General features: G+C 39.6%; 3 protein-coding genes across 3 annotated transcripts; all 3 read right to left on the bottom strand.

Annotated features, from left to right (window-relative positions):
• Positions 1 to 10450: 10450 nt before the first annotated feature.
• LOC134747176 (rho GTPase-activating protein Graf) lies at positions 10451 to 46123 on the bottom strand (the record flags this gene model as incomplete). The annotated part of the gene is made up of 12 exons (XM_063681755.1): positions 45694 to 46123; positions 35970 to 36127; positions 31234 to 31305; positions 22921 to 23022; positions 21222 to 21437; positions 20062 to 20136; positions 19491 to 19569; positions 18972 to 19069; positions 15105 to 15278; positions 14297 to 14451; positions 11588 to 11887; positions 10451 to 10702 (listed from the first exon to the last, which is right to left on the bottom strand). Coding segments are annotated over exons 1-12 (1841 nt in total), but the record flags the coding sequence as incomplete, so codon positions are not given.
• Positions 46124 to 55846: 9723 nt separating this feature from the next.
• On the bottom strand, positions 55847 to 63176 carry LOC134747327 (zinc finger protein 330 homolog). The gene is made up of 7 exons (XM_063681963.1): positions 62938 to 63176; positions 62653 to 62803; positions 60513 to 60624; positions 59359 to 59478; positions 58348 to 58509; positions 57118 to 57216; positions 55847 to 56022 (listed from the first exon to the last, which is right to left on the bottom strand). The coding sequence occupies exons 1-7, from the start codon at positions 63075 to 63077 to the stop codon at positions 55883 to 55885; spliced, it is 924 nt and encodes a 307-aa protein (XP_063538033.1). The 5' UTR covers positions 63078 to 63176; the 3' UTR covers positions 55847 to 55882.
• A 1140-nt stretch (positions 63177 to 64316) lies between these two features.
• LOC134747175 (uncharacterized) lies at positions 64317 to 69776 on the bottom strand. Its single transcript, XM_063681754.1, has one exon. It carries the CDS (start codon positions 69774 to 69776, stop codon positions 64317 to 64319), a length of 5460 nt encoding a protein of 1819 aa, XP_063537824.1.
• Positions 69777 to 70925: the final 1149 nt, after the last annotated feature.

Genomic DNA, 70925 nt, shown 5'->3' with positions numbered 1-70925 from the left:
ATTTTAGATTCCCATTTTGTAGACAGTTACAAAACATTTGCCAACCGTGGCTAGGAATCGGTAATTCAAATTGAAATCCGCACTCCACTTCAAACGAACGCGCTTGTCGCCGTTTTCATTACATTATGGTTTCGAAAACTAAAAAATAACTCCCCATTACTTTTATATAGCACCCATTTTAATATTTAAGCTGCCAGCAAATCAAAGACCAAAATGCTTTTTTAGATGGAGACCTGTAGTTTCCACTAATAGATAGATAGATATATAGATAAAATAAAGTGTAAAGTATAAGTAGGTACATTGCAGTCAGAACAAAACTTAAGTACTAAATTAAATTAACAAAAAAATTTATATTAATATAAAATTATATTATTTTATTTTAATATAAAGTTTGTTATCCTTCTGGTAATATTAGTCGCCAAGTCATTATTTATAGTACCTCGCCTATGATTTCAGTAATCTTGTTTATTATTTCTGCTACCTTAAAGTAGCTGCCATTATTTGAATTTTAAAATATACTTAGTTTAAAGCTCATTTAATATAAATGATTGCCAAAATATTTAATCGCTGACAAGTTATTATTTTAGTTGCAAATAGTTTGCTGCTCTTTAATTTTTCTGTCGCCGCGAAAATAATAAGCCATAAGTTATTACCTATCTTCAAACATGAATCGAGTTCGAGGGTCCGACAACCATCAACATACATCAGAACTATCAGAAGACATATGTCCGCCGCGGCCCGCGGCCGTACAGTTCAAAACGATTCTGGAAAGTTGCAGATAAAAATAACAGTCTACAGCGTGCATCCCCTCTCAAAGCATAAGTACTCCTATGTTTTGATAAATAGGGACTATATTGGTGTGGTGAGTATATGTCCAGGTGTCAGCGCAAAAACTCGTCTTTCTTGCGCACCCTCCGCGCTTCGATATAATATAATTGACAAAAGATGTTTTTTTCTCCATCAGCATCTCCTTTCAAAGACAACTGTTCCGCTGTCTGTTAACGGCTCTGGATGCTTGGAGAGGCATTGAGCAATTTGAGTAGGTATTGAGCGAGGTTCAGTGTTCAAATGTAAACAAGACTCGGTGATATGAATACGAGGCGTTTATTGCGCATGCGCAACGACAGTTATTGAATACTGATTAATATTATAATCTTATCAGAATGATACGAAGAAGTGCATTTACAGGACATTATACGTATTTATATACGAGAATCTGCGGTCCCGTTTTTGTCAAAACGCAGTTCTGATGATGGGATCCATGAGGAATCGAGGGAACTCCTCAAATATTTTAATTTATTTATTTAACAGTGCGAACGCTGATCTTTTGGATTTTTTCCTTATGCTCTTGCGCCAAAATTGTCAGCGCAACACTGATACTACCCAAAATACCGGTTAATTAGCGGGTCTATATTCATTCACCTAATCCTAACCGTAATCAAATTGTTTTTCTTTGTGCTTGATTTGTATCAGAACGGAATGAATTTGTATAATAAAATAAGAGTGTTCAGAGAGAGCGGTGCTCGGCAGAGCCACGGCAGATGCGCGCGCGTCGACAGGTGTGCATACCGGCGTGCAGCTGCCGCACATTCTTATCTCGTAAGGCTTCGCCCGTTTCATTATGCACTCGACTTGAAGCAAATTTGCGATATACCTATTTTCGATCTGAGGCCGAAGAGGCTGTGTTCCTTTGTCGAAATGCCTTTCTTTGTTACACGTTCTCGACAACTGCTTTACGGATATCAACGCAATTTAACGTGAAAATCCTAGAGAGGGCTAAGCTAGGCTAGGAGTCCAAACTAAAATTGGTCTGACTATCGAACTGCCACACTCGGTCCGGGTCCCCTCTCAGATATTCTTATTACAACTTGGCAATATTTCTTATGTTTAATATGTTGGTGGATATCTTATACGGAAAAGCGCAAAAAAGATAAAATATGTGACCCGCGACCTTATAGCTATAAGAGGAGGTATTTTTAAGTGTTATTCACTAGATTTAGTGAAGGATAGGATCATCGTCATCTCCAACTCCAACCTATAAACCGCACTGCTTGCCACAGCTAGACCTCCTCTTAACTAGTTAAAGGTAGGGTTAGAGTTAGAGCTATTGATGCCATGCTAGCCCAAGGCGGATTGGGGACTTTGAAGAATAGAATAATCTGACATAAACTTCGGAGAATAATTGTAGGTAAAAAAAAACCCGGACAAGTGCGAGTCGGACTCGCCCATCGAGGGTTCCGTACAAATTTATTTTTTTGTATATGTTGTTATAGCGGCAACAGAAATACATCATCTGCGAAAATTTCAACTGTCTATTAGCTATCACGGTTCATGAGATACAGCCTGGTGACGACAAACAGACGGACAGTGGAGTCTTAGTATTAAGGTCCCGTTTTTACCCTTCGGGTACGGAACCCTAAAAAAGTTGAAAAAGACAACTGTATTTTTAACTGCACGTAATAATAAAAGCTCGAAACATGTAATCATAAAAGCTCTTAAAGGCATTAAATAGAATTATAATTAAACATGTTTCGCAGCGAGGCCGAGGCCAGAGAACAAAGCCGGCCCGCCATTACCTATACGCGGTTCAAGGACTGCTGCCGATTGAACAGTATTCTGCATATTACTCCTGGGCTATTGACAAAGCTTACAGACCAATTTTCTTAGGGAAACCAGTATGAACTTGTTAAAGAGAGACTATTTACAGTAAAACGAGCTCTCAAACGAATATCATAAGTTTTGCGAATAAAGAACAGCGTAATTTCCCTTATTGTAGCTCGAAGGGAATGGCGAAGCGCTGTCTGCAAGCCTTCAGGCTTTTGTTTTCGAGGGACATTCCGAAGACCCAGAAAAAACTACCAAGAAAAATTTACGCTTATCAGCGTTATCTCTTAATACCGCCTCACAATGACTCTGGGATGGGATGCATTGACCGAATGTTTATTTGTTTTGATGTTCTCTATTGTCTTGTACGCTTTTTGTAGTAAAGTGAGTCCGTTTCAAATTGCAGGCGGTTCAAATGCCCACCGATTAGACGTGCTGGCAAAAAGAGCTTACGTATTTATTCAGAAGTACACAAAAAATTGGAATGCAATTTACAACGCATTTTGCAAATGTCCGAGAGCGCAGGAAATCTTTTATGGTACACATTGACACGTTTCCGTTATTGAAATTGAATGCAGTTGCGTACGAATGCCATCCGCAGGTTTCAACAATTCGGTTATTGTCGTGTTAATTTGAGCTTTATTGTGTAGTAAAATATGGTGCGATTAGTTTGACGCTGGAATAAATGACCGAGTTACTGAGAGTCGAGGGATGGGGAGTCGGAGTGATTGTGCCGAAGCGAAGGCCTACCTGCCGGCAATTAGGCAGCCGCGGGCGCACGCCGCACGCCGGCCGGGCCGGCGGCCTGAACGTATTCCCATGCACAGCCTCATGGAAACATCGAGCGGGGCAACCAGTCTAATTTGCGATCTTGAGATCTATATTAACCCCTCGTCGTTGAGGGCTCATTTAACTCGTCTTCGACTCGCCAGTGCTCGGTTGGTGGTTTGAATAACACGTGCACCCTGCACGCGACAGAAAAACAAGCGACAGCTGCAAAGCGGAGACTCACAAGGCTTTAAACTTTACTTAGTAGTCAACATTAAATAATATTCAGATAGTTGTTGATTCATTTCAAAAGCAACCACCATGGCAAGAGCATGACATATGGCGGGGCATTGTAAACTACACAATGATAGCCACTATAAGTCGGTATCCATCCAGCTTTTGCAACATTGTAAGCACAAGCACTATTCACTTGTATATTTTAACATATGTATTATAACTAGATTTAAAAGAAGTAAGTAAGGTAGGTAATCGTACGTGTAATAGGTGGTTGCAGTGACTGCTAACAAAAGTAGATAGGTATGGTTTATTGTTTCAGGTGGAAGTTTTTGTGAAGTGTGCACAATTGGACATGAGTAATGTAATGACAGCGTTTATAGAATAGACTCCGTTGGTGGTCCGACAGTCCGACATCACTTCAAACTTACATCATTCAACCCGCTAATGACGGGCTTCCCCGAAAGGAACAAAAGAACGCCTAATGACCGCGGTGTTACATATTTGGGTCTGGGACTTACGGATAATGCCTCTGGGTCCAGGGTTATTGGCCTGCAGCTTACGCACCTATCCTATCGTCGTTATTGGTTGCATTGCCTTACGACGGGCTTCCCCAAACGAAACAAAGGTTTTTAATTTTATTTTTAAAATTAACTAGCGAACCTGAACCTTCCTCGAGAATCACTCTAATGATAGGTGAAAACCGCATGAAACGTCGGGATGTATTATAAATTCAATATACGCGATATAAGCCGTTTTCATAGTTTTATTTCATGACATGAGTAAGTATCGCGGTAACCGAAGACAATATTACGCATGAAATCCGTTCAGTTATTTTGAGTTTATCGCGAACATACAGACAGACATCAGACGCGGCGGGCGACTTTGTTTTATAAGGTGTAGACGGTGTAGTGATATAAGCCAAGTTTTACTTGACTTGCATAGCAAAGCTATAGATACCACGGCGCGAACAACGCCGAAACTACCTATCTAAAGGAATTTTCCCCAAGGAAACATCCCGAAAGACAGATTTATTTATCGTATGGCATTATACACTGTGTTTTTAGTATTAACATGCAAATCATAACTTAAATTTATTAGGTAAAGATAATAGGTAAAGAATCTCTTGCTGATCCCGCAGTCTACGGCTGCGGCTGGTCGGAGTGGTCGGCCTCATCTACGCAGCAATTGACACAAGTCGAAATTCTAGCGATAAATATTCGACTTATCACGTTTGTCCCACTTTAACTGGATTTACTGAGAATTGCCATTAACATTTCATTGTTTTGAATACCATTCTCGCGATTATTTACTTGCAGATATTTTCTCCTCAACATTTTTACTTCATGTAAAGATTTTATGGATTTTATTGTCGTGAACAATGCCGAACCACAAGCAATAAAATGGTGGAGCCAATGCGCCATGCATTGGCTCCACGTTTAGGTTAGATGGTTGAAAAAAAAATTACATGTTTAATTAAGCATATAATTTCGATTTGGTTAGTGAAGCAGCTGGAAGGAAGGGTATGCAATCAGCTTAATGATCTTAAATTTTTTTAGTATCGCCATATGCTAGGCGCCGCTAGCGGCGCCGGCGTAGATTTCTTGGGTATTATCATCGACACATTTACTTGATCATTTCTAAACCTTATTACAAGGGCACAAGACATATTAATAGCCAAGTGTATTGGTGTTATATAACTGGGGCGGGGGCGGGCGCGGGCGCGGCGCACCGCACACGCCGCCGCCGGCCCGCGCATCGGATAAAAAGCGGAAACAGGCACGTGTTGGAGGCTGATGCGCCGCGATCCCGTGCGTCCCGAGTGTCCCGACTCCCGACACGTGGGCTCGCGTACGAGTATATATGTTGTGCCAATGTCAGTGGCGACAAAGCAATAAGTGGGGGAATCAACTTTTTAGTGCCTCTCATTACCACGATAAGGTCAGTTGCCCAAGGGAAAACCTACTCTTAAAATTCTGACATGCTCTATTTACGAGTATAAGCCATTTCTATTATGACGACCGGTCTGGCCTAGTGGGTATAGTGACCCTGCCTGTGAAGCCGATGGTCCTGGGTTCGAATCCCGGTAAGGGCATTTATTTATGTGATGAGCACAGATATTTGTTCCTGAGTCATTGGTGTTTTCTATGTATTTAAGTATTTATAAATTATATATATCGTTGTCTGTGTACCCATAACACAAGCCTCCTTGTGTTAGTTGTTACTTAGTCAATCTGTGTAAGAATGTTCTTATAATATTTATTTATTTATTATGGTTCATCTACTAAGCAAAAGCATTGTTAGGGCCCTAACGTACTAACGATTTGCGAGCAAGTTGAAAGCGAGGGCTCGAGCGCGCAACGATTTCGCTGCGTAGTAAGATACTGGGACTCTTTGAAAATACGTTGCGCGCTTGCGGCGAAATTGTTACGCGCTCGCGTCGATATTGTTGCGCACTCGCGCGCCTCGCTTTCAACTCGCTCGCAAATCGCTAGTGTGATAAGGCCCTAAGGAACTGTGAGCTTTGCACAAATTACCTATTCTCATCTTCCAAAAATTGTTACATAGAAACTTAGCCGTTCAATAAATACTTTTCATTTAGCTTACAATCATAAGGAAAAGCTATCTATGACGATTTCCCGTAAAAACGGTATAACAAAGAAGCCAAAACAATATCTCTCATTAAGTCATTATTCATTACAGGCAATTAATTATATATATGTATATCATATCATTTCATTTATGGAATGCCAACCATGGTATTATATATATAATGTATATCAGCTACTCCGGCCAGGTGATCTCTACACTACACGTTTTGCGAATGCGCCGTGTTTGGGAGGATGTTCTCTTTGTTCCTATCTAATAAGTGCAGCTGTCCAAAAAAGTTGCCGTTCCTCTTACGACTAGGTAGCTTACAAAACTTTATCATATTCAAAGTAAATCACCCTAACATACCAATTGCTAATAATTGTGTTTGGGTTTCTTAGAGTTGTCTCGAAGTGCAACTAATTGCCTGTTGAAAGAAAAGTACAGTCAGCGATAAAAGCTTGTACCAAAACGGTTTTTTTTGACAAAAACTTTTATATGTAATATACTGCCACCCGGGTCGGCCGCGTCGGGACGGGAGACCGGAGGTCCAAAATTAATCGCTCTTCTGGCTCCTCGCTTATGTTCATCATTTCAGGTTTTTAATATAATATAAATATTTAATTCTGTACTTGCATACTGGAACCTCTTGACATGTAATTGAATATAATCAATAAATTATTATGATTTTGATGAATTTTATGCTGGATAGCGACCGTGCATGTGCAGTGCTGACCTAATACTTTTTAAGAACAGTATAAATAAAGTTCGGCGGTAAACGTTTAATATAGGTAGTATCAGCGTCATCTTACACATAAGTCAAATATTTCATGAAAATAATTCTTAACGGACGTAACTTACTGTAATAAGTTTACAGTTCATAATTCATAATTCTTTATTGCAACCATGGTACAGTATAGATGTAAATTATAATATACAATGTCTCACATGGACCCTGTAAGGGCACAGCATATCAATAGCTTACTCATAACATTTTTACTCAAGTAAGTATTTTTAATATTCACTACGCTCGACATATTACGGAAAGGTGTCGGAGTACCTCTATATAGTTCTCGATTTTCAAGCAGAGAGTGCTGAGATCCGTTCGCGTTGACTCTCCGCAGAATATATTGGTCGTGAACTTTGAAACACCTTGACTTGAAAATTATTGATGAGATGTTAATGACGTAACATCTCATGAGTGATGTGCAACAACACGTAGTGACGTGTACGGAAATACATATGCTGCACTCAGTCAAGTTCAAGAGGACAAAGGCAACCAAATGTTGTTAAAAGTCACCCACCATTAAGTTCTGATTAAATTCACACCCCAACAATGCAATGTTAAATGCATACAGTATACAGCGCACACACCCATTTTCAAGCCCAGCCTTGTAAATTATCAATAAGACGAAACGTTTGCGTAATAGTGACGCGCATCAAAGTATTGCGCTGCGTCCAGGTTAAAGGGGGCAAAGGTAGAAAAGACAATTCATACGCCAACCGTGCAAGGTTAAATGCATACAGCGCAGCGTGCACATCCAATAGTTGCGTTGCGTGCGCACTGCGCAGTGGCCGGCGTCGCGCACCTGGCGCACACGCGCAGGTGTGCCTCCGCCGCCCCCACCCCCTACCTCCTGTATCTATAATGAAAGTCCTTAGGAGGCTTATTCTGATTGTAATACCTAACTGCATGGTTATGAATTTGATATATTGACTGGTTAATTATGCTTTGATTTAATCTAAAGTTATTATAACTGTAAGGATTAATATTGGTGTAGATAGAATACGAGGTAGAGATAGGTAGAATACGAGGCCTCGAAAGCCCTTTAACTTTGGCGATTATTTTTGAATTTAGTGTAAGGGAGAGTTAAGATTAATACATATTTGTATCTAGCTATAGTTGTATTAGCGTATTATATAATAGCCTGTTACGCAGTGTCCATTTGTTTCCATATCTATAAATAAGTACCTACTGTCATGATTTATTTATGTTAACATTTAAGATAGCAGTTAAATAATAATTCTACTGTGGCAACATTAGTACGTTACCCCGATTAATACAGGGGTAGCTGGGAAAGTAACATTATACTGTTGGCAACACGGGAGTTTTAGCAAATGGTGGGGCACGGAGTAACGGGGACAGACTCGTTCACTTGGGTTGAGGCGGTCAAAGAGGACGCACCGCAAAGGACTGGTTAAGTCAGAGTACCTGTAAGTACCTCCATTGTTGTGTTGGGAATAATTTAGAGTAACCATGCAAAAAGCTTCACACTACCTACATACGTATGCATGTATATCGCGGAGCAATAAACGTTAGTTAGTTAGGAACACCGACGTGTCCGTGTGCGTGTATCATTTCTCTGTCCTAACCTCAAACCTAACAATAACGTAATGTTTACACAGGTTTAGCTGTTGTTTTCAATTATTCGTATTTTGTTTGTATTTGTTGTATTTATAAATGTTGCCATTTGTTTTTCATGTCATTAAAATGATGTCACTGTAAATGTTTTATTGACATGGATACGATCTGACAGCTGCCTAATGTGATTTCTTTAACCAGAAATGTCATAGTTGACAGCGGACAGACCATGTCAAAAACAAATTCGAATCAAATCCGTAACCCATAATTACAATCAGAATAATCCTCCAGGAAGTGGAGCGTGACGTAAGGGGGTAGTATTTGTTATAACCTCGTTTGTATTCCGTTTCCGGTGTTTTGTGGGTTATGAATGGGTAATGATTTAAATAGGTGAACTCCGGTGCGTACATCACCCTTCAACCCGTTTCCGAGTTAGACAATGCGCGGTGTAAAATGATTACCGGCTGCTTCCTCCATCTTGAAAGCAAAGGGTAGTACCTCAGAGCATAGAATACTAGAGACGGCAAAGAGGTCCCGCAAACCTCTTCTTCAAACTTCGTTCATTCGTTTGTCTAGTGTCTACTTGCATCTTTAACACTTGCATATTTGAGCGTGATACGCGAATGACTCGTGCTTTGTGTGGGGGTCGGGGGGTAAAGAACTGCGACTGGCGAACTCAATACAAATCGGCCGGCATGTCCGATCTCCTTGTATTCATAAATCTGTGGGTAGAACTATTCAACGTTATCAGCCGGGCTAGCACATACCATTCCATTCATATGGAGTGAAGAGGTACTGTATATAACATATTTTAAGTAGTCTGTAAGTTGCTAACGTAGAAAATAAGTTTTGTTTGTTACTAACATTTCTATGGACTAATTATGTCTGAAACAAATAAATTGAATTGAAGTGAATAGCACATGATTGGCGCGAGAGTATCTCGCCGCAACATACACTACCCGTCCCTCTTTAATTCATACAGTTAGTAAAAGACGGGTAGTCTATCTCGCGGCGAGATACTGCCGCGCCAATCATGTGCTAGCCCGGCTGGAGTAACGTGTAGACACTGGTAAGCAAAGAAAACAGACCATATTTTTTATTCACTTGCGTTACGTTGCTCTCAAGTGTACATATTTCCGAAAATTTGTTAAAAATCTCAATGAGTGACAAAAATGCTCTTGAAAAACAAAAGAAATCATCTACTCTTACGCGGATACATAACAAGGTTACGTTATTCAATTATTCAGTCAAATAAAAGAAAATGGCTTTTATACATATTTTTTTATAGGCAAAAGATGCTGTCTTTTTCATTTCATTGTCTGGAATGTAAGAGTGCACCCGCTACGGCGCAGGCGAAGGGGAAGAAGGAGGTACATATATTAACCGCCTTCTTCCCCGGTAAAGCCGTGGATTGGGAACCCGCAGATGAGCCTCTACACGTCTGGGGAGGGGAGGGGTTGTAGCTTCACACAATCCCTCCTCCTTCGGCGCGAGGGTGCCCCCGGTAAATTAGCTGGGGCAGCCGGGGGAACATCGTAGTAGAATATTCGTGACCCCATGATGCTCCCCAATAACGACAGAGAGGGTAACGAACGCCGCAGGGGAAGTCGGTGGGTATTCTCCTCCCCTCCCTCTGAGTAACAGAGTGAGTACGGGAGGAGCGAGTTCCACATACCACCCCATCCCCAACCCGACGGGCCTTCGTAGCCCGGGGGTGAGATACGTAAATGTATTTACCCCTGCGACAAAAAAAAAAGAAAAAGGCTGAGCGGAGCCAGCCCGCGGATCGTAGATTGGAGACATCTGGCCCGGAGTAAAAACCGGTTCAGACATATTAATGTGCAATGTATTCACACGTTAAAAAAAACCGTATAAAGAAATAAGTAGACTAACCTGAGGCCATTCTGCGATGGCGTAGCCTGCTGCAGGTTAGGTCCCTGCGGGTGCGGGTGCGGGTGCGGGTGCGGAGAGTGCGCAAAGATCTGGTCGGCGTGGTCGAGCAGGGTCTCCACCAGCACGTTGTAGAACTTGAGGTCCAAGATGGCGGCCACGGACTCGCGCGGCGCGCGCAGCAGCGTGGGCCCGAAGCACACGGCCAGGTTGGACGGCGTCATCAGGTTGCGGTCCGCACGCGCCGCTACCCGTCTACACCCCAATTAAACTTATTTACTACTTATTTGTTTAACACCTAATTTAGTTATTATAAAATTTCTACACAAACATAAATTAAGACAATGAAATTTTATGGTTTACAGAACAATAATATTTGATTTGATTACACATTAGAATAAATAAGTCATTGACGACAAAGGTTTTCCTCCGGCTTGCAAGAATTTTCTAGTATCAAATTTTCAGATGTCAAAGTTGACCCGGGTGTAGGTGAAGAAAATTGAAAAATAATTAATTGTCATAAAACTAACCGGCCTATTATATTTCTGGTAATACAACAAGTATTGTAAATGATATGCTTAATTTTTATACAAATATTCGTTACGAGACCGTGAACAGTTTAGTAGGTATATTGTTTTTTTATGATTTTTAATTATTTTTTACTCCGTAATTCCGCCGTATAGATCGCGATTCCGACACAAAAGGATCGATTAAACATGTCTCTATTTACAGAATTAATATCACGATATAATTCCGTGAAATCCAGACGATATCATAATTTAAAATATTCCTTCAGAGTCGTCACTCACACTAACGTATATCCGAATGCCCGAAATATTTTAATCGGATTAAAAAGTAAAATTAGTGTAAAAACATACACGCGGGTCGATTTTAAAACGTGACAACGCTAGGGCCGGAAAACCGGGTTAAATTTATTTAAAATACTTATTTCTGCTAGATTCAATGGAATCAGATCGTATTATCCTTTTGTGTAAAATACTGTCTTTTCTTTAAGAAATAAATATATCTAATCTATACGTAATCGGAGTATACGCTGCGTCAATTTCTGGTTCACTCGGTCCTTTAGTCGGTCGAGGTGAGGAGTATTAGGGCAGGTCGGTCGGTGTCGGCTCCGCTCACCTCAAGTGGTCGACGACCAGCCGCAGCATGTCCCTGTTCCTGGTGGGGAGCTGCGCCACCAGCGCGGCGACGGCGTGCACGCGCTCGTGGCGCGACTCCAGCTTGGCGGCGGCGAGGAAGCGCTCGTGCAGCGCGTGCGTGGCGAGCGGCTCGGGCAGCGCGCGCAGGTAGCTCTTGAGCGCCGACGTGAGCGTCTTGCTCTCCCACTCTAGCGGGTCCGCCAGCGCGGCGGGCAGGCGACCCCCCGCGACCCCCGCGCACGACACCAGGCGGGACACCTTGGACGCCACGCCCGCCACCCTGTGAGAGAGGATCAAATAAACACGCGTCTTATACGATTAGAGACGCAAGTCCCGGAAGTAAAAACACAATTACTGCTGCAAACGAGTACATTGGAAATAATGAGTTTACACTCGTATTACTCACGCTTTGTAACAATTATAAATAAAAATAAATAAATAAAATAAAATATCGTTTATTTCAGGCTTTCAGCCCATACTACAAGCACATGACGACACAAAATAATAATAAAAGCAAAATAAAAAGAAGAATGTCAACAATGATTACTAAAATATAACTTAACTAAGTACCCTACGTCATTTAGCCCAGTTATGGGACACTGGTGCATGCAATGACAACCAGTGTCCCATAAATGGACCGTCAAGCCTGTCGGCGACGACTGCCAGCCAGCAGGGCGCCGCCGCTGGCGCGCACACGCCGCGCTGCTGAGGTTGCTCTCTTGCGCATGGTGGCGTAAAAACAATCCACACGCGCCTCCGCGAACATTCCCGAGGCGCTGCAAAACCTCGGCAAACGCAGCAGCGCCCTTAACGCATTATTGTATTGAACACGGAGAGCGTTGTATGCCTTCTGTGTGTATTTAACCCACAGGCTGCTCGTGTAAAAAGTGGTACAATATGCACGGAAAAGTGTAATTTTAACGTTTAAAGAACAACGAGCAAACCTGCGGGCTATCATATTGGCTCGGACTGACAACGCTCTCCGCTCCCGTTCAATATCTTCGTCGTCCCTAAGGTCGTCAGTTAGCACATGGCCCAGGTATTTGAACCGATGAACACGCTTTAAGGGGACCCCGCAAAGATGTACAGGAGGTATCTCAAATGGGCATTTCGTCCCCGCTCTGAAAATCATTAGCTCGCTTTTCTTAGCGTTATATTTAAGGCCGTGACTACTGGCAAACTGCTCGCAAAGACTAATGAGTTCGCGGAGACCTCCAACAGATGCACTCAGCAACGCCATGTCGTCTGCGTAGCTAATATTGTTGAAGCAAACCCCGTCAATGTGACAACCGACATGACGGCTGCTGAGCACCTCAATCAGATCGTTAACGTACAGGTTGAACAGTGTGGGCGAGCTCAGCCCCCCCTGTCTCACGCCACACTCCAACCTGTACCCATCCGAAACACCCTCCCCCCACCTGACATGATTGATCTGGTTTCCATACCAAAATTGAAATATCCGGATGAGCTCTAGAGGTAGCTTAATCTTGTCGAGCTTTTCCCATAACATATGATAGGAAACCAGATCAAATGCCTTCGACAAGTCGAGAAAGCAGGCGTAAACAGGCGTACTTCTGTCGGTATAGTATTTGACGGCATGCTTTAGACAAACAATGGCGCTTTCTGTTGAGAGTTTGGGTCTAAACCCGAACTGGTTATCATGTAGCTTAGCATGAATATCTAGATGTCTGTTAAGCAGGCCGTCAAACACCTTGGCGATAACAGTAGCCAATGAGATAGGTCGGTAGTTGGATTTATCTCCAATATCACCCGTCTTGTCCTTAATAATCGGCACTACTACCGTTCTCATTAGCTCCTTTGGTAGGTATGTGTTTAATACACAGATTAAACAGCATGGCCAAAAGTCTAGGCAGGTGTGAGCCCGCATACTGCAAATGCTCAATGCTGAGCCCGTCATGACCTGGAGACTTGCCTCTAGACATTGTTTTTATAATTTTAGTTTAGAATTGTACTATCCGGTCTTCATTGAACTTCATTGAACCGATTATGAAAACAAAACATATTATGACCACTAAATATATGACTTAATTTTTGATGTCTATATTAATACTATGCACAATACTTCGAACGAAAAACAATTGTAGATATCAAGCATATGACTTAAAATTTTATGCGAATTAAATTAATGACTATAAAAATTATGGCATAACTCATTTATGACAAAAACCCAGTTATACTCAGGAATAATTCTGACTAAACTATAACAATATTAAAGGCTAACAGAGATGTCATCTAAAACCGATATTCAGACGAAAGTTGAACAACTATAAACACACTTCGTTGGTATTCTTTATATTTTTTCATGTATTTTAGCTACGTTACAATATTCGGCTAGCCTTTTAATGACTGCCTCTTCTGAAATGCCAGCCCGCACACCCGTTCCATCTGACAGCGAAATCAGATTCTAAATTTAAATGTTAGATCAAAGGGCAGTAAAGGTTGCAAACCTCTACAGAGTCAATTTGTGGTGCATGGCACACGACTGCATTCGATTCGCACGTCGCTCTAATGTTTAAGCGAGACAACACTATGCGTGGATTATAATCCCGCTCGGACGTCGGAGCGACGTGCGGATCGGATGCAGGGTGATGGCTCAGCACGGCACACGGCACACGGCAGTATAGTACGAGGGTTAGGTTAGGTTAGGTTAGGTTAGTTGTAAACTGACCTGTACAAGCCCTGCTCCTCGAGCCCCCGCTCCTCGAGCACGTGCACCAGCCGGCGCACGAAGGCGAAGCCCGCGTCGTCGAGCTGCGCCTGCGCGCCCGCCTCCCCCGCGCCCCCCGCCCGCGCGCACCCCAGCCCCAGCTCCGTGTCGCCCGTCTGTAACGTAGTACCACTCCCTACTTAAGAGCCCGTTAACAATTTTGGAGCAAAAAATGTAAAATTGATAGATTTAAAAAAATCATCAAACAATTATGGTGGTTAATTATACAAAATGATGTATAAGAACAGTTTCAGCACATGTGGTAGATTGTTTAAGTATCAAAATTACGTTGAAATTAAGTCGATTCTCAGAGAATTTGACACTTGTTTTGAAGTAATTTCTGGAGAAAATTGATTTTGTCTAACTTTCATTTACACTACTTCAAAGTCATAATAATAAAAATGTAGTCTGTAAAAGGTCGAGTACACATTACTATTTTTAGTCGTCCAAACTTTACGAAATTTACAAATAAGAGCGACCAAATCAGTGCTTTACGCGCGTTTACCTAAACGTCCATCAAAAAAAAAATCATTACTAATTTAGTCTTTTTTTTTTTGTTAATATTTAGGTATTTAGAGAGAGACCTCTATCATATCCATAGATTGACACCGGGATGTCCCGAAGGGAAGGGACGTCTCGGGGGATTTAGTGAGTCTGTTTTCAAAAAATTGATCTGTAAAACGGCAAGATGAGAAGACGTGCTAATAGAAACCAGTGTTAAATGAAATCTATTTATGGTCCAAGTTCGTCGGTGTGTCACGTCACATACCTGTGGACTGAGCGCCCGGAGCCACGCATTGCGGTCTCGTTCGGACAGAGCTTGCAGCGTGAGCGGCGGCCGCTCGCGCTCGGCCGGCAGCGCGTCCCAGCAGAAGCGCCTCTCCGTGTCGGCCGCGCGCCGCGCGCCGCACACGCACACGCTCTCCGTCCGCTCTGGCGCCGTCTGTGCAATGTACATCAAAGTGCCGATTAGTACGACAAGAATTAAATACTGCCTTAAATATACGGACGATAGACAAATCTATCTAAATATATAAAAGAAGAAAACTGACATATCAACAACACACAGCCCGAACCGCTGATTTTTCAAGATTCACCCCCCAAGTAGTAAACTGTAGTGTAGCATGCATTTTTGGTATTTTAGCTTATAGTAGTGTATTCTTTAGCGCTTAAGCAATAGAGAACTGTCCAACTAGGAAAAGTGCCATCCTGCGAGACAGGCATAGCCTAGTGCAGGTGTCACGGGCAATTTCTATATCTTGCGACAACATCGAGCAGTGTTTAACTAGAATAAGTTCACTTAACCTTGTTTTAATCATAAGATTCACTGTATCAATAAACTATTTAGATTTATTTTTTGGAATATTTCTTACCTTATTAAAAAAATTCATGTTTTCTTAAATATAATAATAATAATAGCCTTTTATTTCATGCAATTTAACATAACAATACTTTTTTTTTTTTTTTTACATTTAACTGCATAGCAGGTACAGGTAACATAACATGCAAATAGTATATTTTTATAAGTAGTAAATTTACATTTACAGCTATCTATAATAATAACTTTTAAATTTTAATTATTAATAACTTTTAAAATTTAATTATTTATAATATTTTTTCCATTTTAATTATGATTAAAATAATGAATTAGATATAAATTATATACATTAATTAATTGCATGGCGCTTTGCGCGCAAAGGCCTCCCCCAAACGTTCCCATTTTTTTCTGTCTTGAGCTGATCTCCACCAGTGTCTGTCATAACTCTTCAGATCGTCTCTCCATCTAAGTTTAGGTCTATGATTTTTCCTTTTTCTATATCTGGGCACCCACTCTGTTGTTATTTTTGCCCATCTATTACTTGGCATTCTACATACATGACCTGCCCATGACCATTTAGTTTCTTAAATATACTCCTCGTAAACTCCCGATTTACGGGGGTCGCAAACGTCCGAAAAACGGGTTTCCGATGGTGGATATAAAAGTTAAAGATCTCGAAGAGATAATTAGGCTATACTGTCCGCGCGCGAATTCCGTGCACGGCTGACAAATGTTAGGAATGTTGGGCGTCATGACAGAGTGATGGTGACTGGTGTCATTTTATACGTACGGGCGCGGCGCACACCCCCCCTCTTCCTCAGCCTCCGAATGCACGGAATTGGCGCGCGGACAGTATATTAAATCATAGAGTAACTTATACTAGAGCGGTACTGTCATAGTAAATTTTGTAACCCCAGCAAATTCACTGCCATCTGTCGACACACTTTAAAACTAAAAATAAATATTTATAAAAATACGATAAAATGTATTTAAATATGGATAAATGATTTTTTTTATTTGCATTAATTATTTTTATGATTTTGACCCATGTTCTTTCACTGATATGCGTTAAAATTATAAATAACAAACGAAACGGTCAACGCCCTCTATACGAGTGTAGGCCAAAACTAGTGGCGCCCTCTGATCGAGAATCAAATTTTCGTGATTTTTCCAGGCACGTTTTTTCCTTAGACTGTATCCATCTATTACGGAGTTATATCTATCTTTGATTAAATTTATTTATGACGTCCACGGGAAAGACGGGTTACCAGTCTGTTCGGAAAGTGAAGCGTCGTGGGATTTGAGGGCGTTCCAGTGCTATTTGAGGGCGTTCCTGTGCTATTTGAGGGCGTTCCTGTGCTATTTGAGGGCGTTCCTGTGCTATTTGAGGGCGTTCCAGTGCTATTTGAGGGCGTTCCTGTGCTATTTGAGGGCGTTCCTGTGCTATTTGAGGGCGTTCCTGTGCTATTTGAGGGCGTTCCTGTGCTATTTGAGGGCGTTCCAGTGCTATTTGAGGGCGTTCCTGTGCTATTTGAGGGCGTTCCTGTGCTATTTGAGGGCGTTCCTGTGCTATTTGAGGGCGTTCCTGTGCTATTTGAGGGCGTTCCTGTGCTATTTGAGGGCGTTCCTGTGCTATTTGAGGGCGTTCCTGTGCTATTTTGTGGTTTTTGCTATGCTGTCAACATGTTACCTAAATATAGTACGATACTTATCATCTTGATACTTGATTCCGTTGTCCCGACGTTTTTGGCACGGCCGCTGCGCTGTTGGATAGGCAACCTAATCCTTATAATTAGCTCAGGGTCAGGCACTAATTTTCACGGAAGTTATTAATTTGCGTAATCCAACTGTCATTTTAGTACAAAACCAAGACCAAGATACGTCTGCAACAATTTTGATAGCACACGCAGTGCAAGTGTTATTTAATATATAGAAGTCGTAATTTAATAGAAGTTTGACTTTAAAATAACACTTGCACTGCGTGTGCTTATGTGCTATCAAAATTGTTGCAGACTTGTCATGATCTAACTACCTAATCTGCTCAGTTCAACAGTCATTTTATTATAAATCCAGATGGGTAGATTGGGTAGGAATTTGGCAACATGTCATTTTTGTATTTGGGATATAAAAAGTTAAAAACACTGCACAACTAAGCATTATTGGGATCAGTCCGGTTCCCTTCCCTTACGATACTTTGCTACGCCGAAAAATTATTACTAAAACTAAGGAAAGGACACTAAGCATGATTCTTCATTGTACTACAACATTTGCCCGCATACCAATATATTAACCCATTGACCAATTACAATTAATACATTGACCCGCCATTACCAATCTATCGCAAGCGCATACATTGTGCAATATTCTTCGTGCTTAGCGTCCTTAATTTAAATTTGAAATAATTGTGGCACTTCAAATATACAAGTATACAAACTTAAAAAGAAATATTTTAATTAAAAACGTATATTTACTCACTCCTAAAAAAATATAATTATGCATAAAATGGCAAAGTATCAAAACTGTTCGGCAGTTATTTTAAAATCATAAATGACCTGTAATGCCTACATATGTAAATTAATATATTATGAATGAAAATACTTACTGAATTTGTGTCCGAGACTAACTACTTAGGGGCACTATTAAATTGGTAATAAATACTAATGATTTAATATGAAATACATCGTAAATACATTGGTAAATACCCGTCATAGCGGACAAACGTTCTGTGACTTTTTGTAAGTCGATAATGGGACTTTTAGCCGCTTTTTCACTCTGACAAAATCGTATTATATTATATATAATTTCCCTCGTGGAACTGTTTAAGGTTTTTACCCCGTATCGGCATTATTTTCACAAATAAATTGTGTTTTTTTTTAATTATAAACGCAAAGACACATAAACGACATAAGTTTGTTTACTTTTTACAAGACAGGTGTCATTTGGGTTTGATTGCCATATAAAATTGATAATGTTAGTTCCCGTTTCTGCCACGATGCTTCACTTTCCGAACAGACTCTAACTCATACTAAGAAAGTTTTTGACCATGTATTGTTGTAATTTCGATTTAAACTCGACAATTGACATTAACCGTCTTACAAATTTCTGATACAAATTGAAAGCGATGAGTTGAACCACGAAATTATTAATCGCGATCGCGGTGCCTTAACGCCTGGCGAAATGTCACGGCAACAAATAGCACGCGTAAAACGAAACGTAATATATACTCGACTCGCATACAAACGCGGGAAACTAAGCATAAAGAGGTCAACAGTACAGTACTGAACTATTATAGTTAATAGATACTTTCTCATTACTTACAGTTTTCGGGTTGATTTGCGAGTAGGGAAGCAATCGTAACGTGCGCGAATTTTTCTCGTACGTGCAGTAGTGCTTGCTCCACGCCGTGCCAAACGCCTCTGCAAAAAACACGTTCACAAAATTATCAAAATAACCCTTGAAACATGAAAGACTTAACGGGACTATAGTCAAAATAATCCCCGGTCATATGGAATCACTGCAAGACTAAACGGGACTATTATTAACGACTACAAGCGCCTAGAATTTGGGTAAACAAATAAGCAAACGAATCTCCTGATGGTATGCAATTCCCGTCACCCGTCACCTGCAAAACCAGAACCTGCGTCAATGGCGTTGACGGCCTTTAAGGTTCCCACCTTTAAAGGTTTCAAAAAATCATAGTTATCTTTTTTGTTCCTTCTCTTCTTACTTTTCACCATGGTGGCCATCTATTATGGAGTAATTCGCAGACGACAAAAGCTAAGTGCTAATACGAGTGTTCGTGTTCGTGTTCTACACTGCACTGTGTGTAACACTCACTCTTCTCCATGAGGTACAGGTAGCCGGCGCGCGACGCGTCCACGGCGTCGCCCGTCTCCTCCGCTTCCACTTCTTTATTCTGCAAACACAGACGGATATTGCATGGATAAAACAAACCCTCAAACTCTCTAAAAGCTCATTTTGATAAAAGTCAACATTATAGAGATGCAACAGAGAGCCCCTGAATCTGTGGCCCAGATTATAAATTCACTTACAAGCTGCAAAACGCTCCTCACTCATGTTTTTCTATATTTTTCAGACCTAAAGCTCAGAATGCTTTTGTAAAAAAGTCTGTAGCGCTGATTTACCGCAGGACACAAATATGCATAGGATTGTGCGTCTAAGATCAACGTTGGAGGCCAAATCGAACGTACATTTGACATTAAAATAATATCTAAATTAAGTCATTCAGTTATCATTTCCCGCGCGAAACATTTCACTGATACTTGTCTGTCTGTACATGTATTAGCGCGAGCGAGACGCACGGGCGAATGATAACCAAAAGACACATCATTTAGTTATCAAAACGTAATTTTGAATTGGCCTCATGAACAAAACTACAATCACTCACCATTTGCCGCACCTCCATCATCTTCTTCATGAGCGACTCGGTCTGCTTGCTCGTCTCCTCGAAGTTGGTCCGCGTCTGCAACACGCACACCATCACAACCCCCCTCAACGCACACACACACGCATGCATGCACACACACGCATGCTCAACTCGATCAGTGTTCACTCACACAAGCCCGATACTGATAAAACTCGGTAATTCCGAATACATGTTAATGCTTGCAGCCCTTGCAGGCCACATTTCCAAATCTGGATGCTGCACCTTAAAGACTAGATTAAATCATCCTTTAAGGGGGTGAAAATGAATTTGTATAGGAAATCGATAAAAAGCATATTGGACAAAAAACAAGCTACCCAAATTACTACCACCACGCACGCAGACGAAGTCGCGGGCTAGTGTAGAATAAAATGGCAAGTTTTATCAGTGTAAGGCAGAAAAAGGTGAGCGAGCAATTAAGGAAGCCGGATGAAATCAGGTCAATCGCTGAATGTCACAGGTTTAATGATGGCGTTAGGAATAAAACAAAACAAGTCAGAACACACTGTCAAATAAATATGGCACGATGTCTTGTTACTGGGATTATTAATAAAAAAAATATTGACGAATGTGTTGGGAAGCTGTGGCACGCCAAACTCGGACACACGCAGACACTTCTGTACCTATTCTTAATATGTCAGGAATCGGCGTCTCTTATATTCTTAACCTGTCGCGCCTTCAGTGGTCGTCTGTCACCTATGCGTTGCAAACACTTAAACTTCTATTACTTCGATAGCATTTGATTTGTTCCTTTTGTATAAAGATATAGCTTTACAGAGATTGTAACAATCTAAAATTAAAGTTTCTCAAAACCATTAATATCTACGAGTAAATAGTGAGATAGATTTTATGTTGATGAGGTTGTTTTAAAACATTTTCGTTCCTTTTTGTTGGGGGAGATAAGATACGCCTCCCTATCAACCATCAGGGAAATAGAAAGCTTTAAAACTAGGAAACGTCGCGTGTCATTATGTTAGAGTCAAAACTGAAGCCAATGTAGATACAATGGGCGCCAATGTGACATCGCGGTACTCATGAGCCAAGTCGGAGATTAACCATACTCGAGTACACCCGTCACGTCATGTATGTACCGGTACCGGTACCGGCAAGCAGTCAACACTCACCCGCTGGATCCGCAGCTGCAGGTCGCGCACGAGCGGCTCGGCGTCGTGGTGCACGTCGTGAGCTGTGTGGTGGAAGGTCCACCAGGAGAACACGAAACCTAGGAGCGTCTCCACCAGCTCGAACTTCTCTCGCTCGCGGACAGCTTGCAGCTGAAACACGTACTCCAGCGAGGCTTGGCAGAAGTCCCGCTCGGCCATGTCCATCGCTGCGTCAGCCTGTAAACCATAAGCCATATGGAGTGGATAAAGATGCTGTATAGTCAGAAAAATTGAGAAAGGTATGTTAAGACATTTGGATTTTTTACATAGCTAGAAGGCTAACAAAGAAACTATATGTGGGATAAATGGGAGCACAAAAGGGGAATACTTCACGAACTTTCTCCGAACAAATAGCTGAAATCTTAATGAAGCGTATTTGTAAGTAAGCTTGACATAACATGGGATTTCAAATGTGATCTCATACTGAAGACCACTAAGAAAATTGACCGACATTTAAATTATAGAGTTATCTTAAGTATCCTTACGCAAAATTTTCAAACGCAACGGAATATATTTATACTTATTAACGCAATACGAGTTTTTTATGACCTGAACAAAGTAGGCAAGAGAGGTCACCATCAAATAATAGTTAAGGGGATCTCAATGCCCCAATGACCTTAGATCTGAATCCCTTAGTTTTCTAATGATTTTTGTAGCTTATCACATTAACAGCAACGGCTTTAAGCAATATAGTATCCCATATTTACTTCAAAGTTCATTATCTTCGAGATATTTGGCATCTAAGTTGAACAATTTTAGGCCAAAAAGCTGGTTTTCTGGCCATAACTTTTGTGTTAATTAGTTTAAAATTAAAACCTCTGACACGTTTTTAGAGACATCAAAGACGAACGCAAATATGTAGATTTCGCATATGTAAGATCTTTCAAAACAAACGAGATATAAAAAAAGTGTTGTTTTAGTTAGACAATGTTTAAAAAAAAGTATTCATTTCTTTCAAAATCCGGTAGACAAAAATGGAGATAAATTGAAGAACCGATAGCCGTTTGTCTTATAATTCTATCTGTAGTGGAAAAGTAGGAGATACGATTCAAAACTAGTCCAAAATCGACGAAAACCTCGGGTAGCCCCTTAACGTGTAAAATTGTCTCTTCAAAGTTTCTCCTAGCTGCCTAACTAAACATAAACAGACAGTATTTCTTCAAATATATGATAACGAACTGTTATCTAAAGGTCATGGCATGTTTAGAGAATAGATTAATTAATAGCAGAGGCTGTAGTATTTTCCCAACACCATGAATTCAACACAAGACTACAAACTGACAATAAAATTGTGTTCCTAACCAATAACTATGACTAACAATTACGAATTATCAGCAATGCACTGCAGTAGTATCGGGTGACACATCGTTGGAAGTTATAGCGGCTGTTTGTTTATACATACGACTGATGTGGCCTGCAGTGAAACCCCACAAATGCATCACTATTTATTTATTTTATCGTTTACTGGTGTTTATTGGTATAACTATCCCGCGAGGCGAGAAATATAAACGTCTAGTCGGATATTATTAGTCCTCGAAACGCGTGTACATAGCATTGAACATATTGGAAAGGATATGGGATTGTCGGTAAAGTTAACGATAGAAATTAGATATTTGCAGTATCTAAATTGAGTATTGGGGTGATAGTGTTGTGTACGAACCTCTTGGAAGACATTATCCTGTTTCTTGGTGGAGAGCGAAAGCGTCCGTTCTTGGCTCTGGCAGAACTTTGCCGTCTTCTTGTCGAACTTCTTCTTGCCCTCCTGAAACATCACACCACATAGACATTTATTAACTTTACTCCATATCCACAGATGGACAGTCTGGGTTCTCATTATAAGAGAAATCAATCTTCACGGTACTGCGTCACAAAGAACTACAAAAGTCTGTAAGAACCTTATAATAAAGGCTAGACTAGATTGAAACAACCAAGTAAACTATTCTATAAATTTATATAGATGCATTGGCTATAACGATTAAATCTAATCGCACCAATAAATATCAAACTATCGGTCTAACAGTATGTCTGTTAACGTTTGATTTAAAAATACAACTTAAAATGTCTTGCAATCACAATGGCGAAATGCAATAATTCCGCACTTGGGCCTTGACCAGCGCGCAACAGACACCTATCATATTTCTGCCTCCGCTACACCGGCGTACAAAAATTGCACTATCTATACTAACAGCAACAAAAATCACTAATGGTAGACCTTATCACGTTAACGTAAGTTTTACGACTGGTCAGTTAACACTGTTAACAGTGCATTGTCCGTGACAATCACGAGATTGGCTTCCGGTGTCGCGGCGACCTTTAGGTACCTAATGCAATTATATTCGTATTTAGTCCTGGATAATTTTAACAGTGTAGTAGTCTCGATCGCTGGCCAATCTGACGCGAATTTAGAGTCGCCGAGATGAAAGAAAAAAATTACCAACTGTCACGATGACATCCATATCTTTTTCGCGCGCCATATAACGCACATGTCGCTTTATGAACAATTTATGTTTTATTGAGTAATTCTTAGTTTTCCCGTAATAATCAATGCAGTTAGAACGAAATTTTTTTCCTTTTGCAGGCAGTTTGGTAAATTGCCATACATGTTGACTAATACATTCCTTCTAATATCATAAGGAAAAATAACCCTTTAAGGGTTACTCAATTCAATTCAATTATAAATATAAATACTAATTTATTTTAGCCACTCTCACAAGAAATATAAATATCACAACAAATTATGATAATATTTCTTATTCTTATTCTTGATATGTTCCCGGATAGCCCAGTCAGTTGTGCATTAAAATTTTTAGGTTCTCAAAGCCCAATTGCCTTTGATGAAAATAATCAAACATGACATAATTTCCATTTCCTTCAGAAATATGAATTATATATTGAATTAAATCAAGAGTTTATTCCTCCTTCAAATTACAGATAATGAACAGTAAGTTGTATAAAATACAAAACTGTAGGTGAACAAGGGTACTTACAATACCAAAGACTATACATAGAAAATTTTAATCAGTCAGCCATTGGATGGATGTCTAATATCAATAAATTATAAATTCTGAGCAAGTCCAAAGCTCCAAACTCTCATTTATTTAAATTATTTACCAAACTTTTGGGCCTTTTATAAAGGCAAGGCAAATTGTGGCAACATTTTTCCTACAATTGCTTGGAACCCTTTCACAAAATGGTAGGGTTCAATTTAGCACAAGCTCAGATTTCGATACATTTGTGATAAGGAAATAGAAATTTAATGGATATGTAAGTAATATTAAATAGGTAGGTAGGTTATATAAGTAGGTAGGTAGGTAGATAATAATGTAGGTTTATAGGTATTATGCAATAGTCATATCACATTTCCCAATATTTAAATATTAGTGTCCCCGTTACCTGGTATTGTTTGGTTTTGAAGGGTCTACTAACTTTAAGCCTAAGACATTAAATAAAACAACATTATTAGTTAGGTATGTACTAGAAAGATTCTTATCCAAAGTGTTCGAATGTTTGATACCTCTTGGTACTGTAAAATTACTTTAAACGGTTGGGGGATGATGATGATGATGGACCTGATGAAGACATTTATCGATAATAGAGCTGAGATGGAAAAAAGAATTGGATTCCAAAAAGAAAAATATGCTTTATGCCATAATGAGCAATTCCTATATATTTTTATTTGTAATGATATAATTAATCAATTATATTTATATAATCAGTAGTGAATTGAAATAATTTCACAAATACAATAAAATTCACAACAGATCATATTGTTGCATTTCATTTATATCGTTTTTTATATACTTTCTGTATGAATATGTTCAGTATAGATCAAACAGAAGTTGGAAAGACCTTTTAGCAGTAAGACTGTCCAAACTGATTTATGAAGTTATTTGTGGCATTTAACAGAGCATTTGAGACAAACTTTCTGTTCATAATAACTCATAATTATGATATGTAATGAGAATAGTCATTTTCTGTTTTTCATTGTATTTCGGATTCTCAAGGCTAATGCTTATGTTGTAATTGATTCATGGTTTTTATTATGGAATTATGCAGGAAACGCCACAGACCGATCCACATACATATGTGCTGGTAATTTTACACATTTTCAATATAATAAGAATTTATATTATCTGAACCAAATTATAGGTTGTTTCGGTTCAAATTGCTTACTTACTAACTCATTTAGAATCTTTTGTCAGATTCAGTAGGTAGTGGTTGAGAAATACTAGAACAAATAATTGAAAGATATGATTCTTTATCTCTAACAGCATCACCTTTTTATATTCCTAGATGTATATAGACATTAAATAAAATATATTAAAAGACAATGTGAAACTTGTTTTAGATAGGGAAGCAATTTAGAATATTTTAAGTGTAGGATGTATTATTTATATTACCCCTTATAGCATAGTAAGTGACTATTACTTACTTAGCTTAGTTAAGTGGTTACTTAACAACTTTTTAAATAAGGGTGCTTAAATCCCTTCCAACATAAACTATCTAATGTTTAATCACCATGTACATTTATTAGTACTATTGTTGAAAGTTGTTTAAACAACTCCGAGCATGTCCTAATCTCCCAAGATACACCAGGTCTGGGAAAAGAAGAGTGGTATTCAGACTTTAAAATATGGACATGATACAATCTATTACGCTTAATTGCTTGAATGTGAAGCAATGAGTGTCTTCTTAAGGGTGTATGTTACAAATAATAAATCAACTTGAGATTTTGAAAGTAAAATTACAGTCTTAGATATTTCATGTTTCAACAAATAATACAGTTCCTTTTATTTTTATGTTTATTTAAAACAGCAATACTCTTTAAAATCTTTAGATAAGAAAAATTAATAATAAAGACTGCCACGCCACGTTTTTCCTTTACTGGGTGATGCCCCGAAAATATGACTGTCTAGACTCAATTTATTATTGTTTATGAATAAATAAATGAAATGAAATATGTATTTATTGGAATAAACAAATATAATATAAGAGAAAACTATAGCATCATAATGTCTTAAAACCTTGTCTGATGTGTCTTAGACAAGCAACAAGAAAATAAAGGGTAGATAAATAGTAACGAATAAATATCTTTTATCTTTATCTTTGACAGTTCTCATGTCTTCTTTCTTTTATGGAGGCTTTATATTTATATACCGCAATATAGGTACATTATTACATATTTTCTTTACATTTTCTAATTATGATGTCTCACATTGGTCAAGATAAAGATCATAGTATATGGGTAGGTCTCACCAGAGAACATAATGTTTTAAGCATAAAGGGATGCTCCAGATAACTACTCTGTTACTGTCTGCTGCTCTTGTTAGATATGAATTATCTTTACATCAAAACTCAAAACTCTTATCTTTACATGTTCAAAACTTTGAACGCAGTAAATAAATCTCTGATTCTCAGAGTATTTACCCATTAAAGTAGTATAAGTTCAAAACCTAATTTTATTATTGGTAATTCTCATGTAATTGGTCGGAGAATTTTTTAAAATTTCTCTGCTTTTTGCCAGGAAACTCAAAAGCCGATTTTGATATTTCTCATAGCGACTTGTTTATTTAGCCTTAATTTTAATTTTTTTATGGAATATAGAGATAGGTATAGGTTTCCATGATAGATAATATATAGATATACATATTCTTGCCAAAAATACAAGTGCTTGTTTTTGGGTAGATTTTTGAGACATTTATTTTTACAAATTATTTAATTATCTTCTCTAAACATCTACACTGTTAAAATTATCCAGGACTAAATACGAATATAATGATAGGATTAAACGAACTTACCTGAAGTGAAGTTCAATCCTGATTATATGAAGTATTTAGTCCTGGATAAGGGGTATCCCCACCCTCCTCGAGTAACCATGAATCCATGGTTACTTCCCATTTAGTGCATGAATACTCTAAACTATATGAATGTCATCGTGACAGTTGGTAATTTTTTTCTTTCATCTCGGCGACTCTAAATTCGCGTCAGATTGGCCAGCGATCGAGACTACTACACTGTTAAAATTATCCAGGACTAAATACTTCATATAATCAGGATTGAACTTCACTTCAGGTAAGTTCGTTTAATCCTATCATTAATGGGCTCTACACGCGGTTTCTGGCGAGAGCTGTGTAGCAACAAAATCAACTTACTATAAACCTTAAATACTTGTAATACGGTCTTAGAATGTCTCGAAATGTCAATAGTAGTTGGTAGCTATTGAAATGCTCATTTTACGACACGCTACTGCGTGCCTCGTAAATACGTCTAGCAAGAGCAAGTATAGGTTTACTTTTTTATTGAATTGCGCGTTTAGACGTCGATAATCAACTAATCAAACACGCCAGCTATTTGAGTAAGCACGGTTAAAAGGGATCACTTTCCATTTAATTTTGTTACACGACATAACAATAACAGCTAGAGTTCGGGTAAAAACTGTAAAAAGAACCAATTATATTATAGGTTATACTTGTTTTCTATTCTATCAACGATGTTCATCTTGGCTAGGCCCCCTGGCAACTACGATCTAAGTAATATACGGTTTTGTCACTTCTCATTCCAAACGAGAAACTCGTCATATGTTTTTGATAGCACGGGAGGGTCGGGTCCGGACTCTCGGGAGGCAATCAACAGTTACCAACTGTGCAGATTATTACGATGTTAAGCTTCACTACACTTACCCAAGTAGCTCATACATGCTGATAGAGTATTAATGTCACATGTGGCATCGTAAAAGAAAGGATGTTGTCTCCAAACAACTATTTAAATAAAACCTATATTAACCTACACCAACCCTCTAGAGATTTGTGCAGACATTTTAGTTTTTTTTTGCAGAGACCACGGCCTGAAGGAGTTAAGTGTCAACGCCTCAATAGCATCATACCTATTAAAAGAAAGAACCCGTAATATTTCATCAAGTAAAAAAACTTTTACGACCTTTTTCTTTAAAATCGGCTTCATAATTTTAAACCACACGACACAAATATATCCTTACTGCATAAAAACCATTTGGCTTTGCAGTAGTGAAGTAAAAAGAGTAGGTAAGATGTTATTGGTTCATCTGTGTTAGACAGTTGTACCTCCTTCCGGTGCAGCTCACGTGTTCTAATCACGGCGGAATGCGCACGCACGTCTCGGGCGGACGCAGATGCGCTTTTGTCAGCAGCGCCATTAGCACAATCGGATTAACACTAACCTCGAAATCTCTTCCAAAGTTATGAAATTTGGTAAGTATGTTAATTATTTAAGATCTCTTTTTCATGACCACACTATTTGACATTTGGGGACCTCGAGGAATAGCAGCCATCTTGGAAAATGTGTACCATCCTGGAGAAATTTGCGTTTTACTCTAAATCTACGTTCTCTGTGAAAATAAGGTGTAAGGCTTAAAGCTTATTAAATTCTACACAAAAAAGTCCTAAATATCTTTGCGGAAAAAACACATCTTGTTATAAAAAATAATTGCTGTGAATCTAGATTTAGCGCTTATACCCTTTCAGGGGATATTCTCTTAATAGGAAGCTTGTAGGAATATGAATTCCACTTTTGTCTATACATTTGTACACGTTATACCCCAATATCAACATTTTACTCGACTGCGACTTAAACAGAAAGTAGGGTTATGGGTTTAAATACTGATAATCAGTACACCCTGTAGCTCAGGATACTGGACGGATTTTTTAAAATGACGTATCGGTAGATTCCTCTTGCCCTTCATAACCTGTGTACACTTGTTTTATTAAAGAAAAATCATTACAGCCGCCTTGAGAGGACGCCGAATATAAAATCATATTTTTTCTTCTAGCGCCTAAACTATGGAGTGGATTTCAATAAAATAGACATCAGTAACTCAGTAGATCCATAATTGGTACACGATTGCTATGCAATACAAATTTAGTATAACAAACGGAGGAAAAAATGTTTAGGACTAAAAAATGTTACAGCAAAAACCGATTTTAGGTCTTGAATAGGGTTTAAACAATAGTGACAGTAATGAAATTTGACACCTATACAATTAGCCTCATGCATGAAGTTTATATTTGAACGAAATATGTTTTATTCGTATGTTTGTTACCGTTATATCATGTTACAAATGCATTTCCGTTTTTAAATTACCATTTAATCACTTAAAATTATAAATAAAAAGTACAAAAATTTGCCCGCAAAAAGCTAGTGAGCGAAACGCTCGAAACGCCACGTGACGTCACGCGTTCGACAGATTAGTGTCATTAGTAGCAAACGTCAGTTGGGCCGCCCAACGTGTGACGTCATTACGCTCTGTCGAATTCGCGCCAAAAATTATGAGCGTTTCAACCGCTCAAAAATTTTCAACATTTTAAATATTTTTTAATAAAATAATGTTAAGGTTTACAAAAGTATTTTTATCATTTCCGGTGTTCCAACGATATAAATTATGAATCCAATAATAAAAATAAAATCATGCATGGAGCTAATTTCAGGGATCCTTGTTTGCGTGTCATAAAATTGGAGCTTCTAGACCGCGAGCCAGGCGCAAATTTTGTCAGTCATCGCCTCCCGGGCGAAAACTCGTATAGCGGTTAACGGCTATGTATGATGAACCCTCGTGAACGTCAGCTGTCGCTCCGTTGGTGGGTTGAGGAATGGCAGCCACCGAAACGCGTAACACGGTCTTTCCACCGCGGTACAACCGGCTGACGATTTGTTTTATTAACAATAGCATCTAAACTATCTTTTGACAAAGTATCAAACGGGAGGCGATGACGCCGATGACTGAAAATAATTTTCTTATTTACATGTTCATGTGACCAGCTGACGGTCTTTCCACAGCGAGACAATCGGCTGACGATTTTGTTTATTTACAATAGCATCTAAACTATCATCTGACAAAGTATCAAGCGGGAGGCGAAGACTAACCTTTTTTTTTAGACTTTATTTGCTGCCATTTTTCAACCCACCAACGGAGCGGCAGCTGACGTTCACGAGGGTTTATCATACATAGCCGTCGCGTTTTTATAAATGGCTTAAAATCCGTAAACAATCATATTTCTTAATTAAAAAGAGCTTGCAATGGTTGCAGGTTACAAGTCTTTTATAAAACGCGACAAGACTAGTGGGATCAGATTGTCCATTACCTTGACGATATAAAGACGGTCGGATCCGTGACTAGCCGTGAAGCGAAAGGGTAACTATAACTAATCATTAACTTATATAATACCTTAGTTATTATAGAATATAGTTATAATATAGTGGTCTTTACCTCGCGTCGCGCACGTTATCTCACGCGACCGAACATATTTGCTATCAATTAGAGATTGAACTGCGTGATAAGTTCGCATAACACCGCATCATTAAATTACAAGCGCACGTGAGGGCTCGTCGCGTGTTGCATATCGTACGCGTATCCCATACTGGGAATTATGTAGTCGCACGACATTGGAGGTCGAGCCTGACCTCAGTAATACGTAAGGTTCACGAATACATAATTAATACAGTATATTAGCCGTGCTAATCCGGATCCGGACCCCTCCGTAATCTGGTGATCTCTGTAAACCGGACGTCTCGAGGCTGGTGCACTGCCTTTGATACTTAGTTAGAAAATTTGAAATTTGTTTCCCGACTAAGAGTGGCATCGAAATCAGGTGCGAAAACGTAAAGCAGAAGATTTGGTGGCTTATTCACTCCTTCATTTTGTGTTCCAATTAAGTGATTTTTATTACATAAACAAAATTGGAGATGATAGTCCGGAAACGGAAACCTCTGTAATCCGTTAACGGCCGGTTTTTTGCGGATTAACGAAGTCCTACTGTACATATGTAAAACAGTGCCGTCTGTGAAAGTCACCCGCCAAAATATCTTGCAAAACAAATTGCGCCACAGTATCAGGCCTTGCAACTGCTATTCCAATTCATGCAATTATTCATCAAATCCAGGGTTTCTAATACACTTTCTACATATAAAATGCAACCACAGGATATAAAAATGTAGTTGTCACCTTGACGGCGCCGATGTGCTCCTTCCGGAACCTCTCCAGCGGCGCGATGATCTGCTCGTGCGCACGCCCCAGCTGCAACAAACAAACATATAACATTTAGTATTAGCACAATGTCAGAGTATTAGCACAATGTCAAAACTTCAGCGTAGGAAAATGTTAATTAAAAATTGGAATTGTCTCAACTGACTCCACAAGACAGGCCTAGCCTAGTGTGGAGATCATAGGTTAATAAATCAATGTAAAATTTTTTGGTAAATAAACTATTTTTATTCATTTATTTTATTTATTTTATACAATAGGCTTGTGGACAGAAATGTTGAACTAAATCTAGTTAAATAGATAGAGTGAGCAATTTATCACAATAAATTGGAAACTTAAAAAATGGTTAAAAATCTTCGAAAATTGCGTTACGTAATATACGTTACTGCCTGCAACATAAATATATATGCGACGCACGGAATCGCATAAATATAAAAAGCAAATAATAGTCTATAAATAACTAATGTTTAGATTTACTTGCTCTCTCTTTATACTTGACTACCACATCTACGGAATGTTTGGTTTTACTTAAAAACTCCATTCGACTCTCCGTTACCAACTTATCTGAGTAGCGATAGTTTCTAATATAAACCACACGGGTCAGCTGTCAAATGATACCTTTAATGATTCAGCCCTTTCCATTCAGCAATCCACAGTTTTACGCTCTTATTGTCTTTGTAGACCAACAATGCGTAATGTAACAACAGTGCGCACAACTGAGCAAACCTCGCGTAGCCTTCATTGTGGTTTCATTAACAACGAGCATGAGTGAACACCACGGTAACAAACCTGATTATACATTGCATACGCCATTTGAATACATGGTAACGGGTACTAGGTTATCGGTTGGTCAATCAACAATGTTGCCGGTGTTGGTATAGTTAAATTAAAAGTAATTACATTTAGGTAAAATTTTGAAACCAAAATGTTTCGCCAAACTGAGAAGGAATTAGTTTGCGGTGCGCTTTAAAAAAATCTTGAACTTTTTTAGAAATTTTTAGACATTTAGTGTACCTGCTTACACTAAAATAAATAAATAAATCTTTAGTGTGCCATCGTTTACATGCATTGTCCACACTGTTATGTTAAGTGATAATTCGTAAACCTTATTTCCAAGACATAACGGCCACCGAAGGCCACCTAATACCTAGTGTTGTTACTGGTATGACAAATCATATTTTATAGAAAACCGCAACTCTATTATAGATTATTTTGAGTACTACATTCACAGTATTTGCTGTACAAATTTACCTTCGTAATATGCACAAGGCACAATGCGAGTAAAGATATCTGTTGGGAAGGTAACGTAAACAATAATCGGTATTAAACACCGTACCGTAGGCAAGGCGAAGCCGCGATGTTTATGGTATGGCGCACGAACGACGGCAGACTTCATTTATCAAAGCTGATCTAGTTCCCATTGGCCTTCGATTCTAAAAGAGATGTAAATAGTCGAAGTCCTGGAGCACGTACGACCTACATATTGGGCTTTAGTTCAAAACGCTCACTTTACCATAGACTGTCCAGTATAAGCCTAACCCTTATCTAGGAACGTTGTTACGAATCTGGGGGCCAACTTAAGGTTGAGTAGATGTGTAAATGGTCAGCTTTCCGCACTATCAGTAAACAAGCGGACAGGAGTAAATAAATGGTGCGCGCAATATTAACCATACGTGCCAAATAGTTTCCCGATATAGTGGCTATAGTTGCTGATCTGTGGCGGATATGACCGGGATTGGGGTCGTAATATAAGATAGCCAACACAAACGGACAGCTCCAGACAGACTATATACATTAACTAAACATTACGACATAGCCAGCACTGTCTAATAAGATCTAGTCTAGATCTCGCGAGTGTTATGTAAGTTATGTTGCTAGTAATTGTCCATAAATAACAGAATAGGACCTTAGACTCCAACAGTTCAGCGACCCATAGCAAATTTTGATTTCTATCTCGAATTTATGTCAGAGTTATGTCAAAAAATATAGCGTCTGTACATCATATTAGAAAATACATTATTTAAGGTCTGGGGGCACCTGTTTATTGCAGTGACACGTAGTGAATAGTGTGGCGCGTGTTACTATGTTATGCTACACGCATTGTCAACTGGCCACTGCAGATGGCCGTGACAGCAGACACAAGCATAACGCATGCGTCAGCGCCGGCGCGGCGCGGCGCCGGCGCCGGCGGCGATAGCGACCAGCATATCACCGGCAGCGGCGGCGGCGAGCACCGAGCAACAGCATTCGACGCCTTCCAGTGTGTTTCAAACCTCGTCAACTCAAATACGATTGCCTAAATATGCTCATCTAATGGCAATGCTTTAAAATTATAAAAAAAACGATAAATTGATAACACTGTGAGTTCAGTAAAACCCATTTAAAGATCATCGCTATTGTATCACAAATCCTTTACCATCTCGCCTGCTTACCTACTTCTGCTGCTGACTGTACCTACGTTTCTATAATCAATTATACATAAACTTGGCACGAACAAGTTGCGCGACTCAATTAAGTAATTATGTTATTAAGCAATTTTGTTTTTATCGTTAATTGTATGTTAAACAAAAAAAAAAAAAATATAAATAACAGTTTGAAGAGAGCATCAGCTTTTTTAAAATGATGTGAGGCATTTTTGGCCTAAAATTATTATTTTTGGCATACCTATAGCGTAGGTAGGGGGTTCTTAATTTTTTTATTTAATCGTGACTAGCTTTTATCGGCAACTGAGGTTTCCTTATATTAAGCCGTCATCTACTTGAGCGATTCTAATAAGAAACTCAAATTTAATGAGGTTGTATGGTTTATTATCTACCGAGTTCCTAGAACTAACTACCTACTCTTCTACCGCCTTCATCATCAAACCAGCTTGATGGTATCTAATAATACATTCTCACCGAGGTTACGAACGTAAGTACAAATAAGTTCAGCATATTCGTAAATCGTGAAACAGTTCATGAATATGGCACGAACGCGTAATCCTTTATTGTCGAGACCTCAATGACCGCATGTAATTTGGTCACCGCGATTACTTTCGTTGGGATTACGCAACAGACAGTTGACACTCTTGCACCTATGACGTGAGCTCCAGCCGAGTGGATTGACCACATCCTTGTAACGGTAACGGGAAACGGGCAAGAGCATTAAGAACTCGCTTCCGCGGGTATAGTCGCCTAAAGATATATTATATCAGAAAATAAAAGAGACAGTTATCCTGGAAAAAATCGAAATAAAAAATAAGGAAGCGAATCGTAAAGCGTATACATTTTTCGTTTATGAAAATAAATTACCTATATTTTTTTTTTAATATAGGAGCAGCCGAGGTGCTCAAAAATGTCTGAACGCGTATTACTAACGCCTTGACAATAAAGGCGTGTTTTAAACCCAATGAGCTACAGTAGGCGCTTTTCATGGTTGTATCCCCCTGCATAAATCTTGAAAAGGCTCACTACAGTCAAACACAATAATTATTGTGTCTAAAAGAGCAGCACAAATATGTAACCAAGAGCCAGTAACGTAACTAGTAGTGGCCGATATTGACCGGGCTAATACATAGCGGCCAGAGCGGGTCAACGAGTGTTATGTCGGTGTCCGACATACCCTCGTGTCGCTGAACTCGTTAGTATTCCGTGTGCGCCGGCGCACGCGCACGGCCCATGTCGGCCGGCGGAGGAAAGTGAGAGCGGGCCCGATTACGTTATGCAGACCGGTTGATATTGATAACAATATCAAACGTTGAATCATCTTACTATATCGAGGCAACCCCACTAATATAATAATAATAAAGAACACGTTTCTATACGACATTCGTCATGAGATAAATCGGAATATCCGAAATGTTCACAAACATTTGAGCAAACCCTCTAATTTTTGCGCTTAATGATATCAGAGTTGAATACTTCAGAATTAAATTTTCTTTGCGGGTTAGTCAATTAAGCCGTTTTACGCAATGTTTGATGATAAGCTTTAAGTACTTAAAAAAATTCTAAAGAAGCAAAACAGTGCGACACAGATATTGATGATATTAATCTGTGCTCAAATCATTGCTCTTGGGGTCCAAAATCTCGAAGTAAAGAATCAAGTACAGTCAGGGGCATAAATATATACACATTCACAAAGTTTCAAAAATATTTGTACGCTCTTACACCTTAGACAATAAAGTCGTGCTCACATATTTTTGGCCATTTATATGGATCGATATTTTTGCCTTCGACTGTACCACTCCACTTGCCTCAATGCGTGTTCAAATATTTGTGAGCACCTCGGCCGCTCCAATATACTTTATGGCGGCTGGACGCTTCAGTACTAATGTTATTTATTATTAAATTAGTCATGTTGTTATTGTCATCGATTCACACGTGCGCTACATTATAACACTCACGTTTACCAACTACCGTCATCCATGATATACGCCCTCAATCGATGTATTAGGTTTCTTGATTGTATGGTTGATCATTTATAATGACAGGTTTAATTTCTGAGGATATAATATAATCGAGAGCGAGCGGCCGAATAAAAACAATTGTAGTTAACTGTGTCGACTATAACACGGCGTTAAAGGGTGGGACCAAAGGGACGGACCCAGTCCAATCCACTGACAGACTGGCTTCGCATGTTTGCAACGTATCTGACCACTGACCATCGCCTTGCTACTTGCTAGTGTACTGTTTCTGTATACATATGTAGTGTGTACTGACCATGCGCTCGCGCTCGTCCTCGATGGTCCGCATGAGCTTCGCGAAGTGGTGCAGCGAGTGCGAGATGACGCGCTCGTCCTCCGTCATGGAGGCGCCGATGCACGCGAACTCGAAGTTTTCCATGCTGCCCGCTAACGCCAGCTGCGCCGCGCCCAGTCCTGTGCAAGATACATCATACTTCAATAGGCGGGCATCAGCAGCTCGGTCTGTGGAGACGTGTCTCGCCCGAGGCAAAGCGGCCGAGGCACGACTCCACAGACCGTGAACGTGCAGCTTCACGCGGCAATTTTCTCGCGAGGCCGCTCGTTCTTTGTGGACCCTACTAAGGAAAAACAAAACATGTAGAGCAGACAGAAGAAATGTAAAACCAGGGGACCAATTCACGAAATCTTACTTGTCGTACGAAAGTCTCTTTTTAAGACCCCTTAGTAGAAATATCCGTTTGTTTAATCGTAATATAACGGACCGGACCCTAATGCTTACACTTGCAAAGCGCGTTTTCGTCTTATCTCTTTCAAATATTTTTCGGGTTTCTTTATGTTTACATTTTGCCTTTGCAATTATCCATACAGTTTATTCACTCTAAAAAGTCTAAAGTGAAAATATTGCAAGACAATAAATAATAATGACAATAAAACAACTCACGCTCTGCCAGTTGCGTGTCCCGCATAAAAACAATTTCATTATAACTTATAACAGTAACCCATTTATTATCCTGTAATGTTCTAACTAATGTAAGGATTGGTAAACTTTCACGCACTGCATAACTGAGTAAAGGTTCTGCCCTTGCCCTTCTGCATTCAGTTTGAAGGTGAGCGTCGTCAGGTGACAGCCGGAGCGGAGCACACCGGTCACGACTCACGACACGACTTCACGTGTCAGGCCACTTAGCCTTGACTCTAGGGTCAGGTGGGGTAATTATAATAAGACACCGGGTAAAAATAAGACTAAGTTTTTAAGTCCCCCGGCAAGCTCAGTCGAATTGCACCTTCCCATACAAACGTAGTTCCGCTCTCATTTTAAAACTACGTGTCGGATTGTAATGAAACTGCACATACAATGACATGAGGTATATCTAGGTCTGAAATTAGTTTATATAGCTCTAGTTTATAAAACAATCTAATTAGAGCAAAAACAAGTTTTGTATGAAAAACTTCAATTCGCTGTATTTTTTTAACTATGGTATCTGAAGCTACATAAACTAATTACAGACATAGCTATATACCTTATCCTATTGTAAGTACAAAGTTTCAGAGCAATAGCTAGTCGTTTTAAAATGAGAGCGGAACTACTTTTGTATGGAGAACCGAGCTTGCCGGAGAACCTTAACACTCAAAAACTTATTGTACTTCATTCCTATTCCATTTAAAAAGAAGCCTTATGTCCTTGTGTGTAGACTTCTTTTTAAATGGAATAGGAATGAAATAATAGGTTTTTGAGTATTAAAAACTTAAGTATTATTTTTACCCGTGTCAAGAATTCAAGATTCACCCCACCTGACCCTACTACAAAAGTTTCGTAGATAGACTAGATAGGATAGAGATGGTGACGGCAAACCGCGGCTCCTGAGCTGCATGCTGCATGCGACTCTTAGGAGTTGCAATTGCGGCTCCCCAACAACAAGAAGGTATAGAGGGAAATGCCTGGAACACAATTTTTGACTCCGTAACTTGCCGTAGCCCTTGAGCCGGGAGAGGGGGGTTTGAAGGTACCATTCTTCGGTTTGTCACTTATAACTTGGAACATTTGCGTCTTAGCGACATGACTACTTACGAAAACTGATTTAATTTAGTCAGGTTTTTCCATATCTTGAATAGTTTTCGAGATATCCGCTAGATACTTAGATAGATACTTACCCCTCTATCTATGATGGGTTGATGGCGTCAGAGCGTCCCACGAGCATTATGTGAACATCAACAAAAAGGAGCCGATTTGTCGAGTGTATCGTTTATGGTAATCATATGAGACATGAGTCAACGGTCCGAGCGGAGCGGGGCCCGGGTTTCGTTCCTTGCAAACGAACGGTAATATAAACCTTAACTCGTGGCAGCAAGGTTGCTGAACCGGAACGGTCCGTTTAATGATGGTATATGTATATTAGTCAATGACAACGTTATCAATTCGGGCTGACATTTTTATTAACAATCGTTCTATGTTTATTAGGTCTTGTTATTAGCTAAAAGCTGAAGAGGTGTAAATATGCTCACGCTGTTACTTAATAGGTATTGAAGTTCCGCTCAGCTTTCGCGCTAAGCATGCAACTTCTGCTGCTGCATGACAGAATAGAACTTACTCTCTCTAAGTGGATGCCAGAACACTACAGTAACACAGTAATAACGTGATTTCTATTATGATATCCAGCCAAGCCAGCTTAATATGAACAGAGATTATCAGTGCCATACACTACCGCTCATAACTATTTAGCCACTCGTAATTGTTTCCATACAATTGTATACAAAATCAACTTTCAGAATTATACCGCTAAGTCGCAGTCGGGTAACAGTTTTTTGTGGAGTTTACTGACATATCGAACTTCAAAATGATGTTCAGAATAGTCGTGTACATTGCCTATTTACCAAATGGCAAGCGTAAAAAAATCCATAAATCGTTTTCCAGTACAAAATCGTTTTATTTTGTATAAACTACTACACAAGGGTTTTATAAATCGTTGCATAAAGTAAACTCGAAATTTTAAAGGATGTCTTTGGCAACAATTTGAGGCTCAATATGTGGTATTTTCTATAAAAAGGGACCTTATTGTCGATGGCGCTTACGTCATTATTAACGATGCTCCGATATAAATACAATGCCGCGCGACGCTGTGCGGCGTAAGCGCCATCGACAATAAGGTCCCTTTTTATAGAAAATGCCCCATATATTTACCTAAATAAAAATTCAATCCAACGTGTAAGAGAGTCATTTGCCTGCGATCAAAAATGAAGATTTATAAAAATACGATAAAATGTATTTAAATAGGGATAAATGATTTTTTTTATTTGCATTAATAATTTTTATGATTTTGACCCATGTTCTTTCACTGATATGCGTTAAAATTGTTAAATAACAAACGAAACCGTCAACGCCATCTATACGACAGTAGGCCAAAGCTAGTAGCGCCCTCTGAACGAGAATCAAATTTTCTTGATTTTCGAGGCACGTTTTTTCCTTAGACTGTATCCATCTATTACGGAGTTATATCTATCTTTGATTACACTAAAGTTGCTTGAAATAATATGTATCTTACAAAATGAAGTGCACGGAAATATACAAATGACACGCGCTAATGGCTCTACATCCACTCTACATCCATACTTAATATTATAAATGCGAAAATGTGTCCGTCTGTCTATCTGTTACCTCTTCATTCTTAAACCGCTGAACCGATTTAGTTGAAATTTGGTATAGAGATAGTATGAGTCCCAGGGAAGGACAGGGTAGTTTTTATCCCAGAAGTCATCCTTTAAGGGGGTAAAAAGGAGGGGGTGGAAGTTTGTATGGCGACTCGATAAAAAGCAGATTGGATAAAAAATAAGCTACCCAAATTACTAACTCCACGCAGACGAAGTCGCGGGCAAAAGCTAGTGGATAATAAGCGGACTACACATAAGTCATAAACTGAAATAGATGGCATATGTAATATTAATACGAAAGAAAAAGTGACCAAAGCCTCCAGTGCCCAGGGCTGAGGCTCTGAAGTTGCAAGCAGGGTGGTATCGTCGGCGTATCGTAGGTAAATATCGAACCTCCGACGAATCCCAATACGCCGACGATAACACCGCCAGGGTCTTGCGCATGATGTGTTCCCCATATATGTTAAACATGACGGGCGAGATAACAGCCTTCCTGAACTCCTCTTTCGAATTTGAACCGGTCAGATATGATGTCTCCCAGTTTGACTGTCCCAAAGCCCGTTTCATACAAAGACTGAACTAATAGAACTATATGGTATGGGACTCCCACTTTAAGTAGTGTTTCCCACAGATCCTGCCATCTGACACAATTAAAAGCCTTTTGATAGTCCACGAAGCACATCACGACTATTGTATTCATTCATAGCATCTTACATTCAGAATCTGTTCTCTGGTGCCTTTGCCCTTTACAAATCCAGCTTGCTCCTATGGAATCTGCCAGTATCGAATTAGAAATACACACATTGTACACATTACCGCCGCGTGTACGCGTTTCTCCTGGTCGGGCGCCGATCGCCGCATAATTTCCGATGAGTAGGCAATCAGTACACGACGTGATAATTGCGATTTCGCCTATTGAGACATGTTTACTGCACATTCATATGTCCCAGCGCGCTGATAACTCAAAACGTATGCAGAAAATTAAACTATTCTCGAGAGCAATACAAATAGGTCGTTCTGAGTGGAATCCACAGAAAAAAAGTAAGGTCATGTGGGGTAAGAGAAACATAATTTATTTTTCTCGGGGCAAGAGAAACATTATGGGGATTCCCTACAAGTGTTTCTCTTATGCCATGTAACCTTACCTGTTAATAATCGTAATTACCTTTAAAGTTGCTTGTTTTGATGTTGAGCATATCGTCGGGACGGGATAGGCAGAGCCACGTGTTTCTACTGCCAACAGTGCCAACCAACTTGATTTATGGGCTACTTTGTATACCTTGAATAAAGAGTTTTCTATCTAATCTATCTATCTTGTCACAAAGACAGTTATGAGAACGCGAGAGTTTAGTTATACAGTAATATGAGATTGGGTCTCACGGATCTTTCATAAGTTGTCTGTCCAGAAATCAAATCAAGTTTTTTTTAATAAAAACATGGTAGACTCAAAATCTCAAAAATGCATTCAACTAAAGTCGTCGTCAATAGAACCTTCTAATAACGTAAACAAACCATTTTACCTTCATTACTTCGTAATCACGCTCTTTACAAGGCCAACCATGACCTTATCAACAGTCTATATATTTAAATATTTTCATTATATACATTTTTAGTTAAATTAAATGTTAATTATTAATATTTCAGGGAAAATAACCTTCGTAAAAATGTTAGATTATGTGCCAAACGCTAACAAAATCAGTCATATTTGTTAACATCAAGTTCTATTGACGACGACTTTATTGGAATTATCGCCGCATGTTGTTAGTTAAGTACTTGTTGCAGGGCACCGTTAGCTGTACTGTACCACTGTAACGTGTATGACCTATATGCTCAATTATCGATTCGCGCTAGTGCGAAGGCCACAAATCGTCATGGTCGACGTGCCCGTATTCTCCGTACCATTGCTCACATGCACTGCTGACAGTGCTGACAGTTCGTAAACCTTATTACAAAAGGCATAAGGTCCACCGATGGACAGTTCACAGTGTTGCTGGTTGTACACTCACCTACAATAATATTTTGGGCAAAATCTTTCACAACCGCGCAGAAATACCTTAGGCTTCGCTCTTTTCCTGAGCACAGGGTCATGGTTGGTGAACATGTTGTGCCGACCCCACATAACGTGGGATAAGGGCAGGAAGAAGAGAGGGTCATGGTTGGCTGATTAATGTCCAGAGAATTCTAGCAGGCCCTTTTACAAAAACGAGTAAAATGACTACCATCTTCCAATTCAGAGGGGTATAACTGTCAGTGTGTAATGGCCTTATTGGCGTTACTTTTACTACTCTTACCGGTCGTATCGGTCCGGAAATACCGCAGGCGACAGTTTATTCCACAGTTTAGCTGTGTTTTCCTTCACCGAAAAACGACTGGTCATTAACTGTCGAAATAATATCAATACATATTATAAAACAAAGTCCCCTGCCGCGTCTGTCGGTCTGTATGTTCGCGATAAACTCAAAAACTACTAAACGGATTTTCATGCGGTTTTCACCTATCAATAGAGTGATTCTTGAGGAAGGTTTATGTGTATAATTTGTAAAGATTTTGTGTAAATTGGTTGAACTAGCTGTGTGAAGCCGGGGCGGGTCGCTAGATTTGTACATAAGTTAAGGCGAGTGAGTTGTGGCTGAGCACATACATACATGCTCGCCGTTCATTACACTACTCCATCCCTCTTTCTACTCTGAGTGAGTTGACAGGTGCCGCGCTGATAATGGACGATAACGTTAAAGACTGACTCAGCCTCGGTGATCGACGCGCCACGGCCCACGTCGCGAGAGTAGCCATTAACAACCAAAATCTTTACTGGACATAGGTCGACCTTATTTCTTGGAAATACGATTCACGATCGGTCAAATAATTAGTCGACAATGTTACTAACAGTAACACTTGACTAATCAGCTTTGGGCCGTATATCGTTGCAATAAAGTTCACGATGGATCGGTGTCGACGATGTTACGGAGCCTACTCGCGACACCTACTTAGTGTACTTGTGAGATAACAAAAAGCTGGCAAATGGCGGCCATTACTCATCGCCTGCACATTACAACCACACAATGAATCCGAGGCAATACTGTACGACTTTATGTCGTCAAGTTCATGAGACATTCCGACATTCTGAACAATATGTACAATTGCCATCACATTCACATGTTAGAATAAAAGTAAATTTAAATAAGAATGTATCTGAATTTCGTTATCTGCCTCTCTGTAATGAAATTTTCTTTATTCCACAGTAGGCCCTCTGGACAACTGTATAAAAAAAAAGTCCAGTCATAAAGTTACAATGACCTCGGTATACTGATTACAAAATCACCAGCAGAAATTGTGTAGCTATTGGTAAATTGATAAATTCCACATATGTTATAGATAAGATTACACCTTTACAATTGATAATGGTTATCTACCTCAATTATGCAATTATCAGTACTCAGGCTATAATTTAATGTTGTAGAAAATGTTAGTAAACATTCTTGGGCAGAAAGTTGTAAAGTACAGTTATACAGCAGTTGATAGCAGCTTTTGTCAAGTGGCGTGTCACGGCGGCGCGGCGCTAGTTTACGGCGCTGCGTGCACTCATTAGGAAAGTCGCTCATGCTACAAATGTTGGCATTAGGACATGCCTGGCATGGCTTGCATGCTTACTCAATTGCGCTACGCAATTAACAATATACAGGGTGGAATTTCTTAATGGGTCAGTGAGGGCAGCTACTAGATCCCGTGCTGTTACGCGAAAACAGTCTGAGAAGACCTTCCCTCGATTTTAAATAATTGAAGATTGGCGTTTACAGATTTTGGAAAAAAACATATAGGGTGCAAGAAATAGGTAATTATTACCAAAAAAAAATTTTATGCCAATCGATCCCATTCCTATCCAGGATTAAAAGCTTGTACCAAAAATAAATAAACAGCTAGAAAAGCCACAAATCGAGCAATTTTTTCCATACAATTTGTATGAAAATGAAATTTTTTATTTTTACATGCTATTTTTGTATGCCAATCGATTCTATTCCTATCCAGTATCAATAGTTTCCTAGGGGTCAACTTAAGGTAATGTACTAAAAAGCCACAAATTAAAGAAAACTTTTTCCATACATTTACTATGGAGAAAAAGTGAAATTTTATTCACATTTTTCTATCTCGCCCATGAGTCCCACAGTAATGTCTTCATACAGTATTACGGTCCGTAAACGTATCATAACTGATTGAAGATATAGACAAGACAAAAAACAGCATGTGAAAAATAAAAGTTTACATTTTCATACAAATTGTATGGGAAAAGTTTTCCTAGATTTATGGCTTTTCTAGCCGTTTATTTTTTTTTTGGTCCCATACAAGCTTTTAATCCTGGATAGGAATGGGATCGATTGGCATAAAATTTTTTTTTGGAAAAAATGACCTTTTTCTCGCACCCTATATGATTTTTCCAAATTCTAAAACGCTAATCCTCATTAATTTGAAATCGAGGGAAGATCTTCTAAAACCGTTTTCGCGTAGCAGCACGGGATCTGGTAGCTGCCCTCACTGACCCATTACGAAATTCCACCCTGTATAGCACCATTTAATCTGGAATCTTGTTAAAGTGCGGGTTTTTGGATTTGAAAATGTTACTTATTTTGCCACTCACAAATAACAATTCTTGGCAGAAACAAAGTTTGTGATGATTTCAACACAACTTTCATATCTTGGAAATACGCAGTTAGGCAACAGAAGGGTTAAAATTATTTTAGACTAAACTATGTTCAACCTTTGTTTTAATAACATTAAATTTTTCTACAGTTATCTTGAAGGCAATTTTATGGAAAATGATAGCAATAACAATGGTTTGATGTGTAGTGTAGTGCAGACAATATGGCTTGCAGCCAGCGGAGCACAGTCAAGGGCAGCTTCCGTCACAGTGTGCTCAATGAGATGCTCAAATCTATCAATACACATAGTCAAATGGCTTGTGTAAGGTTTGTTTATCCTGTTGTTGATCAATATGCTACAAGAAAACTTTCTCACATGATTACGCAAAAAATTTAATCAACACAAACCGGGTTGATAAAAATCATGATTTTTATAAAAAAATCATAATAATCCGATTAATTTGATTTAAATCGGATTTATTTGATTAAAATCAGATTTTTTTATTTTTTTCATTTTCTTGCTTTTTTTCATCGAAATAAACCCACACAGCATCTTTTTTTCTTCTAAACATCTTTTTGTTGTATTCACTCTTTCACTAGTCAATTACGAATGACCGGGCGAAAAGCGAAAAGCGTCTCGTGTTTTAGTTTCGGGGAATCCTGGAACTGTTTCGGTACCATGCGTCTCGTATTATAGTTTCGGGGTTTGCCCGAAATTGTTACGCTATGACTCGCTTGCACATGTGTGCGTGCCGTAGTGGTCCAGGGAATTCCCTAAACAATTTTGGGCCGATTTGGTTGTAGTTGAGGTTTTCCCGAGGGGCTACAGTATGGGGTTCTTCACAAAAGGAGTATACAGGTTTTTAAAAGGTCGGCAACGCGCGTGTAATCTCTCCAGTGTTGTAGGCGTCCATAGGCTACGGTAACTGCTTACCATCAGGCAGGCCGTATGCTTGATTGCCACCGACGTAGTATAAAAAAAAGTAAAAATTTAATGATTTAAATCAATGATTTTTTGAAAAAATCCCTTGATTAGAATCACGATTTAAATCACTGATTTAAATCAAGTGATTTAAATCATATCAACTCTGACACAAACCTCATTCAGGATGAGGAAATTTAAAGCGGAATATTTGTTTACCAAACATAGTATAATAATGTCCTTTTGTGTATTTAGTATGATAGTATGAACACACAATGAGAAAGCTTTTGTGATGAATTCTAAGATAGTTTCTTGTCAATGCCAACACCTTTTTGTTGACAATATATGACAATTTGTGTTCACAAAATTTACTATGTTTGCACAACTATCTATGTTTGCAGATAGGTACTACAAATAGATTCTGATCAGATTTTTTGTAAATGTAGTAATAATAATATTTACCTATTTCATGTATGATGAAGTAACCTGATATTAAACAATGCTTGTTTGGTGTGCCATGACAAATAATGTCTGTTCAATGTCCTCAATAAAGCTAATAACTAATCTTATTGTCATTTTGATAAGCAAGTTCCTGCAACATTGCTAGGCAGTCAACACAGAACTAAAGATATCATGTAGCTTTGAGGCAACATTTGGCCATCCTATTACCATTATTTTTGAACTAGCTTTGTTTTTTTTTATTGAACAATAAATTCACATAGTATAAGATGTAAGATGCTTCAAGGACTAAGCCATAGTGCGGCATACCTAAACCTAGTGACGTAAGGGCAACTAGGGACGTGGCAGATGTAGGAACTCACGCTTGGCGGCATGGACCACATCCTTGACCTCCTTGATGAGGCGCTTGACCTGCTGCGAGGTGCGGTCCAGCTCCTTCTCGTGGCGCAATAGGTTCTCGCGGAAGTGCGGGCTATCCGCCAGGCACTCCGTGAACTCCAGCGGCACCAGACCCACGCCCATGCTGATGCTGTTCTCCCGACACAAGTAAGACTCCTTCGCGTCCACACTGGCACTGCACTTTCACCGCGCGCCCGCGCGACCCGACATCGCGCCTCGCCGATTCGACACTAACACACTAGGACGGAATCACTTTGATATGATGACGACACTAACACGAACACCCAACACTACAATATACAATATTAAAATTGATATAAATTTAGGAACAATATTTTTCGATAAATAGCTGCGTATCTGTCAAACGGACTTTAAAGGTGTTGCCACACTAACTAACAATCAGATCAGAATTCTACTACTGCGTTCAAATTAAACTTCTAAACTCTACCATGCCACATTAAAGTCGTAACACACCATCGCACCGCACTGCGACCTTGGAGCAGCTCTAGGAATAGGTAGTACTGACGTGGGCTTCTACATTTTCGCACCGAACCGTCAAAACTTGTGATTCTCCTTACAGACTGCCGCACACGTGCGCCAGTGCTGCCAAGTGTCCCATATTTCCATGTTTTTCTTTTTTTTCATGAGGCTCTGAAATAGTGCCATGCTTTGTCCTTATTACCGACCGGGTTTTTTTCTTGGTCGGGTTATGGCAGCATAGGTAGGAGGCGATGGCGAAATACCGAAATTTATAAGAGTGAAAGAGAAAAAGGATTATGCTGCCATACATTAACCTGTCAATACATGAATATGTCTTTCTCTTACCCCTGGTCGCTGGGTTTCATGTCATGTCTATAACTACTATACTATTTCTATGGTGTAACCAAACCACCTTGCTGTGGCCATGTCGATAAAGTCTTATCGATAAACTATCGACATTTCTTGCAATTTTAATTTTATTTGAATGGTAAGCTATACCCAAAAATCCTAAAATGAGCAAAAAACGCTTTTAGTTTTTATTGTGGTCACGCTTTTATATAGTCACGACACATCAGGAAACGAAGGGAAAATTCAGATTTTTATTTACAATATATAAATACCCACTAAAATATGTTTTCCGCAATAATTGAGTTATTTTATTATATTATAAAGTATTATTTATCCATTAGCATTTCTATGATCGCTATTCTGTTCGGCTGTGTAGAGATCAGTACGAGATTATCGATATATAACATGATTAAATTAAAATCGACCTTTCCTCATCCCTAAAAACCAACATAAACATACAATTTTATGCACAAAAAGGTTACGACTTGATTTGAAGATCGTCTTGTCAACAGCATGGACAGCATGGTTGTCCTTTCTTGACAAATGGCATTTTTACAAGAGTTAGGAGAGAGGAGTGATACTAGTTGCTGCGCCGTCAAAGTGAACAGACAACGTTGGGGCCCTGATCTAAATAGACTTGTGGTACCATCTATTGACAAAGAAAAACACTACTAGTATAACATTTTTAAATTATGAGTACTTAGCAGGTATTTAGTATTTTATTAACCGAAGCGTATAGCACAATCGGATTAGGGCAAACCTCGAAATCTCTTGGACAGTTATGAAATTTGGTACATATGTTAATTGAAGGTCTCAGTTCATTTCATTTAAAGCCTGACCAGGAATGATCTGGCGCCATGTTGCGGAATTTCACTGGAACTAACTTTTCATACTATACTGAACTGTTCATTTCATTAATTTAATATATAATATTAGCACTAACAGATAATAACAGCTGGTGGTTTCATCAATTAAAACTATATTTATCTGCTGAATAATATGTAGTTTAATGTTATTTTTACAAAGCGTTCTAAATGTTTTTATTTATATTATATTAGCAATCAGTCAATCTTGACACTTGCGTTTTGTTATTCCTCATATCAATGGCGTTTTGTTTTAATCAACAGTTTTAGGTATGCTAAGATATAATACTAGACATTTACTGGTATTAATCAACTATTAAATATTAACAATATTTATAACAATGTTGATAATGTTTTATAAAACATTAAATGACAATAATACCATAAACTCAAATAAACTCTTTAGGTACTCTCAACGTCAGAGAGCTATATATGTCTATCTCACTTTACTACTTTAGGCTCGGTGTAGGCTGTCAAGCCTACAACTAAACCAGTTTATATCACTAATAGGAACAGTCTCAGGAAATATCTAACAGTCGGCCTTCCTGATAAAAATTTGTTTGTCCCTAAACAAATACTAACAATGAACTAAAAAAAAACTTAATCATTTTAGTTACACAAATGTGAAACAATTTTCACATTCATTAAGATGTGAAATATGCCAACCCAATATAGTCAGTCATATTTCCCATACTATGCGTAAAGTTAATAATACTAATATCGCACTATGGGCTTCTCGAATGGTTCTAGCCACCCACGACTTCCAGCCCCAGCTGCACCGCGGACTTCACCAGTTCACAATTGATCTGGTCACCCATCGCTTACAGCAGGAACTGCACCGAGGACTTCACCAGAACAGACTAATGGGTTCTAGCCACCCACGACTTCCAGCTCCAGCTGCACCGTGGACTTCACCAGTTCACAATTGATCTGGCCACCCAACGCTTACAGCCTTAACTGCACCGTGGACTTCACCGGAAACCATTAGCCACTTATTAACTTTCAGCATTAACAAAACTTTTGCAATTACATCTGATCACCCAACGACTTCCAGCTCCAGCTGCACCGTGGACTTCACCAGTTCACAATTGATCTGGTCACCCAACGCTTACAGCAGGAACTGCACCGAGGACTTCACCAGAACGGACTAATGGGTTCCAGTCACCCACGACTTCCAGCTCCAGCTGCACCGTGGACTTCACCAGTTCACAATTGATCTGGCCACCCAACGCTTACAGCCTTAACTGCACCGTGGACTTCACCGGAAACCGTTAGCCACTTATTAACTTTCAGCATTAACAAAACTTTGCAATAACATCTGATCACCCAACGACTTCCAGCTCCAGCTGCACCGTGGACTTCACCAGTTCACAATTGATCTGGCCACCCAACGCTTACAGCCTTAACTGCACCGTGGACTTCACCAGAATGTTATAAGTAACACACAATTGTCACAGTCATCACACTTTTTTTTTTATACTAATAATATTACCTTTTACAATTAAAAGATATAGTATATCTAAATATAAAATTTGATAATATATACCAATAATTTGCCATGTTTCAATTGAATTAACTCTAGCAACTAAGGCTGATCTCAGACAATATGTAAATTAATTTAGTCACAATAATTACTTCTTATTCTCACTATCTGTTTCCGAACTAGCATTTTGTAACATTTTACTTAACACACATTAGTCTCTAATGTGTCATCAAGAATTTTGTTTCATCAACCTCAGTTACATTATATTTTATATTTATATTTATTCAACATTACATGTCATGTGCATTACAAAAGATGTGACAAAGAAGACAAAGATGTGATGTACAAATTATGTGACATTTCAACCTCTACTGTTGCAAATATTCACCTAATGTGACATTTCACTCCGTACCACACCAGTCACCAGTGCAGCCATGCGAACCTCATCACTCAAAACTCAGTCAAACATATTTATCAACAAATAACAGCAAAATTGGCAATACTTTCTTTTAACAAAAATAAACATGACACACAACAATCATTTTCATTGACCTCAAATTTTTTTTTTTTTTTACTAATTACATAAGTTAATCGGTGGAACAACATCTTGTTCAAAAGAATAGTTATATTTTACTAACTGTAAGTAAGTAAGTAAATATTATTTATTGTGCACCATAAAGTTGAAAAGAAGTGAAATATAAGCCGAAGACTAGATAACAACAGGCAACCACTGTTCTCGCTATCTGTTACTTTGTTTGAGATAATTCAACATATTATAATAATATACCATCTAGAAGTCAAAAATATTTAAATTAATCTGTTGAACCTGAATCATTCATATATCATTCATCATAATCTTGTACTTTAGGTATGCATGACTGTATACAATCAATAACCTAGACACTTTTGCATTTCCCTTGTTTTATCACCAAATAGGTGACATCGAACATCGGGCTTCATTCGAGCAAGCCCTTCATTCATAATCGGTTATCAGTTAGGTTAGCCCTGAAAGTTGGCATGTTTTCTTGCTTGCATAACACATAACTTCTGCGCCTCGTACGTCTTCCCAAGTCACATCAGGGGACTTGTGTTGTGACGTAGCTGATTGGTGCTCAGCAAGTACAATGTCCCCGATGACTGTGCGCCGCTTAGTCCTGCCAAACTCACACCAACGCTTAGGTGTGCAGGACTGCACCACCACGCAGGGGCAGTGACTCGCACCGCTGCGCGCGCTGCTCAGATGTGCAGACTCGCGCAGATTTTTGCCAGTACATTCTGTAAACATAAGTCAGGGCAATAATTGTGTTCGTCATAACATAGCATTTTTCGATTCGACATTTAAGATTACGGTGGAACTATCTTTGCTTACTAAATATTTTCTAATAATTTATCAAAAAGTTTGATCACAATGAATTGAATATGATCTAGCGGGGGAGGCTTGTGCCGAGCAGTGGGACGTCATCTGGTAAAACTGATGATGATGATCAAATATACCAACAACATCAACATATATTAAAATACACACTTATATAACAAGTCACATATGTATATATCTATCGAGATTCTCATATTCAAAATTGGTTTTATGAGAATTAAATAATGTCAATACTGCTGTATGAGCTATTATTTTCAAAGACATATGGGATAGAATAAATGACAAATAATTATTGTGTGTAGCCTTAATTATCGATATGTCCAAGGCTTTCAACTGTCTCATTCACAAGGTTTTACTACGGCCATTACAAAACACAGGCGTAAAAGGTCATGCTTTAAATCTGATTGAAAACTATCTTTCTAATAAATAACAATGTACAGTTATTTAAAAATATTGTCATAATTCCAAAACAAATGAAAAATATCAATCGGAACATGAGACAGCAACTACAGGCGTGCCCCAGGGTAGCGTTAAAAGACTTCTTTTGTTCTTGGTTTACGTGAATGAACTTCCGAAGCCCGAAGGTTGTCTACAAATTCTGTGTACTATTTGCCGATAACGTAACGATTTTTCTCTTCAATGCAAAGTCAAATGTCTCAAATTTGGAGAACAACATAAATTGTACATTAATAAAAATAAATAAATCGAATGGCTAGGAAAACTAAACCTAAATTTAACCAAAACATATGTTATATATTTCAGAAGTTTCAATTCAATCCCGATGACTTTAAATATTAGTGAAGCAAGGGTTGCCATTGAAACTGGACAGCATTAAATTTTTGGGAGTAAAATTTATCCCACATCTAACTGGAAATCCCATACAGATAAAATTAATAAAAGCATATCTAGTCAATGCTACACTTTTATCTATACTATCTGAATCATGCTCAGAAGAAATCACTAGAAATGCATGGGAACATCTATTGGTTGCTTACCTATGGAATTATCTACTGGGGAAATTCTACGGCTGTCCTTTGTCATCTTCTGTACACAGTTTGTCAGTGTTTTTATTCTATTCTATTCCATTTATGGTAAGCCATCCTTCTATGTTAATTCTTCCCATAACCACAAGTTTATTACCTTTATGTCAATACATCAATAATTTATTATATTTTATCTTTCATAACACATATGTAGTGCCATTATAAATTACCGCCATCATTCTATGATATGCCAAAAATGGAATGTAATAGTATAAGATTTGCTTCTATAAAAAAAATCAAATACTTCAATTTGTTGAAACAAAGATCTTGTGTTGAGAATACTTAACTTCTCTCCTAGTGGTACATACAGCATTCAACTCAGTAACTCTTGACATACTACCTGCAGTCATCTCTCACTGCAGATTTGCTTCACAGCAAAGAACTCCCTGCACCATCCAGCTCGGTGAGGACTCCCATCCCAGCTGCAGTAGCCATTTGTGAAGACATTTGAGCATTTCTAACAACACACAACATGCAACATTTAACAAACAGCAACATGTGACCTACTTCTCTCTTTTTTTTTTCAATATGCCTCATAAGATTATTGCACTGTAAGAATTAACTTTGTAATATGAAGCTTAACTTAGGAACAAACTCATTCAGAAATATTATTATCCTTTAACAAGGCATTCAGTTATTATTCTAATCATTCTTGTATTATAAAAGTAGTATTGACTAAGTTTTCCATGACTAACCAAGACTTCATTGATAGTCCTATTTAGATGGACACAATTTTCATTCGGCAACAAAATATGGTCATGAATAGTAAATAATTAAAATTAGCACATATACAAGTATCATAATTCAAAACCATATCTATTGTCCTTGTTCATGACACATGTCACTTCAACCTTTCCATTTGGACATCACATGCCTTTAGTGTCTATGCTGGCTATTTTATTCATAATTCATAATTCTTTATTGCAACCATGGTTTATTTGCAACATGTTAACAAATATAACAAATATTAATCATATCATGTGTACAATTTCAATCCCTCGGGAACATACGTCACAAATGGCTAAACATTTGTGTAATTCAATTTTATCTGATCAGTACCTAATACTCACTTGTCAATATTTTATTTATTGTTTTTACCATGCTATTACTTACAAATTATGTGAACGTCGCTCACATAACAGTAAAAACTTGTATAATTTGGTCTTACCTTGTTCAATATTGTATTTGTCAATCAAAACCTTTCACACAGGGCAGTATTACTTACTCATTCGTGTGTAATCATTATGCATGGCCTGTGTGGGTATGCAGACATAAAGCATGATCTGTTAAACAATTTGGTACCTCCAGCAGAAAACACATTTATTCTGTGAAAATATAAATGAATCAACAACTTTATCTGAAATGACAATTATTACCATCTTTTCCCATAATGTGGTCATGGTACACTTCACACAATATTCTCAAAGGGATATTTTTAACATAGCCTTATAAAAATACCATGACATCAATTGCATAAACATACATAATTAGCACAGGTGATTTCATTCACGACAATAATATTCAAAGTGTAATCATAATCACACACCACATACTCTCAAAGTATATTACTTTTCATCTTAGAATGCTTAAAATATTATTAACAAGAAAAAATCTCTCACTTTTAATAATCAAACTTTTATATTGATAACATGTAAAATACTTAATCAAATCCAGAACTAAACGATCTGTTCGCTAGGAACTCGAACACGCGCACAAGAGGACACAACCTTAAACTAATAACAACAAAGCACAAAACAAATATCGGCAAACACTTTATTGCAAACCGAGTAGTAAAGGCTTGGAACAAATTACCCTCAGAAGTTGTGAACTCTGCAAGTGTTAATCAATTTAAAAAAAAAGACTAGACAAACTATGCTAACTGTGCTAAGTGAACTATGATTTAGACGTACCAGCATCAGCTGCCTGTCTAAAATGAAATAATAATAATAATAATTCTTTTTATTGTTCATACTAGAACTTACCAATAACAACCATAGCCTTTAGTGTTTAACATAAACTCAACAATAAATCAGAAGACAAACTACCATATAATAAACATATAACATCTAACATATAGATGTACCATATAACATCTCGACACAGTATTTCTATATACTTGTCACCGATGTGTGATTTTTATAAAATTAGATTCCAGGATAAATATTATTTCTAGTTTAGCTGGCAGTCATAATCATTATGGTTTTTTTTTGATTAGTTAATTGCAATTGCCTTTCTTTGCATGTTGTAAGATGAATATATGTCCATTGTTATCAACATGAATATTCTCGTATATGCCATTAAAACTAAGATTTTAGGCTGTAAAGTGTTTGCATGTGTGAAATATTAACCTACAACACAACCTTTCACAGGATTTCCTTGATTGTGCAATAATATTCAAGATTTGACACTATGGCACTTGGTTCTTGAACTACTTACAGAAAACATCAAATTGTAACTTACATGGCTTGGACATCATTCCAACATATACCTAGCTTACCATAAGTCGTATTCCAATTAACGTTTCGTATTTAGCAAGAGTGGCGTGACGCCATTAACCAAGGTTATGTACACCTTCATAACCCTTCGTGTGCCAAACTCCATTTTGCACATATCTGGACATATGCCGTTCTCCGGCTGCTGCTAGGAAGGAATATCGGCTCGTCTGCCACTGTCCCGCTGCGGAACAGTTCTTAGGTTCTCTCTCTTGACGAAACGTTGAGTGCCAAGAATAGATTCCTTACTGCTGGCGTCCATTTGGATGAACGGGTAAACTACAGCATTTTCGCCAATCGGAATATCTTGTGGACGTAAATGATTTATGCCACTTCTGATAATAACAGCTGGTGGTTTCATCAATTAAAACTATATTTATCTGCTGAATAATATGTAGTTTAATGTTATTTTTACAAAGCGTTCTAAATGTTTTTATTTATATTATATTAGCAATCAGTCAATCTTGACACTTGCGTTTTGTTATTCCTCATATCAATGGCGTTTTGTTTTAATCAACAGTTTTAGGTATGCTAAGATATAATACTAGACATTTACTGGTATTAATCAACTATTAAATATTAACAATATTTATAACAATGTTGATAATGTTTTATAAAACATTAAATGACAATAATACCATAAACTCAAATAAACTCTTTAGGTACTCTCAACGTCAGAGAGCTATATATGTCTATCTCACTTTACTACTTTAGGCTCGGTGTAGGCTGTCAAGCCTACAACTAAACCAGTTTATATCACTAATAGGAACAGTCTCAGGAAATATCTAACACAGATAAACCTTACATGCTAACATTCAAATTACATTTATATTTATATTTACTCTCTAGCTTATACACTATATACTGTCACCCTATACATGCACAACAACAGCGCTCTCTTGACAATGATCATATACTACTGGTCAGGCTTTACCTACCTGTTACCTGTAAATTCCTGCGGTTATCCCAATTTTTAATGTTCATTTATTTCTAAATTTTATATAAAACGTTTATCTCATAAGTACTCGTCATTCTTCACACTATTGTTGATAAACATACGTTTGGCCGAGATATGTATTTTTGGAGTTTCGATTTTTATACATTAGCCCGGGATATGAAAATTGATGGGAAGTAAAATGAAACGCCATTATAATATATAAGTACTCGTTACATCCGTTATGTTTCGTGCGCATCCTCTAGCAACGGCTGCATGGAAACACTTTATTTATTCAATGTCAACAAATAACAAGCTTTAACACATTCACTGCCCCCGACGCACATTTGCGTTCAACGTGATACAAGTTTTTTCCTAGGCCACGCCCCCTGGCAGTAGGCAATATTACGCGAAACTCTGCGTAGGTGGCGCCAGTACCACAATCTGAGGGTCTATCGCGAAACAAGAAAATCGAAATTTCGTTATCCAAATTCTAATATCTCTTGCATATTCGAGCGATAAAGAGGCAGATAGCGAAATTTCGGGTCGCGTTTCGCGGTAAATCCTCTGTAAACAAACCGCCTTGATGCATCAATATCAATGTCATATTTTATTATTTCTGAAAACTTGTCGAAAACCTGTTAAAGGTACAGTATGTATAAGTTACTCTATGGTTTACTAAAAAGGCTAGTGCTTGCACTCTGGTGGCAGAACATTGCAGTAATATCCCCTATTTTTTTTATGTAATAGGAAGCAAACAAGCAGACGAGCCGCCTGATGGGAAGCAGTCATCGCCGCCCATGGACATAAGCAACACCAGAGGAGCCACTTATGCGTTGCCCACCTTTGAGAACCCTAAATACCTGCTTCTTGAAGAACCCCATGTCATAGTGCAGGGGAAACACCTCAGAAGGTAGCTCATTCCACAACTTGTACGTCCTGGGCAAAAACGAGCGAGATGCCCGCTATTAGCGGAGTTTGAGCCGGAGCTGACACACACACACACTTATATCGTCAATCTCTATTTTTCGAACCTCCGAAATTTTTTTTTTCTTTTGTTCTTCAGAAATCACACAAGAAATAAAACCCGTTATAATATAGCATAAAATAAGTATATTTATTTATGGATTGCAGTTATGTTTTGGTCGCGGCTGCGGCTGCGGCCGCGGCCTCCTCCTCCGACTCCTCCACCTCGTCGTCGTCATCATCATCATCGTCGTCGTCGTCGTCCGACTCCGAGTCGTAGTCGTCGCCCGAGGCGCCGCCGTAGCCGCCTGGAAATGAAAAATAAACTTACATTACAGTTACAGAGTGAACAACATTTTAAACGTAAACTGTAAGTAAATGTGCCATTTTCAACCAAAAGGGTACTTATTAAATCACATTTAGAAACGGGTCTATCGCGAATTTATTTTACCTTTATTTACCGACGTTTCGACACAGGTTTCAATGGTCGTGGTCGCGGCTAACCGACGTCCCAGCAAAATGTCAAAACAGAGATTTGTGTGGCTACCCCACGAAAACCTGTGTCGAAACGTCGGTAAATAAAGGTAAAAAAAATAAATTCGCGATAGACCCGTTTCTAAATGTGATTTAATATGTGTTTAAACCGCGAAAGTTTTAAATGTTATATTGCAAAAGGGTACTTATTGTCGGTTGTCTATGGGGCATGGCACACTGCGTCCGAATCGCACGTCGCTCCGAAGTTTGAGCGAGACATCGCTATGCGCGTATTATAACGACATCCCGCTCGCGACGTGCGAATGGCGACATTTCCTTAAAGCTTCAATTTGAAATGAACCTTATTGACAACCGACAATCTGGTATATTTTGGTTTAATTATCATTTTAACGCGCGACTGAGAGCATAATATAACAATTAAAAAAACCGGCCAAGTGCGAGTCGGACTCGCGTTCCAAGGGTTCCGTACATTACACAATTTAAACAATGTATTTTTTATGTGAAAAGTGAGTGAAATGTCTTTAAAAAAACTAAGTAATTAAGTCCGACTCACGCTTGACTGCACATTTCTAATAGGTTTTCTGTCATCTATAAGGTAAAGAACTATTTTGGGCATATTTTTCAAAATTTTAGACCCAGTAGTTTTTTTGTCTTTTTTCTTAAATAAATTCTAAACTGTATATCATAAAATTATAAAACAAAATAAATATTTGAAATTCTCATAATTAGCTCTTTCATTTGATATGTAACACAATATAGTTTGAAAAACTTAATTTTTTAATTTTCTCATGTACCCGCCAAAAGTGGGCCACACGCACTCGCACACGCACATACATACGCACACGCGCGCGCACACACACACACACACACACACACACACACACACACACACACACACACACTGTTACCTGCAGCCTGGCCGTATCCCGAGTAGCCGCCGTAGCCCGCGTCGTCATCGTCATCATCCGCCGCCGCCGTGCCCTGCCGCCCGTAGCGGTGTGAGCGAGCTGCAACACAAACACACTATTATCATCATGTACCTAGTATAGCGTTGTCGCGGCATTTTGCTGCCAAGAATTCTCATAAGCACTATTAGTTTTACGAAAGCGACTGCCATCTGACCTTCCAACCCAGACGGAAGCTTGCCTTATTGCGATTACCCCAGTTTTCTCATAATGCTTTTCATCAACGAAGAGGAGCACTGTAGAAAAGCGTTGATAGCGTACGGTAGCTGATAGTACAGCGCCATGTACTGTGAAATTGAGCAACTGTAGACATGCTGAGGTCGGCGGTGAGCTGCGTGGGGTAGGGACAGTACTCACTGGACATGCTGAGGTCGGCGGTGAGCTGCGTGGGGTAGGGACAGTACTCACTGGACATGCTGAGGTCGGCGGTGAGCTGCGTGGGGTAGGGACAGTACTCACTGGACATGCTGAGGTCGGCGGTGAGCTGCGTGGGGTAGGGACAGTACTCACTGGACATGCTGAGGTCGGCGGTGAGCTGCGTGGGGTAGGGACAGTACTCACTGGACATGCTGAGGTCGGCGGTGAGCTGCGTGGGGTAGGGACAGTACTCACTGGACATGCTGAGGTCGGCGGTGAGCTGCGTGGGGTAGGGACAGTACTCACTGGACATGCTGAGGTCGGCGGTGAGCTGCGTGGGGTAGGGACAGTACTCACTGGACATGCTGAGGTCGGCGGTGAGCTGCGTGGGGTAGGGACAGTACTCACTGGACATGCTGAGGTCGGCGGTGAGCTGCGTGGGGTAGGGACAGTACTCACTGGACATGCTGAGGTCGGCGGTGAGCTGCGTGGGGTAGGGACAGTACTCACTGGACATGCTGAGGTCGGCGGTGAGCTGCGTGGGGTAGGGACAGTACTCACTGGACATGCTGAGGTCGGCGGTGAGCTGCGTGGGGTAGGGACAGTACTCACTGGACATGCTGAGGTCGGCGGTGAGCTGCGTGGGGTAGGGACAGTACTCACTGGACATGCTGAGGTCGGCGGTGAGCTGCGTGGGGTAGGGACAGTACTCACTGGACATGCTGAGGTCGGCGGTGAGCTGCGTGGGGTAGGGACAGTACTCACTGGACATGCTGAGGTCGGCGGTGAGCTGCGTGGGGTAGGGACAGTACTCACTGGACATGCTGAGGTCGGCGGTGAGCTGCGTGGGGTAGGCGCACTTGGGGCAGGGCGGGGGGCCCTTCTTGGGCGCGGCGCCGCGGCGGCGCACGTGCTCGTCGCAGAAGCAGGTCTTGCAGCGCAGGCACGAGTACTGCCCCAGCCGGTTGCACGATTGACCTGCGAACCAACACAATAACAACTAGTGCCTCTGTCTGTGAGCTGTACACCTCGCGTTAACCTTACAAAACATTCAAGTATAAATACTTAGTTCGTTACCACAGTGAATTTACAATGGTCTTAAGCGCCATAGACTCTACAATAACTATAAAAACCTGACTAGAGTACAAAAACCGGACAAGGGCGAATCGGACTCGCCCACCCAGTAGGGCATCGAGGTTTCCATGCAAATCTAACTTTTTTTACAAATCTATAGTTTTCAGATTTTTCCAGTACTTATAGTGTAAGACGTTAAAAAAAATCTACGACGACGATATTACTTTCGTTTCGGGAAGTACCCTATACATTTTGATTGCCTTGAGTGTATCGAAATACACATTTTTTGCGGCATTAAGGCTTAGAACGCACTGCGATTAATTTCTTGCGGTTTCAGTCTTTTAAGTGCCTGCGCTTATTAAGCATGCCGTACGTTACACTTTTTGCGGTTCTGAAACCGCAAAAAATAATCGCAGTATATACATTTTTTGATATTTTTATACATTTTCATTTATACTTTTAATCGTGTCGATAGATACCAGTAAATTTACTGTGACTACGAAATTTACTATGACAATAACCCTCTATACTATCTGTTCTCTTCGTTGGTATATATTATGGTTTTAATTTTACAGACAGACAGACGGACGGACAACAAAGTGATCCTATAAGGGGTCCGTTTTTTCCTTTTGAGGTACGGAACCCTAAAAATGGCCGCACGTATATTGTGCCACGAGCGATTCAGCTGTACATACAGAGCGCACCGTTTGAAACATGTTTGACTGTATCTGTATCTAGTGTACTCATACTCACACTTGTAGGTCTCTGCCTCGAGGACCTGGCAGGAGGCCTGGTGCTCGAACTGGTCGTCCTCGCACAGGAAGCCCTCGCAGAAGCAGCAGCGGAACACGCGCCCGCCGTGCTCCCACACGCCTGCAACATAATTATACTTGTTATTATTGTTTTCACACACACCTTTCACTCCACAGAGACACAACTAACCTCATCAACTGCTTGTAGCTTACTTTTGACTGGGCCCCAAAGTTACGAGATCCATCCAGGTTTTTTACGGTTAACTTTTAACCTGCCTTCAATTCATTAATTGCATGTACTGCACTAGATTTAATTATTGACCGAAGCGTAGCGAAAGGTCTACGTTTTCACTCGGAAATTTTGCTTGCTTATATTCGGATGTTCTCTTCTACAGGTCGCAATTCTCAACCGATTCTCGTGAAAGTTTGTGACCAGCTTCTATGATTAAATAGATTTTTTTTGTCGATCCGGTTTTTGGAAAATTGATTGAAGCGCGGGCTAATTTCTATTTTTTCTATTTACAAGCTTTTATTTAACCAGCCTTAAAAAAAATTGTAATTTTAATTTTCTAAATAATTGTAAACGGCGGAGCCGAACATTTATTCAGCTTGAAGCTATGCTCGCGAGCGCAAGGTCTACAGCTGACAGAGCCACTAGTATAATGTTGTGGTTTTGCAAATAATACTGTTTACTGGGATATCTAATGGAGTAAAATGATTTAAATGTTCAACTTGTTCTAAATGTAATATGTATAAACCTTGGTATAAACACAGGATGTTTGTATAAGAACATTTTAACACATTCACTGTCCCACTCTTTCATGTTAACCTTATGGGTTTGGAAATAGAGGCTTTTGCCATGAACCATATATGGGTCACGGACAGTGCAGTGACAGAATAAATAATAGTACTAATAGGTACAGAAGATTCACTCTAACAAAACGCGTCTATTACGACAGATATGACCGCCAGGTGGCGCATGCGCAACAGGCGTCCGTGTCCGTTCCGTAGCGGTGCGCGGCAACGGCAATTACTAATTACTACGGTTAGACCTCAGAACTGGGGGCGGCCGCATGTACTTGTAGTGGCGCGACGAAATCGCGGAGTGAGTCACGCCTGCCCCTGTTAAGAGAATGATGTCTTGTACATATTTACCTCGCTCACACTCAAGACAGATTGCGTCAGTCAACGGGCAGGTGCAGGCGTGGGCCGTGAGGCACTTGCGCCCGTGGCATACCCACGCCTCACAGAAGTCGCAGATTGCACCCTGAAATACGTATTCTCCATTGCAACAGTTTCTCAAGCAAAGTCCATTAAGCATTGGTAACAAGTGTTAGGGTAGGATTCTATTCTGGGTAGATAATAACACAATTTTACATAAACATTTACTTAACTTGCAATGTACGACCTATGTATGTAAATATGTTTGTACGGGTCAAATCTTCTTCTTTTGGATGAAGCTGAAAATTTGCATACGTATGTATAAGTCGGGTGACATTGCAATATTATGGTACCATCGAGCTGATTTTGACAAAAATTTATTACATAGAATAAACACAATATGCAGTAAACAAAAGTACAATAAAAATAATAATAACCCCGCGGGGCAGCTTGTGGCGAGCGAGCTGACGGTGAGTGGCAACACCGCGGGCCCGTATTCCAGAGGGCACTTTCATCTGGCCCTCGCCTCTGTGCTTGCCTTCACCGGCTTGCGACTCCACGCATGAGCGGGACCTATGCTCCAGGTTGGAATTGTAAAATGTCATAACGCCGGCGACCTGCTAAATGGAGTACCGGAATCTGGCTACCGCAGACTCACCTCTCGACAACCTCACAGCCGCTCTCAAGTGTTGCTCTGTTGTCGCACTGTGCGTGCGCCCATTGAGAAGAAGAAGAAGAAAGACATTTATTCCATAAAGTACACATACACAGGACAATACAATGAAAGAAGAAATATGTTTAAAAAAGGGAATATAAAAATAATAGCAAAAATAAAAATAAAATTATTTACACATTAAAAACATAAAAATTACACACGGGTCCAGCAATGTGTGCAGTAGGGAAGAGGCCCTCTCTCAGCATATTGTTGCAATTTGCAAGCGAGGCAAATTCCAACGCTGTTATTCTGCCAAGGCCTTAGGGGGGGCCATTGCCGGGCCCACTCAATGAGTTGGCGAGTCACCACACCACCTGTCTTTCACAATTTCGAAACTGATTGTCACGGCAGGTGTCGGCTTGTCTCCTCCCATAGCCCATTATCCAGTCCATCCAACTTACAAATCAATAGCCTATGACCTTAGTTCCCATCGCAGCACAAAAGTGCTGCACTGCAATAGTCTTTGCACCTGGCGGGGACCATCTCCGATGTATCATATTGTGCGCTCGAGGATAGTATCCGTAACGTGTATCCCTTGCTTTTAGATTCAATTGTCTTCAACGGCCTGCACGCGTACAAATATTAATAATAATTCAGCCTATATACGTCCCATTGCTTGGCACAGGCCTCCTCTCATACGCGAGAGGGCTTGGGCTATTAGTCCCCATGCTAGCCCAATGCGGATTGGGGACTTCACATACACCTTTCAATTTCTTTGCAGATGTATTATACAGGTTTCCTCACAATGTTTTCCTTCACTGAAAAGCTAGTGGTAAATATCAAATGATATTTCGTACATAAGTTTTGAAAAACTCATTGGTACGAGCCAGAATTTGAACCCGCAACCTCCGGATTTAAAGCCAACCATCATATCCACTTGGCCACCACCGCTTTAAAAGAACAAACTCTTTTATAAATACAGTACAATCTCACTAATCCGGCACTAATGCTGACACAAGAGAGCCGGATTACTGGAAGAGTCGGATAGCTGGAAGTTAGAGCAAATCTCCATGTTATTTTGATGGATGTTAGTATGTTGTAGAAATACATTTTACTAAAATACTAAATTCAAAGAAAATTCTACTTTTTTCTGGAACATAGCCATTTATAAAGAGATTGAAGTGTGATAATGTATGTAAGCGCACATAGTAAATTAGGACATAGAATGATAATTTGTACCCCAATTTTAGTGCCGGATTATCGAGATCTCACTAGACTAAAAAAAGAATTGGATGGTGGGTTCTTCATCTGACAGTTTTAAGATTAGATGACCAGTATACAGACCACCATGGTGACCTGTGACATGAACCCCGGAGTGTTGCACAACACAGTTGCCTACTTTGGCCATGCACTTGCCCTTGCCGCAATGATCCATGTAACCTTTTAACAACGTAAGGTTTAAAAGAGCAGTATACAGACCACCATAGCGAGGCCTGTCACATAGACCCCAGGGTGCCGGACAACACAGTCGCCGGCCTTGGCCATGCACTTGCCCTTGCCGCAGTGCGCGCACACCGGCAGCCGTTGTACTGCCGCACAGAAATAGCAGAACGCGCGACTCTTCTGCTTTCTGCAAAAAACTGCACATAAGCTTACGAGAAATAAAGAATTGTAAGTGATTGTTTCATCAACAAACTAGCAAAATAGAAACAACAAATGAGAGAGCAGAAGCATAAGTAACCAAAATAAAAGTATCATGCTCACTTCTGACACTTGTCGCACTCCATGGGCCCGTTACAGGGGTGCTGCGCCAGGTCGACATGGTCGCGCGCGTTTCGGATCTCTTTCTGCCGTTTCTTCTGCTTCTCCGCCTTCTTGCGCTGCCCCGTTTTCTTTTTCGGCATTGCTACTTTATTAATCGGCCTATGAAGGAGTGCCTTAAAAACTTAAAATTATAAAATTAATGAGATGTCGACGACCTCCGAGCAAAGACGGCGACGATTTATTCATTTATTGACACTTGACAGTTGAGTTGGAGTTGACATGACATGACAGCGCAAAAACAGATGGCCTACTGTCAAAAAAATCGCGTAAAACGAAGCGTGCCCGAAAAAAGAACGAACAATTTCGGTAATATATAAAGAAAAATAAGTCGTTCAATCCAAATACAATTTTTATAAAATTTTGTTTAATTTACAACATGGCAAGAGGCCCGATGGGATGTCCTTGGTTCCTTGGAGCTTGGGACGGATGTTGGTGTGGGATGCTACCTGCGTAGACACACTGGCACCGTCCCACCTCCAACGGACTAATGTAAAAGCGGGTGTAGCGGAGTTTTACTCCAAGGGGGATGTAATGATAACCTCGCTACATGGATCTCTACGAATACAAAGCACAGTATAAAATAGCTATTGCACTGACCAGGAATCAACACTCGATGGGCGCACAATTCCATCTACTCTCAATCTCATATCTCTTATTCTCTTGTTATGAATGTAACCTCAACACTCTCAGGGAGATTAGAAGGGCCCCAAGTCCCGTGGCTTGTATCAGTGGATGCACGGCACAACTGAATCTCGACAAGAGAACTCATCGTGCATCCCGCATCTCATAGGTATTACTCTTCTCAACCTCATGCGATGAGTACTGAGGTGGGAACCATGTGGTCCCCGACGAGCCTCCACAACAACCCCTACAGCTCATCCATCAGCCTCCATATGAAACCTCCAGTAACTCAAACCGATAACCTCCAGCCACCTCACTTGTTACATTCAAACTCGAGCGACACACAAAGAATAACAATTCTTTAACTCAGCTCTATCTCAAGCATATCTCAAGTCTCTCTCGTTAATTCAAGGTCACTGCAATATCTATATATCACAAAATATAGATATGTTTCGCTAACCAAGAGTCTCCTGTACCTGAATGCACTCACGACACCACGTGTTACGTACCAGCATTCAGACGACCTTTCTCAACTTGTCTCCACTCGTTCCCGCCATCTTGCTCCCACCGTCACCTATAACACTGGCCGACCTCGATCGCCAGTGTTACCAGTGAAAAGTACGCTAAGAGTGACAGATAGGATACATACCACAATAACAGACTTCGCGATCTCCGCGACACTCCCGAGGGCGAAAAAATTACATAAGTAGCGTCATTAGCTGACGCGTCCATTCGGCTATTCGTTCTCTAGCCCAAATGGCAGCGTTCCGCCTTACTCTTGTCGCCTCCTCTGGCCGTTCTTCCATAACTCTTGGCTCTCTCACTTCTGCCTCGTATGTATCAGCAGCGGGAGCTTGCTCAGTTTGCGTAGGACTACTTTCAGAATCTAACACAGAAACTTCTTTCTCGGTTACCGATTCAGTAGGGATTGTTAGCTCATCAATTTCCATCTCGGGCTCGGGTGACACTATCGTTTCTGATACTCTTATGGGTTCCATAGTTTCAACCATCTCCATGTGCTCATTTGGTGTCTCTGCCATCTCGTTTTCTTGTAATGGTAGTTGTGCATAATCTATTGGGCCGTATGTCTCAGACTCTAACGGATACAGATGGGCTATGGATCTCGTAAACTCTGTATTCCCAACTACCACTTTGGCTGCTCGGCATTCACCATCACGGCTTCGGATTAAATTTGAGATTTTACCAACCTTCCAATTGATTCTATTTTTGGAATCGTTCTTAATTTGTACAATGTCACCGACTTCAGGCGACTTCTTTGAAATCACTCGCTGTTGTTTATGAGAATGGCTGAATCTTTCCCGCAGACTCGGTAGGTACTGATTGGTGAACATCTCTTTATACTCGTTAAGAATCCTCTGACCTCTCTTCCAGCCTTCAACCAAGTCGACTTTGGTATTGGTGCCTTGTGAGGTTCCCTCACCAAGTTCTGGGTTTATTTCTAGACACTGACCTAGAGACAGAAAATCAGCTGGTCGTAGCACTCCCTCTGGGTCAGAACCTACTACAGTCAAAGGTCTTGTGTTCAATACAGCCTCAATCTCCTTTACTACTGTATGCATTTGACCGTCTGTTAATAAATGCTTATCAAGTGTGCGCTTTAAACAATGCTTTACCAGTGCAACTAATCTTTCGTAAAAGCCGCCTTGCCAGGGTGCAAGCTGCGTGATGAATTTCCACTTGATATGTTTCTCCTGGCAGTATGAATGGATTAGTACTTCACTTGTTAGCTTGAACTGTAGTGCATTGTCAGATATCAATACTTTAGGTGATCCTCTAGCCGCTACGAACCGGCGTATCGCTAGCAAGCACTCCTCAGCCGTCAAAGCCTTGACCAACTCCAAATGTACAGCACGAACTGCTAGACATGTCATAAGACAAATCCATCGTTTTTCTCTGCCAGTATTTGTTTCCACTAATACTGGACCCAGGTAGTCTAATCCAGTAAAGGTAAATGGAGAGCTATAATTAACCCTTTCACTGGGTAGTGCAGGTGGTGGTGGCAGTTTGTAAGGACCTCCAGAATACTTCTCACACTGCGAACATCTCTTCAGAGCTTTCTGTACTTGGGCTCGCCCATGAGGGATCCAATACTTTTCGCGTAATATACTTAGCGTGTGTGGGACCCCAACATGGTAGTTGTCTCTATGCGTCTTAAGTATTATCTGGGTTGTGAAGGGTGATTTCTTCGGAATCAGAATGGGATATCTTTTATCATAGGATAAATTAGCATTTGCGAATCTTCCTTTACATCTTAAGATCCCATCTTCGTCTACAAAGATACCTAAGTTCCGTGACAAACTAGTCACCTTTCCTGAAACTTCTTCTGCAAAGAATTTTTCTTGCAACTTCTTTATCTCAGTCACTGTCTCTTCACACTTTTCTTCATCTGAGGGGTTTTGCATAGAATCCAAACTTTCATGAAGTGTAGTGGCTGCAGGAATAACCTCCATATCAGAAAGGTTAAGATCATTATCTTGGTCTTCATAGCCTTTAATTGTCATCTCTGGACCATCCACCGTGTCCAGAGCCCTCCCGGCCAAGCACATTTCTTCCTTCCTCTGCTCCTTAGGCCAATCACTTTGCTCTTTTAGAAGAAAATCTGGACCATGGAGCCATAGATCCTGTTTATGATGCCACAATTCTGGTCTGGTAGCTATGTCTGCAGGGTTTTCTTTTGAGTTGACATAGCGCAGCTCTGCACCTAAGCTGTCCTTAATTTGCTTGATCTCATTGACTCGTCTCGATACAAATGGTGGAAGTAGTCTACTTGATTTGATCCAAGCTATGACAACTCGACTATCCGTCCACAAATATATCTTGCATATATTTAGGTCTATGTGGCTTTCAACATACCTCAGAAGTCTACTTCCTATCAGATACCCTAGCAATTCAAGTCTAGGAATTTTGAGATCACTTTTGTCTTCTGCTGGGGTTACTCTACATTTTGACATGAGAAAAGAAGTTGATACTTGCTTTTCAGTTATGACTCGCAGATAAACGACTGCTGCATATGCATTCATAGATGCGTCAGTGAAGCAATGTAGTTCATACTTCGTGCATTCTGACTTTGATCCACTTGCGACATGTCTTGGCAGTTCTACATTCTTAACAGCTTTTAAATTCTCAATTATGCTCCTCCATGATGTCGACAAGTGTTCAGGCAGAATCTCATCCCATTTAAACTTTCTAGTGCAAATCTCCTGGAACAAGAGTTTTCCTGGTAGCATGAGCGGTGATACAAAGCCGCATGGATCATACAGACGGGCCAGCACTCTCAAGACTCCTTTCTTTGTAATGCCTCTGTCTGTGATCTCGCTCTCAAAGGTTTCGTTATTCATTTTGAGCCGTAGAGTGTCATTTTCCAAATTCCATACCAAACCGAGGATCTTCATTTCACTTTCCTGTTTAGCTCTCTTTTGCTTGGGAATTTTGTCTACAAAATCTTTGTCATTAGACATCCAGTCTCGTATGTTCATTCCTAATTCTTTAAATGAGTTTGTTGTTTGAGCATACAAATTGAGAGCCTCTTCTCTTGATTGAACTGACGTCACTAAATTGTCTACATAACATTTATCTGCTATCACTGGAAGAAGACTTTTGTTAGTCCTTGAAATGTGATATCGAATTGTTGCCGCTAAGAGGAAAGGGCTTGATATTACTCCAAAAGGCACTCTGCAGAACCTATATTGCATGATATTGTCTTCAGTCAGTTCCTTATTCAAATCTTTGACCCAGAGAAACCTGGTTACATCCCTGTCCTCTTCTTGTAGACCAACTTGAAGAAAAGCCTTTTCAACATCGGCGGTGATAGCAATTTTCCCAATTCTAAATTTCAGTATCAATCCTGTAAGGTCTTCCAGCATGTTCGGACCTCTGTATAAGCACTCATTCAAGCTTTTCTCGTTTTTTAGCTTAGCTGAAGCATCATAGACTAGCCGACCCCTTTTACCCTTCTGTTGAACCATATGAAAGGGCAGATAGTGAACTGGATGGTCACCATGAATGGTAGGATCCACAACTTCTATTATGTTAGCTTCAAGCTGTTCCTTTAAAATTTTCTCATACTCCGTCATGACTTCCTTATTTGATCTTCGTAATACACCCTTTAATCTTCCAAAGGCAAGTCCAAAATTAGTAGGCAATTTTGGAGGATACTCTATCCACGGCCACTTGACCTGGTACCTTCCTTCACTGTATTTGACAGTCTCGTTAAAATGCTGAACGGCTTCTTCCTCACATGTAGTTTTTGGAGAATCACATATCCCGATGCTCTCAAGTGACCATAAAAATTTGACATCTATGGTACGCAGAGGAAGATCTGGTTCTGTAAAATAGTCTTGATTAATTTCATGGCACTGGCAATATGTGGCCACTGATAGAGTGTCCCCTTCCTTGTTGTCAGTAGCACTTCCTGCGAGGAACCAACCAAAATCAGAATCAACTAGGAAAGTATCATTTCCCAAATCAACACTCTTCCTGATAAATGAGAAGTATAAATCATTTCCAATCAACAAATCGATGCCTGCGCCAGTAGAAGCATCGTCCGCCAAGATGTCTATCATTGGTGACTCTACCTTAGCCATGGGTACCTCTGCGGTGATGTATGGAACTATATTCACTCTAATCAGTCTTTCAACATTACGTTTACTCACTACAGTTATTGTTGCATATGGGCAAAACATTTCTCTAGGCTTTTCTGATCCAAATGTATAAATCATCAAACAATCTTCTCCATCAGGTTTAATTCGTAATAATTTTGCTATTCTGTTTGTAATATAAGTTCGTTGACTTCCAGAATCAAGTAAAAGTCTAACGCTCAGACTTCTCCCCTCCGCTGTCCTTACTTGGGTTACTGCCGTCTGTAAGAAATTAGATGGCTTATTTAACTGTACATTGACTGAAGTCATGTTTGAAAGAACCATATCACTATCCTTACCCTTCTGCACCTTCTGTCGGCAAAGTGCTCTATTATGCATTCTAGAGCAATGTACACATTTCCTCCTTCTTGTGCACTTAGAGGCACGGTGTCCTATTTGGAAGCACACATAACACCTATCTTTCAGCTTGCCAATCCTCTCCCTATATGTGTTAAATTTGGTACAATCCTCGCTGTAATGTTCTTCATTGCAAAATATGCACATTCTCTTAGGGCGTTTCCTATTAGGTTGAGCTGAAATTGCCTCTCTCTTTTGTTGCCATTTCCTTTTCCTTACAGCTCCAATTTGCAGTGTTGCTGTTGAAGCAGGTGTACTCATCTCCGTTGTGTCATTGGATTTTACCGGAATCACAGAACTCTCCATGTTTGTAACAACTGAACTCTCCATGGCTGTTATTACGGCATCCAAAGCCTTTCGGACTGCATCAAAGGAATCATCGGTTGACATAAGCCACACTTGGTATACCACTCTTGATGGAAATTTATTAAGTACAATAACTCTAAGGTAACTAGCATCAACTTTCTCCCCTAGAGCTTCTAATACCCTCAGGTGCTTCTCTATAATGTTCAGAGTGCGCCTACAATCTTCAGGTGAATCCTTCGCTACAGGCAGATTTTGCAAAGCATCATTGTGAGCATCGATGACCTTCGTAGGTTTACCAAAGCGGCTATTGAGAATGTCTACCGCAATCGGATAGTTGAAGTTAGTAGTTTCCAGACCCTCAACTGCTTGAAGGGCTGGTCCCTCCAATGACGCTAGCAAGTATGAAAGCTTCTCAACGTTGGCAATGTCCTTACTATCAACATTAGCCGCGAATTTATCCCAAAAACTGTTCCATTTTAGGATGTCACCATTATATTTCCCTAACTCTAATTTAGGTAGACGCGTTCTATGATTGTTTTCTCCCTCATGGCAGTATAGTTTTATCGCAATTTCTAATTCGGTAAGCGTGTCCTCCGCTTTTACTTGCATATCTCGACATTCATTGCAGAAATCTTCTTTGATGTCCGTCGCGCCAGACAAATATCTATTTAAATCTGTTGTGAGCGATAACAATCTACTATTAACATTAATTTTCACAGCAATTATCCTATCCCTTGCTACGCCAGTCTCAATACTGTTAAGGGCCTCTGTGGCTCCCTTTAATGCTTCTGTTAGCCTTTCTAGGCGCAATTGTAACGTGGAAAGCAGAAAGTCCATTTTGTACGCAATGCAAGCTACCGATATACTTCATATGCTTCTAAATCTTATGTGAATCTTGCATTTTGCTTGATGCTAATCTGCAATGAAATGCGTTCACTTGAAGTAGAGTTTAAGTACCATAAAAGTTTGTCAGTTTTACATGAAATTTAACTACCAAATTACTTCATAATGGAGTCGCCTTAAAACTATTACTTACAACGGCTTATTTAGCAATCCACTTCAACACTTTTGCACTTTTTAATTAAGTAATTGCACTTCTATTCGATTGTATATTTCTAACACAAAAGTTTTCTCACAACCGGCGAAAGAAAAAACGGGTAAGTTTGCAAAAGTAAAACCATAGACTAACTTGAAACTTCTAGAGTTTCTAGACTTCACTTAAATCGCCTCTATACGACGCGACCGATCGATCTGTCATACCAAACACAATAAATATTCCGTAACGTAAATAATGACCGTAGGGAAAATAATACAACAAGTAAATGTTTCAATACTTCTTTTTGTCTTTTACACAATAAAAATAAAGTTGGTGTAATAAAGCTAACGAGGAAACGTGCGCAAGTACAAATTTAATAAATAAATTTGCAAATAATTTTGATCGAACGTAAACAGTGGCGTGTTTCTGAACGTGATCAGAGACTAAGTTCAGTGTTGCCAGAGTAAAAAGCGTAATTATAGTTTGTCAAAGGGACTGTCTCACCTCAATCATAGACAGAGAGAACCATACCATCCCCGTCCCACACCAGTACTAGCATCCAAAAGAAAAGGATGAGTACAGCGTCCTGCTCTTATTTACTGCCAATTTGGTTTGACCAACTATAATTAAACACGGTATTACAACAAATAACAAAATCAACGCAAAAAATGCTGATCTATCGAGAAGAGAAAAAAAACAAGGAATCGTCTGTCGGCCGGTCCACCGTGTAATAAAATTCTACAATCAGTCCGCACTGAGCTCGAGACATACATATTCTCTTCGCGGCTGGGAAATATTACTGTCCATGTGTACGCACCACAATGGGTCAAAACTATCCCATGTGTACGCACCACCATGGGCATACCCAAACCGAAAAAAAAGTCGAGTTGAATAAATAAATAATTCAACATTAAGTACGACAACTCTTATTCTCATTCTAAAGTCCAAAC

Source organism: Cydia strobilella, chromosome 14, assembly GCF_947568885.1.
Source record: "Cydia strobilella chromosome 14, ilCydStro3.1, whole genome shotgun sequence".
In the NCBI taxonomy this organism is placed as follows: Eukaryota; Metazoa; Arthropoda; class Insecta; order Lepidoptera; family Tortricidae; genus Cydia; species Cydia strobilella.
The sequence above is the reverse complement of the archived record's forward strand: the minus strand, read 5'-3'. Positions and strand labels throughout refer to the sequence as shown.

What these genes read in the sequence shown, in the direction of transcription:
- LOC134747175 (XM_063681754.1), bottom strand. Translation starts at nt 69,776, where the DNA reads ATGGACTTTCTGCTTTCCACGTTACAATTGCGCCTAGAAAGGCTAACA.
- LOC134747327 (XM_063681963.1), bottom strand. Translation starts at nt 63,077, where the DNA reads ATGCCGAAAAAGAAAACGGGGCAGCGCAAGAAGGCGGAGAAGCAGAAG. An exon ending in TGACAGGCCTCGCTATGGTG is followed by an intron (nt 60,625 to 62,652) that starts GTCTGTATACTG and finishes TACGTATTTCAG; the next exon opens with GGTGCAATCTGCGACTTCTG. An exon ending in CTGTCTTGAGTGTGAGCGAG is followed by an intron (nt 59,479 to 60,512) that starts GTAAATATGTAC and finishes ATTATGTTGCAG; the next exon opens with GCGTGTGGGAGCACGGCGGG.